Source organism: Hydra vulgaris, chromosome 06 (assembly GCF_038396675.1).
Source record: "Hydra vulgaris chromosome 06, alternate assembly HydraT2T_AEP".
Taxonomy (NCBI): domain Eukaryota; kingdom Metazoa; phylum Cnidaria; class Hydrozoa; order Anthoathecata; family Hydridae; genus Hydra; species Hydra vulgaris.
In genome coordinates, this window is record NC_088925.1 from 11227150 (window position 1) to 11299238 (window position 72089).

The following is a 72089-nucleotide window of genomic DNA, read 5'->3' on the forward strand; positions in this document are numbered from 1 at the left end:
TCACCTCCAGTGTTGTGTCTTTTTCCATGAAAAAGATCAATATTATAAGCTTGATATTGAAAAAATTGACTTTATCTTCAGCATGTGTGAGCCATGTAATAACTTTGAGAATAACGATAGTTGATGGACTGTTTTTTGTAAGGCAGCTTTGTAAATGGTGTTGTATAAAGTAATGTGCTGAAAAAGCTAGATTTTAAACTTCTTATGTAACTTTTTTTACATGAATTGATTTGAAATAAAAGACTTTACAACATTTAAAATAAATTTTTTATTATTACATTTAATTTTATTATTACATTTATTAAATACATTTAAAATACATTATTTGTTGTCTGTTTGATCTTTAACAGTATTCCTTCCTCCTCCTCCTACCCTTACGACATGCTAGTCTATCCATAATCTAAGAAATAAAAACATTATGTCGTGTTTAAAGTAATCCTGAATCGGTTGTTCATTCTCACTTCGTTTTAAAAATACGAATACGCTTGTATAAAATAAGAAAATTGAGGTATATTCTTTTTAATGTTTATCAGGCCTAGAACCGATTTTGTAAGCTAGATAGTATAATGTTCTGTTAAAAAAAAAGGTAGCGATTAGACTAACTGTTATAAAATATGATGCAAAAATGTTTAAAAAGCGTTCATAGTCACCCCTGTTGACGGTAATATACGTAATTATACGTATATGAACTTGATTATTACACCAAAGAACTAAAAATGAAAAAAAAAGTTACTAAAAACGAAAAAAAATTTTTATAGACCTTTTTAGCCCCTACCTTGGCAAGTGACAAAACCCACCCTAGTTATGATAAAAAAAGCTGGAAGTAGAAAAAAGAAAGGATTTAAAGATAAATATATAGGAAAATCTATCGTTTGTTCCATAAAGGCATATGTCAGTCGCATAAAGATCTTGCAAAAAAATTTAAATGCAGCCATGCTTTAGTAAAGTATTTGAATCTCAAGAATATAAAAATGATTTCTAGATGGAGAAATTAAAGCCATTTCTTGACTTAAATTGAAATGAATAATTTTCATTAATCTGCTGTCCCACAAAATGTGATTCCTGCCCCGTTTTACTACGCCGCTATTTTTAGTGGTTTTTACCGTTCAACAACTTTCCACAAACTTGACAGGTAGAAACAATTAAAAACGTTTAAAAAACCGTAATTTCTATACTTAAATTGCAATTGGTAATTTTTTATATAAATAATCTTCTTAATTATAAAAATATCTTTATGAAAATTGAAATTTGTTTAAAAATTTTGATCGAACTTGTAGCAGCTATCTTATAATAAACATTTGCTTTAATGTAAAAAATAGGTCCAGAAGGAAAGTATGTAAATATTTTTAAATATATTCAGAGCGAAGCTGAACCCTGACAAATTTGAACAAACTATACTATTTAAAATCAAATATTTAATAATAATAAAAATTGTGACTAATTGCAATTATTTTAAAAAAAAAAGCTTTCTAAAATCAAGGTTGTTTCGAAATATGGCAAATTAGATATATTTCCTTGGTTTCTTATAAATTGATACAAACTCTATTAATTGGCTCTATCAACTCGAAGTTTTAAAGATCTAGCTTTATAACTTGTTCTCTAAATAATTTTTGGAAGCCGTTCAATGTTCCAAGGTCTGTTTGCTTCTGACCTAAAAACATTTTTATAAATTTTTTTTATTCAAAACATTTTTCATCGTGTTATTTTAATATTTAGAACACATTAATGAGGTACCAGTAAATATTTATCAAAAATTTTGATTTAAGACCCAGCTAAAAGAGATGCGCAATAAAGAACAAGATAGATAAAAATAAAAAACAAAACTGCACAATTTTATTTAAATTTCTATACTAAATTTGTTGGCTAACTTTTAGGTATACAAATAAAATTATGGTATAAAATAAATAATTATCGTTCAATTCATAATTATTCAATTTAAAAATGAACTTCTATATATTCTATATATACTGTAAAATTATTCAATTTAAAAATGAACATTTGAACGTGGTTATTTCCTAGTATCAACTTTTTAAACTTTTTGCATTCTTCCATGACAATTTCCGTTATTAAGTCGATCACCAGCAATATTTAAATCTAAAAATTTGAAATATCAAGACTATTATTAAAAACACTTTTTACTCTTTTTGATTTAAAAAAGTATGCACCCTTACTTGTGCTATATTTGGAAACAATTTTGACTGTGAATAAATTGAATACACTCTTTTCCGATTTTAGCCTGGTTTAAAGACCAGCATCATCATAAACCATGCTAAGATCCCATTAAAATCATAACCATTCAAGGTAACAATAATGATGATGATCATCATCATCATGATTGTCATCACCACCATCATCATCAAATAATAGTCATTATTGCCATCATTATTATTGTTGTCATCATCAAACTTACCACTAGATTTCAAGAACCTTGGTTACTGTGAGAATTTTCAAAATAATTTTGAGTAGTTTAAATTATAAGAGAGACATCACAAAAAAGCATATAACATTTGTAAAATTATTTTTTTTTAGTTTTTTCCAATAATATTTTAGATAATAAACAAAATATTTTTGTCCAAAAGGTTGTTGTTAATCAACAACAAAATTTAAAAATAAAAAAAATCTCTAAAAACAAAACAAAATACGAACTGAATTATTAACCTATCAAATAATGTATCTCCAATAAACACTACTAACCTTGACATTTTTGTAATTCTTAAATGAATTTTAAAGGACTAACTATTTGTAAATACATTATCTGCTACCATAGAGTAAAATTTCAATTGAAAAAATCTATTTAAAGTTATATCAGAAAATACATATCGTATGAATATCAAAAATGCATATAAGAAATAAAAAACATCCCTTTAATGAACAATTACATATTTTTTCAAACTCTCAATTTTACTTTTAAACTCATCAAAAGTGCCATTCAAAAATCCCATTTTAATCAGGTCAACCTTTTTAGTTATATTGAATACAAGAAAAACTATTGATTTTATTAGTATTTTAACTAATTTATTTTTGCTCTGTTCTTTAAGAACATCGAGCACTCTATTTGTAGAATCACTAACATTTATATATATATATATATATATATATATATATATATATATATATATATATATATATATATATATACATTTGTTTATGTAAATATGTATAAATATAAATGTATATATATATATATATATATACATATATATAAATGCATAAATATATATATATATATATATATATATATATATATATATATATATATATATATATATATATATATATATATAACGCTAGATTGACTTAAAGTGGCCTTTTGTCAAAAACTTTACTGAAAGTGGCATTTTACAAAACCTCCGAATTTTTTCAATAAAAGTGCTTTTATTAAATGAAATCATGTTGAAATGTAATCTGAAATGGATGTTAAGCAAACAAGAGTATTGTATGCCAAAAAAATTGAAAAAAAAAAAAAAAAAGTCCACATAGCGTTTTTTTATCAATTAAGGTTCCACTTAACGAAAATAATAACGTTAGATCAACTTAAAGTGGACTATTCCACATTTACCTAATATTTTATATAATAATCGAATAGTAATAAATTTTCGAACGTGAAATACATCAAAATTTTTAAAATAAATAAACGTTGGAGTTTTAATGATTGTATGAAAAGGAGACTGGGTGCGAAAATTTGTTTATGGTAAGGTTTATTGACAACATGTTTGAAACTTCGCCTAAAGTGGATTTATTTTAAAGATGTTTGAAATTTCGCCTAAAGTGGATTTATTTAAAACTTCTTTGAAACTTCGTCTAATGTTTATTTTAAAAAACATGTTTGAAACTCGTCTAAAGTAGATATTTTAAAAACATGTTTGCGACTTAGTATAAAGCGGATTTGCTTAAAGAGACGTTTGAAACTTCGCCTAAAGTGTATTTATTTAAAAGTGTTTGAAACTTTGCTTAAAGTGGATTTATATAAAACATGTGCGAAAGTTTGCTTAAAGTGGATTTATTAAAAACATGTTTGAGAATTCGCCTTATTTAAATTTTTTTTAAACATATATGAAACTTAGCTAAAAAAGAAATAGTTAGAAATAGTTAGAAATATAGTTATAAGAAATAGTTAGAAATAGTTCTGTATTTAGATGGTTCAAGCTTCGACCCATTTTTGTGAATTGAAATAATGTAAGCAATCTTAAAAACGTCACGAAAAATTCATTTTTTAAATGAGTTATTAATCATTGTAGAGATTGGTTCAGATATAATTTTTGAAGATAGTCTAAGAAATGAAGTCGGAACACTATTAGGGCCAATGCTTTTCCTATTATTCATCGCGGAAATAATTGTTTTAATTTCTACTTTAGTTACAGGTGAAAGGAAAAATGAGTTAATATTTGGGATTTTAAAAAAATCGTTAAACTTATTATTTTAAGGTTCAATTTTTTCGGAAATATTCACTGATTTTATATTTAAAAACAATCATTAAATGAATTAGCAAGAGTTTTATTATCGATAATTAGGTTGTTATTGATCATAAGTTTAATAGACTGATTTTGTGTGAAACTATAGTTAATATTATTTATTTCTCTTATTCCTTTCCATGTATTTTTCATACTGTGTAAATTGTTTTTAATTGTAAATACTTTTTTATTTCTGTATGCTTTAAATAAATTAAATGTACTTTTATTTATTATAGTTGACGAATGAGAAATTTTGTGTACAGTTTATCTTTTATTTTAATTGACATCAAAATGCCTTGAGTTATTCACGGCTTACTTTAACATTTAACTTGTCTTTTTGTGAGAGGTTTTAATGGCGCATGTTTATTAGGAATATTTTCAAAAATTTGCATGAATAATTTAACAGATTGATTAGGGTCGTGATCTTCTTTCATTAATTGCGAACAAGGAATACTCCTAATATCATCTAAAAAAAGCGTCATTGTTGAACCTTTGATAACAACTTCTGTATATCTGTTGTATATTTGGAGTGAAAACTTGGGATTTGTACAAATTGTGCTAAATGATCTGAGATGGAAATTATTAGGTTACCTGATATAATGCTGTTAGATTGAAAACTAATGAAAATGATATCTTATAAAAGTTTTTGAATTTACATTGACTCTCGTTGGCATTGAAATGTAAGGAAAAAAAGTATTTGAGCACATATTATTAATGAAAAATGATATTTTAGGCGAGTTTTCATAATTAAGAAGATTAATGTTGAAGTCACCCATAAGCATAATATTTTTATTTTCATTTTTAAGTTTTTCCAATAAATTAAAAGGAAAATTTTTATTAAGATACCATTTGCAGTAACGTTTGTTTTTTTAATTTTCTCACTATAATCTCTCTGTTTAAGATTCAATAACACCTCTACGAATTGGTACTTTCCTTTATTTATTTAGAAAAAGCCTTTAAATTCGTAATTGTTTTTAGTAAAAAAACTTTAATTTTAGTACTAGATAAAACGTCAATGATACCTTTGCATTGTTCGTTCTTTTTGTTCAAATTCAAATACTTAAAAGCACAAGACTCGAGTTACAAAATAGTTGTTTTAATAACATTTCTTGTTGAACTAAATTTTCAATAGGGTTTTAGTAAAACTTTAAACAACGTTTTTGGAATACTTTTACACAAAAAAAAAACGTATATGTTTGTAGCTTTTTTAAGGCTGTTAAGAGCAGTTTTCTAAAACATGTTTAAAACTTCACTTTAAGTAGATTTTAGTTGAAAAAATCTACCTAAAGTGAAAATATATATTAAATGTTTGAAAGTTTGCTTAAAACATGTTTAAAAATAAACTAGTAGTTGATTTATTTAAAAAACGTTTGAAAGTTCGCCTAAAGTGGATTTATTTAAAATATGTTTGAAACTTCGCTTAAAGTGGATTTATATAAAACATGTTTAAAACTTCGCTTAAAGTGGATTTATATAAAACATGTTTAAAACTTCGCTTAAAGTGGATTTATACAAAACTTGTTGAAAAGTTTGCGTTAAATGGACTTGAAAATAATTAAAAAAGACGTGTAAGGATTGCTTTAAATTTAAGTTTACAAATTATTTTATTATTTTCTTACAGCAAAATAACTTTTACATTACCTTGATAAACAATATCATTTGATTTAAAACTTATAATTAATTTTTTTTTTTTTGATCAAAATCTGTGCATTTGCGACCTCATTAATTGCATTTTTTATGCTATATCATTAATAAGAAAGATTTTAAATTTCATTTTAGTTTTATTAGTATTAGGTGTATAATGTCTTATGGAACAAAAAAACTCGATTAAATATTGTAAAGATTTATACACAAAACCTAATCTCAAAATGTGGATCCACTTTAAGTGCTGTTTTGTACAGTGACGAAATATACATGATCAAAATAACAATCACTTAAACTGAAAATTATGTTTTTAAATCAAAACTCTCTATCCGCCAACCTTTATAGAAGCAATAGTCTGATTAGAAAAACTTGCTATTAACTTCTTAACAGCTATAACTTAGTCTAAAAACTAATCGAAAACGTAAAGTGGACTCAAAAAAGTCCACTTTAAGTTAAGTTTTTACTAATGAAAAGGCCACTTTAAGTCGATCTAACGAAATATATATATATATATATATATATATATATATCTATATATATATATATATATTTATATATATATACTATGTATGGTCTTTAGGTATGTGACAAAACATACTTTTCAAATAGAATGCCCAGAATGATAAGTTTTGGAAATAGGATCATAACTAATGATTAAGAAATCCTAGAAAACTCATTGAGGACTTTTTTGAAAGATATTTTTTGCTTGTTATAGGAAAATTTAAAATTTTTAATATTAAACTAAATTTGTGGACTGGGTTCAATATGGGTTACCATATTTGGTTATTTATGATAAATTAGTATTTTTTGATAAATACGTAAAGTTAAATTTTTTTTTAGATGACAATTAAAAAAGTAATTTATCAGATATACTTGAAGAAAAGAAAATTTAAAAATTTAAATAATATGGGGGTCTAGTTTCTATTGTTCTAATGATATGAAGTTTAGTATTTAAAAACAAGTATTCTGTCAAATTTGGATTTAAAATAATGTAAGTATAATAAAATTATAAGGAGAGTTCTAATGAATTGAACTTGCAACATATACTTGAAGATAAAAAGTTAAAGTAGTAAAAAATGTTAACAAATTTATAATTAATAATAAATAAGGTTTTTAAACATATTATCAAAATATCTCGTTTGTTTTGAAAACATGCGCTCATGAGATTTAATTGTATGCTCATTTGAACCACAAATTTGGCATAACTTTGGAGGATGCGAATGGATAATTTGGTTTAAAATACAGGGATCCGATCTCTCTAAAAGACGACTCATTACATTTGTAAGTTGTTCTAGATGTGATGTCTTACGAGAGAGAAGTTTTAAATAGTTTCTAATATCTTTACTGTTTGCTTAGAGACCTACCTCCGATATATTGCCAAGGCCATAACCATTATTTAGAGTTACTAAATCAGCTGAATGATGAAGGACTCCATGAAGAGTGTGGTTAATTTGTGCCCATGGCATATTTGTAATAATGTTAAGTGTAGCATTATTGCATAACTCCTGAAATTTGTCTATTTTAATTTTACGCTGACAAGAAACTATACGAAGTATTATACTGATTTAAGAATGTAGTAATAACAAGCTATCTTTGTACATAGGAGAACATAGATCATTTATGCTGGAAATTAGTTCTTCAGAAAAAAATCTACGGCCTTGTGACCCTGTTGTAGATGTCCCTCCATTCTCACCAGAGTTACAACACATATCTGATTGCAGTCCAGTGTTTTCTTTTATATTAGTAATAACCCTGTCTTTTGCATTGCGTATTGGTTCACCAAGTGGTCCAGTTTTAGTAACCCTAAGTCTGTAATCTATATGACACCTATAAAGTAGTTTTAAAAACCAGGTAGTGCTGTTTATATATGAATGTGTTATACATATGCTCTTGTGGTTTTTTAGTAAGTCCTTTTCGTGTAGCAAAACCTCCAGTTTTAGTTGGAATGATACCATCCTTATTAACTAGCTTTTCGTACAGCATTCAAGATTCTTCTGATGATCGATCAATCGGATATCCTTCACTAACTCTCCTAATATCTGTTCATTCAGTAGTTTTTGTTTTGCAAAGTATACAATCTGCACCTCCTAGTCCACTGATAAGTCGTTTAAACTTTAAATTCTTCCTTGTACCTTGAATATAAATTTTAACATTGATATAATTTTTGCCAAATAAACAACACATTCCTTCAGCATTCAACTCTTCTCGTGCGTTATCAGTAGTTGGGACAATAAGATCTAGCAAATCTTGATTAGTTTCTGTTTCTCTTATCAAAAAAACAGGACGTAATGATCTCGATGCATTTGGTGAATAATTTTGCCACAGGGTCATATATTTACTAACTCGATGGCATATTAGTTTCAGAGGAATAAGACCATATTGAAAGATATTTGATTTGCTTTCGTTCATTTCTTTTGATTTCACTGATACCTGTTCATCACAACCATCCTTAAAACACATCTGATACTCATCGCCATCTACTGGAATAAAAGAATCTTTAATAATACTCAAAACAGAATCAATTGTCATTTTTACAAGCTCTTAGTATTACACAGAAACACCTCTTCCAGTCAAAACAATAATAATTGTAGGGCGCAATTTTTTTCTTCCTTCAAGCAGTACATTGGTTGTTGCAAACTATATGCCTTTTGAAGCAAAAAGAAATCTAAATTTTCTCATTTGCTCTTTACCTAATGTAAGGGAATGCAATAGAGAAATGGATTCATCTATACTAAAGATATTTATTGTTTCCATATGGTTTGTAAAAATAGCATTTCCATCACGAGCAATACTTTTATTATTTTGTGCGTTAACTTCATGTAAAAGGTAACCCAATAACTGGTTAACATGTCAACTCTGGGCACTCATTAGTGATAAATTTGTTTATATAATTGAGAAGTGCCTGTGTCCTCTCTTTTTTCATCTCATCACCCAATTCTGTAAAAGACTTTCTTTGTTTTGAAAAACATGGTTCCGTTATGCAAGCATCCTCTACCTCATAAATGATAACTTTTGATGCTTGTGAAAGTATAAATGCATATTCATTTTTCTTGAAATGTTTCTCTCTCAGGCGTTTATAACGTTTTCATGTTTTTTTACGCACATTTTTGAACTCCAATGAATTAACTGAGTTCAAAATCTTTATAAAGTATTTCTTTAATGGTTGAATATGTTACTGAATTTGACTTAACAGTTTTGTCAGCTCTAACAAATTGTGTGAATAAATCTATTTCTGTGATGTATTTTACATTTTAATTTTCCTCCATTACATTTATTTATTTTTTTTCACTTCTGTTGAAACAAACACAAAATCATATTAAATAACCAATTAAAAAAAGTGCTAAATTGCCTCAGTTCTCCTTAAAATATTTGAAAAGAAGAAATGTTAAATATTTTAAAAATGTATGACACAGTAGAGGCAAGTTAGCACTTTTAAAAAAACTTAAGATTTAATCTGATTTTTTGTATAAAATAACAACATAAATATATAACATATTAACATAATTAATTTTTAAAAGCTTTGAAGAAAATAAATATAAAAAAACAACATATTTTCAATTTATTAATTCAAAAATATATTCCATATCAAATTAAAAACAGCTTTTACATAAGTATTTTATTAATTTTTATGTCAGTACATTCATTTTGAATGGAAACTAACCGAATTTACTAAATTTCTATAGATACACAAAAAACTTGAAAATTCATCAATTAGAAATTAGCTAGAAACATAATTGTTTTTTTATTTATCCACAAATTTATCTGACTTTCTGAATAAAAAACTTTTATAGACTTTCTCAAACAAATACTTTTTCTCTATTTCCACTTCTGAGCCCACTGTGCAAAAATCAGTCTCTTCATTAAAATTATAAAACTAATTATTTACCAAAATTCCAGCTAACTTTTAAGCTATTTTTTATTCATATAGGCATGAAGTATTTTTTTAAAACATAAATTTAAAATTTAAATAATGCATATATATATGCATATATATGTGCATTAATTTAAATATGCATATATATATATATATGCATTAATTTAAATATGCATATATATATATATATATATATATATATATATATATTTATGTATATATATATATATGCATATATATATGCATATGCATAAATATATGCATATATATAAATATATATATTTATATAAAAATATATATATATATACATATATTTATATAAATATATATATTTATTTAGCTAACTTTTAAGCTATTTTTTATTCATATAAGCATGGAGTATTTTTTTAAAACATAAATTTAAAATTTAAATTAACGCATATATATATGCATATATATGTGCATTAATTTAAATATGCATATATATATATATATATGCTTATATATATGCATATGCATATATATATGCATATATGTAAATATATATAAATATATGTGTACATAAAAATATATATACGCATATATATATATATATATATATATACATATAGTTATATAAACATATATATTTATATATACATTGCATTTTTTCTTGAGATTTTATAAGTATGGTTTATTCTTGCATTTCGAATGTATTTGTTTTGTGCTTTAGATGCCTTTTCTGAATATGTACGTATTGGGAGTTCAGAGCAATCAGAAATTTGATAACCATGATGTAATAGCTTGTGTACTGTATGTGGCATTATGTAACAGTTGTATTTATCAGTTATTATTTCAGTAGTAGCTAAAAAATATTTTTTGAAGGCCCCCAAAATCAAGGTGGAATCCATTGCACACAGCCTTTATTATATTTCTCAATCTAACAATTATTTAACATCAACTCCTGTAATATCTGCAAAAGTATCTGCATTGTCAAATGCTCTTCTGGCTGGGTTACATGTGTTTGAGGAACCATAGCCATGCTTTGGCATATCGACAACAAGGCTGAGCTCGCTTCTAAACCACTTCTGAATTTTATTTTTTTGCACAATAACAGAAAGCTTATGTTCTTTTGATCTTGCCTGACATTTTTTAATTTTTATTTTGTAGGACATATTTAAAAAGTCTAATTCAACAATGTAAAGTAGATTGTCCCATAGTAATAGATTTTTTATTTGGAGTAAACATTCTGATTTTCTCTAGGTTGTTCATCTCACTCGGTTTTGCAAAACACACTTTGCACGATTGTGATGAATTTGAAAACATAATAGCATTTACTGACTTGCTATCCAACATAGTCAAGTCAACAACAATTTTAATTTTTATGGAACAGTGTATTTTATTACTGAGAAGATCTAGATCTAAAATATGGTCCTGCAAATTTTCGATTTGTTTTCAAATATTTATTTCTTCTGCTGCAATGAGTTCATTTGATTCCTTTAGATATTGTATTGGTCAAGAGATCTACGAAAATGAGGGCCGGATGGTTTAGGGTTACTCCAGATGTTTAAACCTCCAATATTCAATTTCAAATACTGACTGATCATTCTGCAGTCCAGTAGTAAGATCAGTATCATCAAACCTTTGATTATAAATACTAAATGAATATGCACCATCCATGCCACATTTCAAATTAAATGCTCCATGTGTAACTGTTTTATCTAAATTTTGAAGCTGCTCAGAGTTTAGTTTCAAAATTGGAAACAAGGTATAGTTAACCATGTTCTGCAATCTTCACACATGTTTGAAACTTGACGTTTCTGCAATATGGAAACCCTCTGGATAACTATCTACTTTTGATTTTAGGAATGCTTTTAATTGGGGATAAACGTTAACATTTTGCATCAGAGATGAGTTTCGAATAATCTGGTATTGTAAATCACTCAAATCACATTTAATTTTAAGTGATAAAGCTTGATCGGCAGACATAATAGTTGGCTGATAATTATCAGCTTGGTAAGTTTGGCCTGATCTTTAGAAAACATTTAATTATTTTCTCCCAATTGGATTTTCGAGGACTTGATTTTGCACATACAACAGAAGCTTCTGCTAATTCTTCAGTTGTATTAGATTTAGCTAAACTAAAATAAAAATAAACAACATCATTATTTGATAACCTATATCGATTCAGATAATGTAAAAAATTGATACCATGGAAACTGCCTAATCCACACAAATGTGGAACTGTGGACGTGAATTTTCATCAACAAAAAGTTGTGTCTAATGACTTCTTTACATTATTATATTGAAAATCAGACTTCTAGAACAGGATTGCGTATTTTTATTGTGGCACCATCACTAGGAAGATTTTTATTCAAGGTATAAGAGCTCCTCTAACCGCTTATTTTATATTAGTTTTTCTGCTCCACCACAACTAAGGTGTTTTACCTGCCCTGCTATATATATACTTGTTAAAACTTATGTTTTAATCAGTGGCTTTTAAAAACAAAAATAATAAATCTAAACTAGAAACTTTCCTCTTTTTTGTTCTTAATGAACACTCTATCCATTCTGTTTCTGGTCGTCCAGTTTTTAAAGTTGAATCAAGTTTAGTATTTCACGCATGGTTTTTGTGACGGAATTCGGAGACTTAGATATTTAATATACGTTGCACTTTCATCTATGATGATTTCATGGCTTTATATGGCCACTAGGACTTTTTAATTTAGTCGGGTTTTGTCATAAAATGAAAAAACAAATAAAATCCTGAATAAAGTGCAGAAAAGAGATGCACATAAAATATAGATCCTTACTAAGTGATGATTAGGAAAGACTTGCCCGTTATAATGATGGGCCCTCGATCGTATTATGACTTATTATGTATATTGACCTACTGATTACTTATTATGTATTATTATGTATTATGATCATTATGTATTATTATGTTATATGAATTATCATGGATTATTATGGTTATTTATTATGAATTATTATGTATTATTATGTATTATGATTAAGTATTATAAATTATTATGTATTATGATTTATTGTGTATGAATTTATTATGAATGTATTATGAATTATTTATTTATGAATGATTTTATTATGAATTTTATATGAATTATTTTATTTTGAATTAATTTATCATGAATGTATTATGTATTATTATGTATTATGATTATTATGATTATTATGATTATGTATTATTATGTATTATCTACTGATATCTACTATCATGTATTATGTATTACTTATTATGCAATATGTATTATGATCTATGATTACTTATTATGTATTATGACTTATTATGTATTATGTATTATGATCGTATTATGACTTCCGGTAATTTAGTAGCTTTTTAAAGGAAGTCAGCAAATTACCAGTCAAAACCATTATCACAGTTCAATGTAATAATTTGGTTTGATTTAACTATTCGTTATCATCCAACACTTAAACGAAAGGGGTATTTGGTAGTTAAGTTTACTGATTTTGTAATAATGACTAGCTTAAAAGAATCGTATATTATATTATAAACCCGCGCCTTTTAAATAGGTACGTGAGTAAAAATTTCAAATTGTTTATATACTTTATATATAAACATTATAATGTTACATATCATTAGAAAGAGGATTACAGTACTTTAAAGGTGAAATTGGTTCAAAAGAATCGAACAGTTGGTTCAAAAGAATCGAACAGTTGGTTCAAAAGAATCGAATAATTGGTTAAAAAGTTATGACGGTTTAACTACCGATTCTTCTATACATGGATTTGTTGAAGAAACTGTGGTCAAAATAATGTTTTTCTTCACTTGTTATAACTGTTATAACTGTTATAACAGTTATAACAAATTGTTATAACTGCTAATTATTATCGAAATATCTTGGTGTCAAAAGATAGGTTGAAGAGTGGGCTAGAACTTTATGCTAAACTCTAACCGCCGGGCGTATCGAATGGACAGAGGGGGCACCAAACCACCATCTCACCCGTTCAAAACTGAACACTTTTTTCAGAAAAAAAGCTTTTTAAAGACATTAGCAATATAAATAGTAAAAAAGTTGTTTTATATATATAGTAAACCACTAAAATGTACGAGAGGTGTATGTTAGCAATAGAGGTAGGTGTAGTGTATGTTAGCAATAGAGGTGGGTGTGGATCAAAAACGAATTGATTTTATAAATATCTATATCTTTACCGAAATAATAAAATTAGTACAAATATAAATTTATGTTATACAATCTTACGTATTAAAGTGGTGTTTATTGTTAAAGGGGCGTATATCAACCGCCTAGACCACCCCCACCCTTTCCACCCCACCCTTTCCACCCCCCTTCCCCTACCACCACCACCTAATCCCACCCTTTCCACCCCCCACCAACCTCAAGACAAAATCATTATATTTAAAATTTGAACAATAAATTTTAAAACAGAAATGTGACATAGGAAATAAATTTGAAATAAATTAAATAATAAATTCATACTAGACAACCACCAAATATAGGAGATTAAGGTGAAACTCGTAGTAAATATGTTGATGATGTTTTAGCACTATAATATCATTGTTGCAATTTTTGAAACATCTGATTGCATATTTAAAATACAACAACGACGAAGTAAAAAACATATTCCACTAGATTAAAAGATACTTTAGTGGTGCATCTAAAAATTAATATATAATTCGATATATAGGACTAAAAAAATTGTACAACTACTATTGGGGCTATAAGTCAATCGGCTGTAAAAAGCATGTCATCTTTCTAACCAAGTATAGCAAAAACCTATAATAAGTTCTTTCATGTGATTATTACATTATCAGAAGTAAGGACCATACAGTATAGTTAACGAGTTAGCCTTTTTGCTTGGTTAGCAAACAAATTTCCTGTTTCAATATAATTAATAGAATGTTAACAAAAAAAAAAATAGGAATAGTTTGTAACTATTTTAAAGGTAATATAATAGATTTTTGTCTTAGCTTTTAGTTAATGATTAAAATGATAAATACCAGAAATAAAACCTGTTTTAATCATTTTAACGATAGACACCACGTGAAGGTAAGCCAGAGCCGTCTAACTAAAAATTTACCAAATCTCACCACTTGCTATAAAATTTATGCAAGTTACAACACTTGCAATACATTTTTGGCTAGTCACAGCACTTGCTGTGTTATTAAATTTGTTCAATTGTGACTCACCGGAAACAACATCAGTAGCAAGCTGGATCTTTTTCATGCAATATTCATCAGCTTCATTATCAGTTTCGTCATCTTTCCAGTAAGATATGGTGTGAATGAAGTCATTTTTTCTTTTATTAACTTTTTTTACTCTGCCGCTATATAAAACACTTTTGCATATCTTTGGATCGTACCATTCACGTTTTAGTTTCTTCCCAACAATTCTATCTGACAAGACATCTTCTTAAATCAAATAGTTGGTCATTGGACAAGTGTTTATATGGGTTTATAAATTCGTCAAAATTCAATTTCGATAGGTCGCGCTCCAACTTTCTTTTTTCTTTTTCATCCGTTTTTTGGCGCTTGATTTTTTGTCTTTTGCAAATCTTATCTCCTACTATGCATCAATGCAGTCAACATGTAAATCTGTTTTTACGTGCTACATTAATTGACCATTTAACAATCTTTTTTTTTAAACTTGAATCTAAAGTGTCTAGATAGTCGACAGTCCTATTCATTTTTAATTTTTGTGTGAGATATAGCTAGTTGTTGCATTAGTAGCCCGTACTTTTGCATCACTAAACATACCCATTAATTCCTCACTATCTATATTGTGAAGCCTTGCACTGGCTGTTTCCTCTTTAAATGTCTCTGTCACAGTAAGTGAGAAATATCTACTATATTGTCTATTTAAAACATCTTCCACTGCAATAAGACAGGTTGAAGTCATTTTAAGAAGCTCTACATCACCGGAGCTTAAACTTGTTACTGATTCTAAGATATTAGGCTTTCTGCAAAACAAACCAGCTGGATTGGATTTGCATGTTTGAATTGTTTGTATAACATTTTTCACTACCTGCCCAGCCAGCACAAACACGTGTTTTTAGAATCTAAAATGTTAACACCTTTAGACGTCCTAATTCAGAAACTATTAGACATCTAATTGTTTTTATCTTTGAGACGACGAATAATAGCTGTCTCAAGGCGTCTAAAAGATGACTACTAAATTTAGACATCTAAAAGTGTTAACGAAACATATTATTTAATAGACGTATTTGTGCCGGCTGGGTGGATATCAGCAAAATGATCAAAAGGTGCTTGCTCTGATATAACATAGAACTTTTTCGTGCAGGGTCCAGTAAGTAGTTTTCCAAATACTGCAAGTACACACATTTGTTTGATTGCGGTTGCACTACTAAATACTGTTCGAAGAGTTGCTTGTAAACTTTTCCATTTTACTGTTCCAATTGTAAGATATTGTTTGAATTTACTGTGATGCTTTATTAAAATAAAGTAAGTATGGAAAAGAATGTGAAGTCTGTTTCCACGATATCTAGGAATGATACTTCGTGGTAAATCATTATTGTCTAAAAAATTTACAAAACCTTGTGGATCGCCTTTTACATCTTTAAATCTCATTTTGTTTAAAGCTAAATTAATCAAGTTTGCCATGCAGTCATTTCCAAATAATTGGCATTTCTCATTCTCTAGAGACTTCAATACTGTACGGCAAGATGTGGCAATTGTATCAAGAGGGTGCAAATGGCAGTGTAACTCATTTAGACTTTTCCCCCAGGTTGCACATACTTTGCTTATGGTATGATGATTAACAGCAACTCAGTCAGATATTGTGTTGGAAATATTATCAATAATTAAATTACGAGATTCGTTATAGCTGCACAAGTGAAAATGAAAATAAATAATAGCTATATGATCGATGGCATTACATATGTGGTTTTCATAATCATCTGCTGTCCCACCGGGTAGTTGGTCTAGAGCAACAACTAGGCATTGATCTTTTGATGTCAAGGAAATACTTCTTATATGAACACCTTCTTGTGTTGTAGCATTAAACCCAAGAGTAAGTTGACTATTGTCGATTGCCCATTCAGCTGCCTGCAAGCTTGAAATACTGCCATTCTCCCGAGCCATTTGTTCAACGCTATTGCGGTGTGGAATATCAGAGAAAACAAAACCCATTCATTGTCAAATTTTCTGAATGAGAATAGGAATATTACCTGTTGAGACGTTGCATATTAACATCTTATAAATAATCATTCTCATCTGTAACGAATATGTCTTTCCTTCTTCATTTATGTTCAAAAGTGTGGTTGTGTTCTCTTTTTGAACTAAATTGTTTTCTAAACTTAGCAATTACTTTTTCCTTTGCCCTATCATGTGTGTTATGCTTGATCTTTATTTGATGCAACTTTTTTTCATTAAATTTTATTTTTTTCATTGTAGCTGTACGACTACAAATTTATATTAATATGTTTGCATTTATTTTCTTTAGTTCTTTTAGTTCCGTTCATAAACCTCTTATAATCTCTTCTGTTCTTTTAACACTTTGTCTTAAAACTTTTAGTTTATATGGCACAATAATTAATTTAGATTTAATTATAGCTATATTTTTTTTGTATTTCTTGGAAGAGGTAGCTAATTGATTAGCCAAATTACTTAACCGACTCTTCAATAGATTTTTTAAATTTGTCATTTCTTGTCCACAAGTGTCACTATTTTAAAAATGATTACTACAATTGGCTGTTGGTAAAAGCTCATAGTGTTTCTCGGATAAAGACTTTAGTGTTTAATTGAAGGTAAAATAGTTGGACAAGACAGATATGCTTGTGTCATTGTTGAGATTAATGTATAGCCTGTACCCAGTTTATAAGAAAAATCAACAAAACATTTATAGTCCCTTTTAAAATTTTGTCTCCATTGTTTTGCTACATTCACTACATTTACGATATGATTTGTGCAAGTGTTGAAGTTAAAAAAAATCATTGATTTTTTCTACAGTTTTCTTATATAACTCACCGCTGTTAATGAAAACTAAAAGTACATGTCCGTTTCTACACTTAACGTTTATATCTTTAGACAATTTGTTGATTGCTCTTCGAAATATGAATGATTTCTTTGTCGGGCTTATAACACCATTTTTAATGAAAAGAAAACTAACAAAAGTTTGATATTTTTATAATAATAATTGCAATAGCATTTTTAACTTTAATTAAACAAACACAGAAGATGTTTTACAATAAATATTTACAAAATCATTAAATGTATAACTTAAATTAAAAAAAAAGCATTGCTTTTTCTATTTAATTAATATAATAACGTGCATACCTTTTACAACAAAATAATGGTTGAAATGGAAATTTGCAAACCAGTGTAATCATTAAGAAATTAAGTCACTAAAAAGACATGGTATAATAACTTTAATACTATATTACTTTTATATATAATACTTTTTGTTGCTATATATTTTATGTGTTTGTTAATTATTAATACGCTAATGTATTAACAACTATTAAAAATAACTTTAACTGTAAATTAGTAGGTATGCAAAATTAGTCAAAAGCAAAAAAAAAAATTTATTTTAAAACTTCGTTATGAATAGTACCTTATAACCTGCTATATTATAAAAAATACTGTTGTTTATCTGAATCAAACATAAATTTGCACGTTAAAAAAATATAAAAGTATTTTGCTAAGAAGCTTGACAGTGCAAAGATAAATAAAAAACTTAAAAGAACTTTATTAAAGGATAGAAGAAAAAAGAGCATGCTTCCTCCATTAACTCTTTGAGCGCTCGATAAAATTCAATCGCCGTTCAGAAAAATTCAACTAAAAAAAAGATCGACAAAAAACATAACGAAAAAACACACAAATTAAACAGCTATTTTTAAACTTTATTTTTTTGTAGGTTATATAAGATTAGAAGTAGTTTAATGATTTTAAAGCATAGCTTTTGTGTGCTGATTAAAAAAACAGGCTGGGCACAGTTTAACACCACATAACTGACACTGCCAACTTGTGCGCACTCGAATTTGGTGCCCAACTAAACATTTTATTATTTTTCCTGCATTAACTTTCACAAGATTGTGACCATATAATGGATTGCTGTTTGCAGTATGTTGGGGAAGTGGGTATGAGGCAATTGTACTTTTAGCCATTTCAATCTCTCTTGATGTTCGTCTTTTAGAAACTACTTTTACTGGAAAATGATCTCCGACTAAACTTTCTACTATAACATCATAAAGTCTTTTCTTTACATTGGCTTATGTACATTTGTATTGAGCTTATACAATAAATAGCTATTTAAAATTGCCCTACCAAATAAAGAAAAAGCAACTTTAGTTGTCCACTTTATTGTTTTACGCTCAGACAAGTACACATAGAGCTGTGCATCACCCAAATCTACACCACCCTTGGTTTTATTGTAAAGGGCAACAGCATTTGGTTTCATAACTATATTTCCTCTTCTGTTACGCATTTCAGTAAAACTTGCTTTGGCAACAGTAGATAGTAATGTAGGCTTATTTTACCATCTTGGTATGATACACACAACAAAGCACCTTTTCTACATTGGCAAACCTCCTTGTTTATTAATTTTGATTTGATGCAGATTTCTGGAAGGTCTTTCCTATCGACTCCCTGTGCCTGTTGCAGTGGTCTGATGAGCATATAGATCTAATAACAGTTGAGGAGAAGTGTAATAATGTCAATACCTAAGTTATGACCTTGATGGAGGAAATTAGTTTGGCGCAAAAGACGAAAAACTAAGCTATAAGTCATACCATAGGCAATGGCTGCTACATCTGGGTCTTTTCCTCCTTTGTAAATTTCAAATTAACACAAATAACCATTGGTGCTGTCTGAAACACACCATAACTTTATCCCTAATCTAGAATGACGTTTGTGTGGCATAAATTGACGCAGATGTGGTGTCTTTCCTTTGTAGCAAACCATACTCTCATCTATAGAAATGTCTCTTTGCTGATAATAATAATAAAAAACTTTGTTGTTAAAATGTTCAACTAAAAACTAAATTTTATTAAGTAGTTGATTTGGCACATGGATGTATGTAAAATGAAGAAAGTTAAGCAAAAGTTAAAACCGGTCGCATATTTTGAAACCCTAAACAGGCTCAGTAATACCTTAGAATAGCGCAATCTGATTCGTTGGTTTTGAAAGAGAGGCATGCGCGCGTTTGCTGAAAGCAAAATAAATTTAGTTGCTATGAAAGAGAAAGTAATTGTTTTGTTTATTTTTTTTGTATAGAATTAGAATTAAATAAACATAAGAAAGTTATTTAGTTAAGTAACTTTAATAAAAAAGAATTGCATCGCAGTTATAATAAAGTACCACAGATATATTTTGTTTTGATATATGTATATATTTTTTGATATAATAATTATTTTTGTGTATAATCAAATTTAATGTTTGCTATATTATATAATATAGATTATCAATATAATTATATTGACAATATAATAATCATTCTTACATTGTCGATATGATAAATGTAATAACATTAAAAAATATATATATTTATTGTTATAAAATATTTTGTATAATATTTTATATATATTTATTTATATATATATATATATATATATATTTATATACATATATATATATATATATATATATATATATATATATATATATATATATATATATATATATATATATATATATATATATATATATATATATATATGGATAGTGCTATGCAGCAACTCATTAATAATTTACATTCATACTCATTAATAATTTACATTCATAAGCATTACAGTCATACGTTTAATAAAAATTTAATGTACTTTTCCATGTGATTTTGCATTTGCTGCATTATTATTTGTATTTTTTGCCAAGCTTCTCTCTTTTTTTCTTCTTTTTATTTTATCTCCATTAGGAGGACGACCAATAGCTACTCTTTTTAGACTGGGTGATTTTGCATGTGTGCGTCTGCCAACTGAACTTGGTTGTATTTTTATTATACTTTTTGTCTTTACAGTGGCATGTACACTTCTTTTTATGCACAACTGTGTATCTACAGCTTTAGGAATGCCAAGAACACTTTTTAACTTGGTATTAATTTTTGCTACAGATGTTATTGCTAAACTGTTATTTGCGCACATATTTTCTAATCGCTTCACTTGCATATAAAACTCTGACCATACTGTTTGTTGTTGAGTACAATCGAAGTCTTTCACAATTAAATTTATTGGTGTATTTTCTGCTGGTTGAAGGGATATAATAATTATTTTTATGTATAATAAAATTTAATGTTTGCTATATTATATAATATAGATTATCAATTTAATTATATTGACAATATGATAATCATTCTTACATTGTCGATCTAATTACATTAAAAATTGTTATATAATGTTTTGTATAATATATTTATATGTATATATCTATTTATTTATATATATATTTATATATGTAATTATATTTATATATATATTTATATTTATATATACATATATATATATATATATATATATATATATATATATATATATATATATATATATATATATATATATATATATATATATATATATGGATAGTGCTATGCAGCAACTCATTAATAATTTACATAAGCATTACAATTATACGTTTAATAAAAATTTAATGTCCTTTTCTATGTGATGTAATATTAATTCTATATTTGTTTTTTCTCACACCCTTTGTAAATATCTTTACTCAATATATATACATTTGCAAATACCCCCGAGGGTATAATAAACATTATAAACGTTATATACAATGTAATAAATGACACACCCACAACGTTCCTTCTGTCGCAATACAACAATAGTTTATATATAATACAGTTATTTACACTAATTACAACACCCCTTGATCTCTAGATCACAAAGTCCGCATACTTATTCGGAAACCTCCGCACTCGCGTCGATCTTCGGAGATTTAGGTTATCCGCGATGGGTTCTTCCGATTCTCTGATAGACAAGTCAGCTACAATGGGAGCAGGACGGACGTCCGACATGTGTCTCGGCAATCCATTGATTTCTACCGAAACTCCTCGTCCTTCATCTGAGACTCTTCCTCTGTTCCATTCGCTCGTGCATTTTGAGTCAGGTGGTTTTACAAATACTTCTTGTCCTTGTGTATAGTTTTGGAGAACTTCCGCGTTAGTTTTGGCAGAAATTGTGTGTGGTTTCCACTCGTAGGAAAATATAGCTTTGTAGGGGAGCGATGTTTCCTCGCCATTTTTTCTGGGAGCTATGTTATACCAATATACCATTTTTAACGGGTCTTTGCCACTTCTGGCTGCCATGCGCTTGATTGTGCGATGATGACGTTCAACAATTCCATTTCCAGATGGCCTGTAAGCGCAACGAAACAAGATGGACACTCCCCAATCTGCGCATAAATCACCAACGAGTTTTGAGCGAAAAGTCTTGCTGTTGTCAAGTAGAACTTGCCACGGAGGTCCTCTTTCTCGGAATATTTCTTCTAAATGGAAGCACACTGTTGTTTCTTTCTCGTTCTGTAGCCTTCTCCAAATTGCAAACTTGCTCCTTTTTCCACAGTCAATAATAGACAAGTAAATCTCTGATTTGTAGTGGGTTATGTCAATAGCCAAACGATGCCAGCTCTTTCCAACTTCAAGATTTCCTTCTTCCCATCTAATCGGCGCAGGATCCACCGATAAACATCTTTCGCAACTTTTCACGACTGATTCAACGTCTTTTCTGCAAACTTTCTCCTTCGGATATGTTTGTTTCATCAAATAAAGTGTTCGATTGACTCCAAAGTGATGAAGATTATGAAACGACTTCACATCAGGCGGTACAACGTTTGCTGTCATTGCAGAATGGTTTGCATGCAGCCAGTTCTGTGGTACTCTCGTAAGAGCATCGGCTTTGTTTTCTGCTGACTTTACCAGGAAAAGTTTTAATTTTATATTGCACTCCTTCACAAGGTCTTCAATTAATGACAACCGGCGACGGACAAGTGGTTCTCCAAGACCGTGTACTCGAACGGGTTTGTCACCGATAATTAAGGATCTCAACCAACCGACAACAGTAGCCGAATCACACTTTATGTTAATACATTCGAATCCCCATTTTGTTGCTAGATTAATTCCTTTTATCACGACTTCTAACTCTGCAAGATTAATGTGAGCCGTATCATCTTGTTTCCTCAGCCACGAACAGTCTTCTACTATTTCCCCAGCCACTTCCAAAACTATGCCAACAGCTAAACTGCTTGCATCGCACCACACTGTTGCTTTAGAAATGTTTTTGACGTTCCATGACCCATGAACGGGATCTTCTTTTGTAAGTCTTTCATTCAAACTGCTTACTAACTTAACAACTCGTTCGTTCACCAAAGAGTCCCATCCACAACTACTCGAAACTCTTTTTAGATAGCTGCACGAAGGGCGCAGCCAATTTGCTATTGGAAAATGTCCGGTCAGCTATCCGCACCAAGAAAAGATTTGCCGACGTGTCATTTTTCCTTCCGGAACTTTGGGTATGTTGTCACGTTTCCAACGGACTTGGTTGCATTGTTTGTACACTCGCAATCCAAGCACACGACCACCGACAAGTTTTTCTGGCAACTTAGAATCAACAATATCAACAAAACCGCATGCTCAATATCAACAATGTCGCTGGTACAGCGACATTGTTGATATTGAGCATGCGGTTTGCAGCTGTTTTCTTGCTTCGTCAGGTAACCCGAGAATGAATGCGCACCTTATCCACTCTTCGCTTACGTGAGTTGATATTAGCTTGCTCAGCCTCGTTAATTCTGCGAGATATACGTCAACAGACTCGTTCTCTGTAAGACGGCGATTTACGAATTCTTCGTATGCTGTTAGCGGAGAAGCAGAGAAGGCAGTAGTCAGTGCATTTTTCACTTCTTTGTAGTCTTCTTTTATTTCATCACTAAGACCTTGATAAACGGCAAACGCTCCGCCAGAGAGAAATAAGGGGAGCACCACATGCAACTCGTCAACTTTTTGAAGTTTTGCAACCAGTTCCAATTTCTGTATCCATTCTGAAAACTCACCCGAACCATCGTATTGCGACACCAAATCTGCAAACTTTATCACTATACTCATTGCCGAAATAGCTTGTAATATTAATTCTATATTTGTTTTTCTCACACCCTTTGTAAATATCTTTACTCAATATATATACATTTGCAAATACCCCCGAGGGTATAATAAACATTATAAACGTTATATACAATGTAATAAATGACACACCCACAACGTTCCTTCTGTCGCAATACAACAATAGTTTATATATAATACAGTTATTTACACTAATTACATGTGATTTTGTATTTGCTGCGTTATTATTTGTTTTTTTTTGCAAAGCTTCTGTCTTTTTTTCTTCTTTTTATTTTATCTCCATTAGGAGGACGACCAACAGATATTTTTTTTAGACTGCGTGATTTTGCATTAGTGCGTCTGCCAACTGAACTTGGTTGTATTTTTATTATACTTTTTGTCTTTACAGTGCATAATTATTTTTTAATTTTTTATAGGTAGTCTATGCTTTGACTGAGGAAGACTTAACCATTGCTGTTAATTTCTTAAAAATTAATAGCAATGGTTAAGTCTTCCTCAGTCAAAGCATAGACTACCTATAAAATAAATTATTATAAGTGAGTCCTATATCTATACCTATATATATATATATATATATATATATATATATATATATATATATATATATATATATATATATATATATATATATATATATATATATATATATATATATTTATACATATATTTAAATAAATATATATATATATATATATGTATATATATTTGTGTGTGTATGTATAAAAGATATATACACCGCTCATGTATATATATGTGTGTGTAAAGAGATATACACTGCGTAAGTATATATATATAAATTTCTAAAAGTCAATGACCTAATTTTTATTTTTTAAGAGTGTTTTTTTGAGTTTTTTAGGACCATTTTAAGAAAATTCCCAACTTTTTCTAGAATAACAGCAATAAAAACCCTCAATACGGCAAAAACGCGGTGTAAAATTTATTTCTGGCTAACACCCTGTATACATATATATATATATATATATATATATATATATATATATATATATATATATATATATATGTATATATATATATGTATATATATATATATATATATATATATATATATATATATATATATATATATATATATACATATATATATATATATATATACATATATATGTATGTATATATATATATGTATGTATGTATATATGTATATATATACAAATATAATTATAGGGTTTTTATACTAAGATATCTTTCTACGTAGGTTCACAAGTATTTGCCTATCTTTAGCATGAACACCGTTTTTGATTTTCAAAAGCCAGTTCCACTCAGCCTGTGCTACATGAAACTGACAAAGTAACTTATTAGTACCTGGCCATACCACTTTTATAGCATCTTTCTCGGCTTTACTGTCGTCAGTCTTTGATAAATCTGGATACTATAAAAAAGTTACCAATTTCATTTTTATTTTTTTAAATTAATTTTCTTCCAAAAATTGTGTCAAAAACTTTACTAAAATCTATAGACTTTTTTATAAAACCTGTAGACTTTTAAATTATTTGATAATTGTTACAAAGAAAACAACAATTAATGCTTATATAATACTGTTAAATAATCTACCGATTGTCCTCCAAATAATCCAGCATATGTTTCTTTAAGTAGACTAAATGCAAGTGTGTAGGAAGCTGTACATTGTTCATTATGTATCAAAACACTTAATGGAACTGCACCTGCTGATGTTGCTGTAAGGACAACTGTTGTTGTGGAGCATGTAGAATCAATGAAAACTATTTTTCTAGAAGTTTTCATTTTCTGGGTACGACACATTATTGGTGTTGCTATAACAACTGCCCAAAGGTCACCTTCAATTTTGATATGATCTTCATGTCTTTAAAAAAAGTTAATGCTAAAAATATTAAAATTATTTAATGATAACATAATCTTATTTATTTATTTAAATGTATAGTTATTGGCAGAGGTCTTCTCGCAACCTCATTGTTTTGAACTTATAGTTTTAAGTTTTTCATATATATTTGGAAAAAATTACTAATAAATGAAAATTTGTGGGACACTTTTTTTTACCAAAAATTGAGATACATATATTTTTATGGTAATGCTACTTATGTTTAACTAACTTCAATATCATTTATACTCTTAGTCTTCAGTGTTTTATATTTTTATATTAAAATTTTAAAAATAATATATTAATTATATATTATTTTAAATTTTTTTTTCTATTTTTGTTATATAAAGGAATATTATTTAGAAAAATGTTATGAATAGTATTAAAAAAGACAACAGAAAAAAAATCTTTTGTTCAGCTTTTTTATGAAAACTTTTCATAACTAAGCTATAAAATTGCATTAAACTTTTTATTTATTTTTCCTATACATTTATATCTATATCACAGGAAGATTAACATATTTACTTTCTTGCTATTTATGCTTTGAATTATTGTTGTAGTAACTTGTAGACATTTTTATTTGTTATGCAGGAATAAATATTAAAGTATTCCAAAAATGAAAACTAAGCTTTCCTTATGTTTTGGAACAAGATTTTTTAATCTAAATTGTAAAGTAGAAGTAGTATTTGCAAGAAAGCCCACAAATGCAAAAAACAAACAGGAAAAAATTATAAAATAAGGGTGTAAGATGGCAGTGTTTTATTAAATCAGGACTTTCCTCTTGATTAAAGATTGATAAACAATGAATTGACACCTGGATGGTAAATCAAAGACAGGGAAAGAACGACAATACTGCTTAATATTATTAGAAGAGAATTCAATTGTACGCTTCGTGAAAAATAAAAATAGATGCTTGCAAGATATTAATAAAGCACCATTGACCAAATAATGTTACATACATTGAAAATAAGACATTACACCAACAAAAAATTGAGTGGAAGGCAAAAATATTAGCCACTATCACCTGCTGCAAAATTGGCATTAAAGAATCAACATTATGTTTTTAAATAGCTTCAATTTTTAGTATCTAAAGCACTCATATAGCTGAATTCTATTTACACAAACTTAATACATTTTTTTTTTTATATCATGGTCTTTTTGCATAATTTTTTTAGATTTCGGTTTTCATTTTGGTTATGATTTCATGCAAAAGATGATAATTTAACAATCAAAGGCCAGGGACAAGTCTCAATCAAGAGAGCCTTAAATTTTACAAGGAAAATGGTTTGCAATCACTAAGGTTGGTTTTTTATTGAAAAGATGTTATGTCATGTTTCTAGAGAATACATATTTACCTTACCTTTTGTATTATAATAATGTGTTTCTCTTTAATGCTCTTTCCTCCCTTTTAAAGTGTAAATAGGTATAACTGATTTAATCAGTTAAATTTTAGATGCACTAGCAGAGCAACTTCTTGCAGCTGCAGTTATGACAGAACAGAGCAAACTGAGGAAGAGATTTAGAAAGTAAATATTGACACCACAAGAGTTTTTAATAATGATGTAATTCGTCAATTCATTCACTAAGATGTTGAAGGGTTTAGTCTATGCTGCGAAAGGAGATCAATGTAAAAAAATGCAAACAAAAAACAGAATTTGTTAGCATCCATTCCTTCATGTCATTCTCAGGTTTGTTTTTATTTTAGTTTTCAATATTTACTAACTTAATGCAGCATAGGCAGCTGTAAAACTTCTTATAATCTACATTTTCTATCAAATTTCCTTTCATTAAAAATTGCTTTAAAAGTAAAAGTAATAAAACTGTGCTGCTTAGTAACTTTTTAAACTAACTTAAACTGAATTAATAATAAAGCTACACCTTACAATTAATAGAAAGAATATAATAAATAATAAGATAATAATAAAAGAAATAATAAAGCTACACCTTGCAATTCCAGAAAAGGTCTGTATTTGTTAAATGATATTTTGCAATGTCCGTATAGCAACCCTGATGTTATCTAATGAATCAGCAGCCAACAAGAAAACATCTACATTCAATCTACAATCTAAATCAACAATCAAAAACAACCTCTTCAAAAAATGGCGTATCAGATGGCCATACCCTTTTAGCTGCTGTTAAAGAATTGTTGAAAGAGAGCAAGATTTAAAGAGTTGTTGTCCTATTAACAGATGGAGACAGTTTGAGATTTGATTATCATGTTATGTCATTCCTACAATCAAAATGAATGACTAATTATAGACCTGGTAACCAAAGTATTCATCACGGATATAGAAAGACAAAATATTTACTGAGGCAAATGCGTTAAACAAAGAAGCATTCGTGCTTATTTTAGCTAATATATAGGGGTTAAATGGGCAACAAAACCCTCTATATAAAACCAATTAAGCTTTAAGCATTGTATTCATGCAACAGGATAGAGCAAAAAATCGTATAGAGACTATGGAGATTAAAAAAGTCTACATCTAAATCTATCAATCAAATCGACACAAATAACTCAAGTGCATGGTAATCAAGAATGCTGAACGTGTTTTGAGTTAAGTTAAAGACATAAATAAAATGAAAGAACAAAAACTTCGAAAACAACTGCAAAATGCAGGGGAAAAAAAAGAAGAAAAGAAAGTCTTTGTTAAATGTACTGAAAACATTTGTAAAGTAAAAAAGTTGATGGAATGCCCAAAATGCCACAATATTTAGAAATGCCAATGCAGCAAGTTAGCATGGCGTGTTAATGGAAAAAAAACCTACAATGATTTTTCTTGCTGCAGCTTTGCAAAGAATAGTGACAAATCGAACAAATAGCTTATTTAACGCAGATAGTGATTTAGAGAGCAATGAAAAATTTATGAATATTGAGTTATTGTATAACTCAAACATTCTTCTAATGCTTCATTTATAATGTCATGTTATAATAAAAGGACAGTCAAAAGCTTATAAAAAAGTCAAGATTGCTAACTGACAAAGCTAACATTTGCATTTTTAAACGTATTGTTAGATTTAATATTATTAGACTGAAAAAGTTGTTATAAAAAAAAAGAGTAAGTATTCAAAAATACTCGAAAAAGTTTTTTTATTTTTAAATAGGCCTGGCTATAAGTTTTAGCCAGGCCGGGTGGTTTTTTAGAGTGCTTTAGTTTTTGCGGTGCATATACCTGTAAGGACACTGGCTAAACATTACCAAATTAAAACCCGCAAAAAAATTCAAGCCAAGTAACATTTTTCAATAGCCTCTATTCCCCAAACGACAGGCAAAAAGGTTAAGATATCACTTGTAAAAACTTTTAATTACATTACTTTATTTTAAGTTACTTAAAGTTTGATTTTATTATCTTTTATTCTTTAATTCCTGTGAATTGGTTTGAAAAAATAGTAATAACAAACTTTTTAGCACTAGATTAGACTTTTTTTTGCCAAGTACCCTAACAAATAAACCTACCTTGTTTTTTGTAAAATTCCGTTTCGATAAAAGATCTTAGTTTACCAATAGGATCTGTGACTGCGACGTAATTTTCCGCAGTATACTTTCGATGCCAATAATAAACTTGATTTAGTGTAGAATTTTCTCTAGTATCTGCTGTCTTTTGCTTACTAGCTATATCTTATATAATCGAATGTTTTTTTCGATGAATACGTCGCGCCTCGCCTGGTGTCATATCATTAGAGAAATATTCGTTAAAAGTTTCCTAAAATGTTAAAAACTCGAATTCACTTATTTCTGGTTTCAAACATTTATCTATTAAAGTAGGAGAGTTAACTTATATTTCATAGTTAACTATTTGCCTCTATTACATGTTTTTTAAATATTTTACAAATAGTTTTAATAACGTAAAGATTTCACTATCGGAATGCTCCAAATTTAAGAAACTTCAGACCGCTTCTTAAAAAGTGTTTCCTATATATATTATATTCATATACAAGTGTTTCATACATAGTATATAGCAATAAAAGGTCACCTGTAATCGATTGTCGCTTTGAAGAAAACGTAGTGCATCAGCTGAATTAACGTTGTGATATTAAAAATTTTGACAACACACGCAAGAGGTTCTTCTCTGCATAAAAAGGTGTCATTTTTCTTAGTTGCGCAGTTCACTTTTTTAACTTTAACATCCACTTTTAATGGACAGTTGGTGTTACGGTAACTTTTTTCTTTTGATTTGTTTTTGTTATTATGTTGACATAGCCAAATCTTATGAAACTGAAATCTATTTAAATAATATATTTATTTTTAATTTAATATTATACTTATTTATTTGAAAAGCATATTCACATTAATTATATGTTTCATACGTATCATTAAAAATTTCGGTGTACTTTTACTTAAACATTAATGCGGACTTCAGTTTTAAAAATTATTCTACGACCTTTTTAATTTATTTCTACGTATATTTAAAAAATCCTTGATAAATTATTTGAAAAAAAAGAATAACTTTGACTAACAGTTTTTGGTAATGCATTTTAGTGTAACTATGATTACTTAAAAAATATGCTAACAGAAAATAACTCGCCTCTTGGGATGAAAATTTCGTTGTATAATGAATTTCGTGTTGTTTGCAGCTCCAAATTTTTCCATCCATTCCTCTGCTGCTTTATCCGAACTAACACTAATTCTAATCTCAAGATAATTTTCGGTCTGAAGAACAACTTCAGTTATATAGTCGTCTGGAAAAATAAAATTCATCGTTGTAAATTTTTGTGTAACTAAAGTTTAGAATCATATATAAAATAATTTTTTTTATTAACTTATAAGTTCTTTTTATCATTCTTAAAAAGAATATTGTATACAAAAACTTGAAAAAAACTTTATTTAATGAATAAGCTGTATTTAGTTAATAAGAGTGCACACTTAAAAAACGTCCGTAAGACGTCGCAAATATGACATTTGCGACGTCTTATGAACGTTTTTTAAGACACTTGTCCACTGGCAATATTATAGGGTGTCTGCCAATATTTCAAGGTGGGCTTCCGTGGTTTTTCCCACTTCCGCTAAGGACTGTTTGTTAATTACTTTGCCACGCCAAGTTAACAATCTAAATAGAAGTAGGAGATAATTATTTCTCTAGCGCAGAGCCATATTGATTATAAAATATGATGAAGAGCCAGTTTTCCTGATTTTTCCAAAATTTAGACCTATTATTCCCTGATTTTTTTAAAGTCTGACTTTTCTGATCTAGCATATACCCTGTATTATTAAAATTATAAAAGATTAACCACCCTAAATTGAAATACCAAAATCGAAAAAGATACTGCTCTACCATTAAATAAGTTGAAAAGTTAAATTTTTTCGATTTTTTGATTTTTGTGAAATATTATCAGAAGTTTTACGAGGAACTAAAAAAAATACATGTCTAAATTCAAAAACTTCAACTTTTCAAGTTTAACTTTTTGAACTTTTAAGTATTTTTTTTAGATTCCTAAAAACTACAATTTGAACCTCAATCAAACATTTACATCTTGTAGAATCTTTTATAATATCAATTTTTGGGCAAAAAAATAAGAATGTTGTCATTGATGAATTATAACTAAGAGTAGAATCAATATCAAACTTTAATTTTAGGTTCAGATTGTGATTTGTCCTTTTGTTAATATACCTTCAAGATTTTTGTTCGAAAGCTTTATTAGTTGCTGCGTCTTTTCGGAAACAGATCTGGTTCTTTTCTGTCCTTTATCTCATAAATTCGGCGCATGTGCAGCGTATCCGATAATTTTTTTAAATCACTCTTCATTATTTTTAATGACTATGCACAAAAAAACTTTTTTTTTATTAAATAACATCAGTTAATTCAGTTTTTAATTTTAATGGTAGTGAAGTCCCTATAAGGTGGTATTATTTTTATTTTCTTCGATTTTACTCATAATAAATATCTTTGACGAACTACGAGCATATTGATAAAAATCTAAAACGTGTTGCAAATGGTTTTTCATTAAAATTAAAAAAATTGCTGACTCAGCAAAATAAAATAAACAAGTTGACGCACATACTTGGGTAGATGAGGGTCATAGGAGCACCCTGGTAATGTGAACATACTTAAAAATTTCTTAGATATAAGCAGCGAAATCAAAGTTGCTTTGTATTTTTTGAATTGACTTTATGTGGTAATAACAGAAACCAGTACAGTTAGCGTAAATTCATATGCAGTAATCAACGGCTATCTCATTAAAACGCTGTTAAATATTTTGCTATGTTAAAATATCATCACGCATGAATAAATCGGTGGCGCGAAACTTTGGTGCTAAAATTAAAAAAAAAATTCATTAAGAAAAATGTGTTAGCTTAAAGTCCAATCCATTTTTGTTTGAAAAACAATGCATAAAATGCACATTTAAGTTTCGACTTTATTTAAAGATGCCATTTTTGTGTAAAATGAGCATGCTCAAATTAGCCGGTGTTTCTCATCTGATGATATGCTATGTTACAATTCTTGTACGACCTCAGACACCGCCCGTCCGAGTGGAAAAAAGGTGAAATAAAAACCGATGAACCGGTGATAAGCAATGCACCGAGGAACCAGACGATGGAACCGATGAAACCAAAAGGTTAAAAAAAAGTTTCCCGGTTCAAAAAAAAAAAAACGACGTCACGCGCATGCGCGCAGAAATAAATAATCAGGTGTCAAAAAAAATTTTTTTCATCGAAAAAAACGGTTACAAATTAAATTTTATTCTGTTCCCTGAAAATAGGGCAGTGTTTTTTTGACCAATTTTCAAACGTTATGTTTGGGTGACGTTTTTTTCCAATTGTAACGAAAGAATGATATAGTTGGAGTTCTTCAACAAATCGTTTGTTATATAATTTCGCCATTTCCGTAACGAGTAATACTTCTTCTTCTGACACAATAATAATTTCTATGACATCATTTCAACTTCCAGACATTGTATTAGTTAACTAAAAAAAAAAAATTTATTTATAAAAAATATATTTTCAAAAAAATTAATCGTAACAATATTTAGAAAAAAAATTATTTATAAAAAATATATTTACAAAAAAAATTTATCGTAATAAAAATTAGAATTTAAATTAAAAGGGGGAGCGTCACAAATCCATTCTTCTTGGAATAGGGGGGTGTTACATGATTCTTCTATTTTTTCTTTTTTGTTTTTTTAAAGTTTTTTATTTCCAATTTTTGACAATTTTTAAAATCGAGTCCTTTTAAGGGTCTTTTTAATTTCGCATTCGGTTGTTTGAATTCAAAGGTAGGAGCATTAAGATCCATCTCCCAGTTTTCAGCATCATTATTATTCATTTTTTAATTTATATCAAAAGAAAAAAAAAGAAATGTTAGTATAAAGAGGTATAAAAAATAAAAATAATAAGGAATAAAAAAAACACAAAAAATGGGATAAAATATATATATTTCTAAATAAAAAATACAAAAGTTATTTTTTTTTTTGAAGGTGACAACTTTGGCATACGCCACATTGCTTTATGCAAAAGTAGCGTTGGTTTATCGTCAGCGAGTGTGCCAATGAATGTTGCTGTAGTTTGAAATAGTAGAAATACATGGCTGTAAAAAAAATAGGATTAATAAATAAAAAATTTAATGATAAAAAAAAACAGAAAAAAATATACCTTTCATTTGTTTTCTAACTTTTTTGTCGGGTTTTCTGTTGCTGTATCCACTTGTTTTCATTTTTTTATTAGTTTGGCTATAAATATATAATATTATTTTTTTAATGTACAAAATTATTTTCACAAACATAATAATATTGATCAACTGACCATTGAGCATATTTCATAACACAATTATAAAAAAATTGAACATCATTATCATTAATATAAGGATTAAAATAGTGTGTTCTAAATAAACGGTGTAAATAAAATATAATTTTTCTACGTATCCAAAAAAATAAATTATGATCGTTTAAAAAAGTTAATTTATAACTAATATAAAAAAATTCTTGGTTTTACTATACAAGTAAAAAAACTATAAATTGTTTCCCAAAAAAAAAAAGTTTAGATGAATTCTGGTTCTTGGGCTTATTCAGGTGCTTCAGCTGGTTCTGGTATATGATTATAAAAATGAAATAGTTCTTCTTGTTTGGCTTCGATGACTGCACTTGGATATACTGCGTTCGGTGGTGAATAAATAGGTGGTAGATTTTTAATGATGCTTTCTTCATAAGTAGGTAGACGTGGTATTTTATTTTTATATTTGTTAAAAATATCATTTCGATGAATTACTTTACACATGTTGAGTAAAAATTCCAATTTACTTTCTAAGCTTTCATGAATATTTCCATTATAATCTTCTATGGCATTATCTTTGATATACTCTACAAGATCGTATGCGTTTTTTAATTTTTGTTTTATACCATGTGGAAGTATTAACACAAATCTAATACTTCTAACGTTTTCAAAAGTGAGCTCATCAGTTATTTGTCTGAAAACTTCCATTGCATTCATTTTTTTATTAGTTAATCTAAAAAAATAATGGTTAATAATGATAGATAAAGTACAAAAAAAACATATAAAAAAAATAGCAATGATAGAACAAATACATTTGTTACATAAAATATATTATTCAATAGTAATCGTGATAAATAAATGATTATTAATAATAAATTGTTTTAGTTCTTCGTGTAAAATAAAATTGTTATAACCAACAGCTACATTGTATTCAGTGGTAGGTTTATCAAAAGAACTATCGTCTAAAAGTTGAAGATAATTATTGTTGGTAGTAGTACGAGTAAAAAATTTATCTTTATCTCTCAAGGTTAAATTGACATTTTTGGTAAAAGGCCATTTTAAAGTATCGTCCAGGTCACCTCGTAATAATTTAAAGTAAATGGCTAGTTTGTTTACGTCGGTACTTCGAGTATAAACTTTTATACGATAGCGATAACCTTCTGATGTGTACACGGGTTCTGTATAAAATGGTTCATCTGATAATAGCCTGAGATTCATTTGATCAAGTTTGATGATTTGCGTGTCGTTAAAGATGTGTTGTATTACCTTTACTTCTTTAGGTTGTTGAATTGATTTTTTTAAAGCTAAGAATTCTGTACTATTTTCTTCTAGGATTTGATAAAGTTTTGTTATTTCTTGTTTGAGATGTTCTGTATCTTGTTGATTTGCTAAAACCATCATGTTGTCATAAAAGAGACTTTTTAATTCTGCCATTACTTTGTTCATTTCTGCTAGGGTTTGATGAAGTTTGACATTTTCTTCTTTTAGATTTTTAATTTCTTGGTCTTTTTCTTTAGAGTCAACTATTTGTTTAGTTGTAATTTCTTGAAGACTCTTCATTCTATTCATGATTTGATTAATAGAAAGATTCAAATAATTTAAATTTTTCTTTTCTTCTTGAATTATTTGGTTCAAATTACGATTTTGTTGTTCTTTATAATATCGAAAGCATATGACAGAGTGTTCATAATAATCTTGATCATCGACTTTGGTATTACAAAAAAAACATATTTTTTGTATATCTAGAAATTCATAATCACATTCATGGTTTAACAAATCTTGTACCTTTTTCTTACATGTAAAACATTCGTGGGAGTATTGTTCTGTAGAACAATCTGTTTGATGATTTAAAAGTTCTTCTGCACTAAATTCTTTGTCACAAAAACAGCAAGGATATATGTTGTCTGCCATTTTTTTTATTAGTTGCTGAAAAAAAAACATTTATTTAAATAAAACTATAAAAAAAAATATACATGTCTTTTTTACCATAAAAGAATTAATAAATAAATAAAATCACTCAATAAAACATATAAAAGAATTAAAATATAAATAATGTTTGTTTCAATATCTTTAATATCTTGTTCTTGTTTTTGTTTGAATATATCGTTAAAAGTTATGTTTTCAACCTCTTCAAATACGTCTCCAAAACCAGGAAGCATGTCTTCATAATTTTCATTATTATTAGTTGTCATTATTATGTTTGCTAAAAAAAGAAAAAAGATATATTTACAAATTAAAAAATTGCAAATAAAGTTCGGGTAAATTGTCCATTTTATTAATAACGTCTAAAATATATTGTTCCCAATCCATTTCATTGAAGATCTCATGAATTTCTTTTTCTATTTCTTCCACTTCTTTTTCCACTTCTTCTTCTAACATTTGTGATTTTAGTTCTTCAATATAATCTGATTCTTCTTCATCCATTTCTTGTACTAATTGTTCTAAATATTTTTCATAATCTTCCTCTGTTAACTCTTCCATTTCCATTAGTTCTTCCAAATCTTGTTCTTCTTCTTTTGTCAATAACAACTCGTGGTAGCATATAGTGTCTTCATTAATATTTTCTCCATAACTAATAGAAAAAAATGTATAAAAAGTGTATAAAAAATAAGAAAAATATAAAAAAAGTGAAATAGGCTTACCATCCACATTTTTTGATATATTGTTTCATTTTTTTAATATATTATTTTGCTAAAAAAATAAAAAAAAGTTACAAAAAAATTATTGCAATATAAAATGTGTAATTATTTCCATAGTTATATCTATATTTTTTTCAAGTTCCAATTTATTTTCTTTTGTTGAAATGTCAAGAGACCACATCCATAAAGCATCATATAAAGCACGAGCTGCATCGACTTCGGTTCCTTTTTTTTGATATATTAAGTTTAAAAGTCTCATCATTCTTTCGTTGATATTATGGTAATCACATTGTATACATTCGATTTCACGTTTTTTGTAGTCAAGATATTCTGCCAAAGTTTGCCATTGTGTTTGCGAATGTGCTGCTATTTTTAGTTTTAATTGCATAAAATTCATTATTTTTTTGCTAAAAAATATAAAAATTTAATATAAATAATTTACATTGTTGTATATTATTTAAAAGTTTTTCATCTTCCCATAATGATAATACAAAATACAAATGTTTGATTGCCAACTTTTTGTTTGGTTGTGTTAATATATATAGGGTTAAAACGTTTTTTTTTTTATCAAATGTTTTTATGTAATTTTTATTGATTTTTTTTATTTCACTTCTTCTAAACTTTAATAAACACGCCAAGTGTTTCCATTCGTGATGGAGTTGTTTTGAAGTGTAATTTATTATTTCTTTAATCATTTTTTTATTCTAGTATATATAAAATAGAAATGTAATTGCATATAAAAATATTAATGTATATAAAAAAAATATGAAAAAAAACAACTATAAAATTTTTATATTCTAAAAAAATATTTACAAAATTAAAAAAAAACATAAACTATAAATTTTCTGGATCTGGACTCTCTAAAAAAAAAGACACAGAGAATATTAAAAAAATATACTTTTTTTTATAAAATAAAAAAGGATCAAGTGTAACTTACGAGGAGAGTAGTCCCAGTGCGAGGGACCCACCTCTCTATTTGGAGGTGGATATGGACTTTCTAAAAAAAAGGGAAATATTAAAAAAAAATAATTTTTTTATTAAAAAAAAAACTAGTAAAGTTAAACTTACGACGAGTGCGGGAAGGTGTATCGTTCATGACATTTCTTAACACTTTGCGAATATTACTTAGTGTTAGTAACTCTTGATCTATAAGAAAAAATAGTATTATAAAAAAATAATATTTTTTTATTATAGATGTAAACCATAAAACAATTACCTCTTTTTGCATTGTACGCAAACAGTTGACAAATAGGGCGTTTTTTTCCATTTTCGATAACATAAAACTGGTCTATAGTGCTATCATTAAATACTTCGTATTTTACTTTATTTATTGAAATATAATTCATTTTAACTAAAAAAAGAGGTTTATTTAGAAATAAATACCATATTATTTTTTTTTGTAATAAATAAAAAATAGTTATAAATAAAAAAATATCATTTTTTATAAAAATGCCTAAAATAACGTATACTCCTAGATCATTAAACACTGTCAATATGTCGCGTACAAAAACAACAGTTTCTAGAACAAAAAAAGCAGTTCAAACACAAACAAGTACAAAACAAAGTTCAACAAATCGTAAACTTGGAAGAGTTGGTAAAAGAATAAAACGCTGGGTTCATACTGCCGAATCCTATGTCGATATTAAACATCAATTAAAAGAAGCAAACATAAGACGAAAAAATAGACAAAAATAATAATGTATTTTATATATAAAAAGAATTTATAAATTTAAATAAAAAAGTCTATTTATATTATATTTTAATTTTCGAAGTTGTTTTCTTCTTAATTTGTATTCGTTTTTTTTTTTCTAAAATAAAAAAATAAAATTCTTAAAAAAATGTAATTTTTTATTTATAAATAATAATTTAAAAATATAACTTACTTTTTTTTTCAAAATATTGTTTTCTTGGGGTTGAGTTGGAGTTTCTTGAGGTAGTGGTTGAGTTTCTTGAGGTAGTGAATCTTCAGCAAATTCTAATGGTGGTTCATTTGGTTCGTTTGGTTCATTTGGTTCGTTTGGTGGTTCATTTGGTGGATTGTTTGGTGGTTTTATTATGAAATCAATTTCATCTGCGTCGTCAAAAATACTCAAATTTGGAAAACTTAATTCGGGATCATCCTCGATGACTATAATTTCAGGTTCGTCATCACTAGTTAAAAGCACTTTATCTTCCGATAAATCTATCTCCTTTCCCACAACTTCGTTGTCCATATAATATTGTGTTTTTTTTACAGAGCGTTTGGTAAAGCGTGTTTTTGTCATTTTTGATTTTGTTAACAAAAAACACGCTTTTTATGTATAAAATGTAATCTCTACAGATTAATGTGAAATAATAGCTAAAGTGATGCAACTTTATGTAATGAAAAGAAATGCTGTGTCATGTTGGTTAAATTTAGAAACTTTTAATACCGCTTTTATGAACAAGATTAAAGAGAATAAAATACTAAACAACTAAAGTGATGCAACTTTATGTAATGAAAAGAAAATGCTGTGTCAAGTTGGTTAAATTTAGAAACTTTTAATACCGCTTTTATGAACAAGATTAAAGAGATTAAAATACGGAGTAAACAACTTTTTAAAAAGCGTTGGGTAGAAATACCTGATGAGTGATGTCTAGAAAGTTATATGTTAAAGCGTTGGGTAGAAATACCTGATGAGTGATGTCTAGAAAGTTATATGTTAAAGCGTTGGGTAGAAATACCTGATGAGTGATGTCTAGGAAGTTATATGTTAAAGCGTTGGGTAGAAATACCTGATGAGTGATGTCTAGGAAGTTATATGTTGATATGGAAATACCTGATGAGTGATGTCTGAGCGTGTGAGAACGAGTGAGCGCACGAGTGTGTGAGTAAGCAGGCTAAGGACTAAGGCAGGATTAAGTAAGTTAAGTAAGGACTAAGTAAGTAAGTAAGTAAGAATAAAATACGGCCGTATAAAAAATAAAGACAGTAAGAAAAAACATAAGCAAGTAGGCCTACTAAGACAAAGTAAAGACAGAATAAGTAAGGTTGTGTCAGGGTGACACTATGTTTTTTCTCTTGTAAAAAAAAAGATATAAAAAAATACAAGTCAAAAAAAAAATACAAGTCAAAAAAAAGTTAAAGTCCTAAAAAAGTCAAAAAAAAATGTTAGAGTCAAAAATGGCTGCAGATAATATTGATTTTTCCCGTATGATTGTAAGACGGAATTTATTTTCAACACCTTCAAAATCAAAGCAATTTAAGACCCAAATATACATCTAAATTACCCAAATATACAGTAGATGGAAAATGGCCTTTTCATAGGGATGCTTTTTTTGAATTTTTTGATAGGACCTCCTTTGATGAAAACGAGTTAACCGATCCCAATAATACAGAACTAAGAGCTCTAAGACGAAGAACAGTTAAGAAAAATTTAAAAAAAATAAAGCGTCAATATTGTAGAAAAGCACTGATGTGTTATCGAAAAACGAAAAGCAAGTATATAAATAATAAACAAAATCGCGAAATGAATCGAGTAGGAAAACCGATATATCGTTTTGTTTTAACAAAAGTGGATCGCGATAAACACAGGAATATTTATTAAAAAATGAGTCATAGAAGTCATAGAGGTCATAAAAATGCTAAAAGATATATTTTTGTTCAAAAAAAATCGAGAGCTCATCCTAGACCTTATCATTCTTTAATCGGTAATGGACGAAAACGTATACTTAGAAAACGCGGTAAAGGTATCCTTGGTAACCTATTAGGAAATATACCCGTACTTGGTGGTGTATTTAAAACTATATTTTAATCGGATTAAAAAAAACATGTATAAAAAAGCTCAACTCTGTAAAACGTTTACTTACAAAAATGAATTCAAAAGTATGCAAACATGCGAGAAGAAAAACTCATATAAAAAAGTATTACAACAAATGTTTTGTACAAAAATTTCGTCGTTATGTTGAAGAAAATTTAAAAGAATATCTATGGTTAATAAAAGACACGGAAAAGCAAAATCAAAAGCTCAAAAATTTAAGAACGGATACGAGCGCGTTTGGCGATTATATCCTTACTTATGAATACGAAAACGGTGTTGTGGAAATTATCAGTGGCGATAAAGAAAATGGACACTTAAAAATATCTACTTTTTGGGGGGGTTTTATACTAGATTTAGATATTGTTAATAAATTATATTGTTTATCGCATATAAATGATGGTGTTTTTTTTGTAGGTAATAAAATACCAAAAATATATTGATAAAAAAAATATTTAATAGTGTTTTTTCTGTGTTTTTTTTAAAAAGTACTATAAGTTTGGTTGTTTTTTTTGAAATAAAAAATTTCATTTGAAGAAAAAAAATTCATTTGAAGTAAACAAAAAAAATGGAGTTTAAAACTTGTTTAAACGAATTTTATAAAACGAATAATAATTTAGAAACTTCTTCCTTTACAACGGATGATAGTTTAAAAAAAGTCCAGGGTAATTTTAAATTATTTTTTCGTTTGGATGGAAGTAAACAAATCAAAGTAACTCGTGTTAATAATAAAGCCCATATTGTTTTTATTTATGGTGAAAACAAACACAAATTTGAAATGGGTTATGAAGACTTTGTTGATGTTATTAAAGAGTCATTTAACGTTTGGCTACTCGAAGAAGTAGACATAAAAAATGAAGCATTTTAAAGATTATCTAGAGTTGTGTTATCCGTTTCCGAAATTACAAGATTTTTATATTTCACTATTTAAAACAAATAGTAAAGCAAAGGGTGATTTTTCATTGATACATCGTTTAAAATGGGGAACAATTATTAAAGTAACACGTTCCAATGATGAACTCATTATTGTGTTTATATATGAAGAAAGACACGAACATACTTGTGAAATTCCTTTGAAACATTTTTTATCGTATGTTTGCCGTTGTCAACAAAAATGGCTTTTAAGCGAAAAAGACGAAATTTTAGATCAAAGACACGTAAAAGTAATATAAAAAGGATACGTAGAAGAGGAAGAGGATTGACTGATTTTATAACTCCTAAAAATGTAAAAAACGCATTGCAAGTGGGTTCGCTGTTATACGGTATAAAAAAAGCGTGGAAAGGCAAAAAAACAAAAACGGCTCCTGTTCCTGTTGTTACAAAACCTGCCAACCCTTATATGCCTCCGGATAAAGTGTTTGAAGTATATTAAAAAAACAGTCGTAAAAAAATATTATATTATTTCATTTAATGAATATATATGTACAAATAAAAAATTGTTTTGTTTTTCTTCTTCTTTTTTCTTTTTGTATCGTTGATAGTCAATGTTTTTTTTCCTTTAGGGGTCGTCCATAAAGTACATACGCCAAAAATTTTAAAATTTGACCCCCCCTCCCCCCTGTTGCCATGCGTACTTTTATGTCCCCACCCCCCCCCTTAAAAGTACGTACGTTTCTCAAATACCCCCCCCCCCTCAAATATCCCCCCCATTCCTCCTTTTTTTTTTTTCTTAATTAAAAAGTTTAATTTAAAAAAAAAAAGACGGAGGGTACCTTAGATACTTTATACTATCCCAAACCTTTTTGCTTACGCATTTTAAAAACGTCTTTAAGTATAAATGCAAATAATAATTTAAATAAATTTAAAATTTACCAATATAAGTGTGTATTTGGGCAAAAGGTTTATGCGGCGGCAATAGTCAACGGAGATCCAGGTTCGATTCTCGGTGAAATCTAGGAAAACTTTTTTTGTTTTTTTAACGAATCAAATGTAAATAAACTATACTTAAGGTGGACGTTTTTTTCAGGCACCCCTCTTTAGTAAGTAAAAAACGAGTCTAAGGTGAGATCAGTAATATTGAAAACAAAGGGTAAAACCCAGTGGGAGGGAGCAACAGCAAATTTTGTGCCCTTTTGCTATTTTAAGAAGCTTTTTATTTTAGCAAAACCTAGCGGTCTTTGAGACGCCATTGACACGTTTTTTTTGGGGTGACTCCGTCCCATCAACCACGGCCCTCAGGTCTTACTCAGGGCCAGAATATAAGGACGGGCATGTGTGCATGGGCCCCCTCAGGATTTTTTGATGTTTTGATTTTGATGATAGAACACTTTCACACAACGTGCAAACTTAAGTTTGTTAATATGCCGAATGAGGTGGCCTTGCAAAAAATGTGTATGGCGGAGGCCATCCAAATTTTTTTCCAAATCTAAAAGTTATAACCATGCAAAATTTACACCCCTCTCGTTTTGGGGGTCGGGAGGGTAAGCGTTTTAAGGCTTTTTGTTCACAGGCCTCCGCCATCCCGATATTTTGCAAGGCCTCCTCATTTGGCATAGGTATAAACAAACTTAAGTTATGAGTTTGCACGATGTGTGAAAGTGTCCTATCTGGAACATCAAAAATTTCTGAGGGCGCCCATTCATGTGTGTGCATAGAGGAAAACTATACCCTCTACTTCATATACCATACATCTTTTTATGTTGGCAAACTAGAATCTTTAGTCAGAATGTAACTTTTCTATTGATTAGCTGGTTAATTGTGATAAATTAGAAAATCGAAGTACGTACTTTTAAATTGAACCCTCCCCACCCCTCCCATACGCTTTCGTACGCTTTTTGAAGACCCCCCCTCTCCCCCCTTTGAGCGTACGTACTTTATGGACGACCTCTTACAAGACAAGCAACACGTCTTGTGAAGATGTATTTTGCCCGTCCTTTTAGTATTGGTGTTAAATATCCATACTTCTTTATTTAATAAGTGAATCGTGCAATTTTTTAATAAAGTGTCATTTTTTTTTTCTCTTAACACGAGGAAATAGAGTTCACCATAACCATTACACGTAGCGCATTTTTCTTCGACAATTTCTTCTAGTAATGTGTGTGCTGTTCTCTTCATGATTCTGTTTATATTAAATTCAGAGCAATCTGCCTTTTTATTTCTTTTTTAGTCATGACATCATCAATAGGTACATCTAAAAATTGATTGGCAGTCTTTAATCGTGTATAATTGTTTACATAAATTCTATCTATTTCATTTTGAATCATATAATAAATATTTTCCTCGTTCATCACAGATGGAATGGCTTGAATATCCAATAGGGATAACTTATCCCACGTAGCTTCATAATTTGTTCTTAAGAATCCTGCATCTTTTAAAAATCTTTTAAGAGCATTTTGAGCCAATATTTGTTTTTCATAAATATCATAATGCAAAGGAATTTGTTTTGTTTTCATAGACAATAGATCACGTTCTAGATTTTCCTGTTTTTTCATATAAAAATGCAACTGCATGTCTTTTTCAAACAGTTGTTTAGCAGTGTTATCAAGGTGTGGAAAGAGTTTGTGTTTAATAAATTGAAAAAATGAAAAAAGATTTATCTGAACTAGTGAAGAGGCATGAAGCGTTGTTACTTCATAAAAATAATGGTTTAACAGTCTGCACAACGAAGGTAAATATATTTGATCTGTATATAATACATTTTCGCTGCGAAAGACTAGAGCTACAAAATAAGCGGCAAATGCACCACATAAACTACTATCATTCCATTGAAAAGGAAATTTATTGTATGAAAAAAATACATTTTGATTGCCAGTGATTTCGCTATATTTTAAAATAAATTTGGTAAACCAATAAAATTCACGATTTTCTGCTGTCCATTCTGTAGGAAAATGATTGGATTGACGTATATAAGAATTAACTTCAATTTCGTTGTAGTTAATGTTAATAGTGTTGATTTGTATATTGCTATTGACTTCTTCTACTGCTTCAAACAAATATTTATTAAATCTTAAATGTTTTGTAATTTGTTGCAATACACTTTCTTCACCTAAACTATCAAAACAAAAGAAATGACCCTTGTCTATTTTCATCAACACTTTCCAATGTTGACCTGCTTCTTTTGTAGTTTCATTGTTGTAAATGATAAAGGAGCCATTTTTTTCATTTGTTGAATAATATGAATATGTGTTTTTGTTTGACTTAGTTCATCAAAAGCATATATTCCTATAAAATAGTTTTTAAATTCTGAATTTTTAAAACAACGAGACAAAGATTCATCAGTAGCCATTTTTTTATTCTTCTTTTTCTAAATTAAAAAAACTCGCAATAAATAGTGTTACAATAGCGTGTAATATATTAACAAATAAAGTTTTTTTATCGCTGGTTCCTTCCTTTATAATTCCTTCAATGTTTCTTTTAACAGATTTCTTTTTTAAACCACCATCTAGTTTTTCTATCAAAGAAAAGACGGTAGGTATTACTTTTGAAGTAAACGTATCCACAAAATCGTCAGTTTGATCACCTTCTGTTAGAACCATAGGTGGTTTGATATTTCTTTCTAGCAGCAAAAGAGTGAGCTTGGACTTATAGAGTTCTATTACATAATTATCACCATATGTTTCTTTCAAATTGTCAAAGTAGTTGAGATGAATAGGACAAAGTTGAGGATTTTCGAGTAAATTATTAAATTCACTGTTTTTAAAACATTTTGCAATACTGTAAGAATTTAATGTTATCCTCTTAGAATTAAGTACATTTTGTAAAAATTCAAATGAACTTTTATCTGTAAAATGTTCTTCTTCTACGTGATCAGATGAAGGTGAAGAATTTCCAGACTTGTGTTCACAATGTTTATATCTTTTAGATACTTCATCGAGCGCGCACACCGCGCAATTGTTGTGAATTTTTTTAATGATGCTATCAACGCGAATCATTTTTTAATTAAAAAAATGTAAAAAAATATTTTAAAATTTGATTTTTTATACTTTTTTTATTCATTTTATTAAAAGAATACGCTTCTTTTATTAATAAAAAAGCATTTTTTTTCTAGTTGTGGTTGTTAGATTTTGTATTTATTACCAATAAAGAGATTCACAAGTGGGGCAGAAACTGCATTAGAGAGTTATGTTTGAGATCACTTGTCGATAAAAAGTTTTTTCACACGCAAGTTATACCATGTGAAAAGTTTGAAAATTTTGATGAAAAGGATAAAAAAGTATTTTAATACTGCTTAAAAAATATTCATGGACTAGAGTATTATCCGTCTTTCAAGTATACTGGTGAAATTATATTTTGCTGCTCCGTAGTGGATTACTTAAAGACTATATTTTCAAAATTCGAATATAATGTCGTATTTTAAAAAGGTGGAAACACGGAAAAAGATGAGTTGTCTACAATAAATGATCAAAAAATAGCTACATTTGATTTAAACAAATTATTGTTTCCCAAATTGTGTAAATTGCCTTGCTATTTTAACTTTGAAAGTTTGTGTTTAGAACATTATCAACATAACTATACGAAAAAACATACCCACAAACATTGTCCTAAATATGAAACATTTATGTTTGCGCACTATTTAGAAGATTTTGCAAACGGATTTATAGAAAATATCGACGTGCAAGATTATACAGTATTAAATGTTGAAGAATACTCGAGTTTTATTAAATTTATAAAAGACAATATCAAATGTGTTTATATATTAAAAAAAGAGACTTGTGAATGCTTTGACAATATATTTCGTATTAATAAACTTGTATATCAACTTTTTGATATGGAAAAAAAAAAAAAAAAAAATTGTCTTGTTTATAATCCATCTTCCGCAGTCACATAATATTTGGTGTAATGATCTTTTTTAACAATACTTTTTAACAATACTATTTTGTCGTTTTCATAATTATAAACATCGTCCTCTTTTCTGTATAAAATCTTTGAAATATTAAAATTTCTTTTAAAGAAAAAAAACCATTGAGCTGTGGGAAACATTTCTATTAAACTTTTTTCGTGAAAATTGCAACGTTCAAAGGCTTTGTAAATGTACACTTTATCTCCTTCTTGATGTACTTTTTTTGTATAAAATATTCATAAATAGGAACTGGTGTGTATAGGGTGTAATAGCCATTATGAAAAACTTTATCGTCAAACAAAAAGCAAGGCGGTTGGTCCATGCAAGCTGGATAAACGTAATTTAATAGTTTACAATTTTACTTTAAGTTATTATACTCCCATTTGTTAGATAGATAAGGAAACAAAAAATAATACTTTAAAGTCAGTTTAAGTTTGCTTTTCCATGAAGTGCATTTTTTTTCCATGTTTTTTGATTTGAAGTAAAGTTTATATACTTTAACAAAGTCTTCTAGTTGTTTTTTCAATTCTTCGTGTTGTTTTTCTACTGTTGTTTTGGTTACATTTAAAAAATCATCGTTTATAATGCGACATACTTCTAGCATGCTCGTTCTCCACGATGGTGATTGTTCTGCAAAATTCATATAACGACGTGAAGGTTTTTCAAACAAATGAAGCTTATTTTCATAGTCTTTAGCTATAAAGATATAATACAAATCCTTGTATTTTTCTTCTTCCAAGTTCAATTCCAAGTTAAAATTTTTTAAATACGTAAAGATAATGTCTTGCCATTCTTCATACGTGTTATTTAAATGGTGAAATTCAAACAACATAGGATGTAATTCATTATCTGGATAAAAAAGTTGAAGAGCTTTGATGAGACTTTCGTCGAGTTGTTTGCTAGTCATTTTCTCTTTCAAAAATGAACTAGCATTTATTTTTTTCACCCTTTATATAGGAAATAGAGATCAGAAAAAAACAAGTTTTTTTAATATTAAAACAGGTTTTTTAATTCAAAAATTACAAAAATTTTCTTAATAACTACAAAAAAATATTATTCTTCGTCTTCTTCTGGTACTTCTGGTTCGACTTTAGTTTTTTTTTGTTTCGATTTCAGCAAGCTCGACACAAGCTCTCTTTAAATTTTGATTCAAATTTCGAGAAACACCATTTTTAATTAACGAATTGTGAAAAGACGGTTCTATAGCCATCAGTCTTGCGTATTCTATAGCATGAATTTTGTCTTCTTCTTTTGCTAATCGTATATCAAAATTGTTAAACTCAATGGTTTTTATTATGCGAGTTTTAGGGTAAGCCACTGTCATATAGGCTTTGTTTTGAGCTTCTTGCATACTCACCATTAAAGTTTGCAATACTTTTTTGGTCATTTTGTTATGATTAAATATAAAAACCACATTATTAGTTACTTCGCCTTTGGGCAATTTAAATGTGTTGTCGTCTTTTGTTAATTTTAGCTCTGATCTAATTTGTTTTGTTGAGATCACACACCTCTCTATATCTCCATGGTAATAAGATTTCACAGCCCTCATTTTTTGGTTTGTAAATTAATTCTTGTCATAATTAAATTGTGCCAACGGTTTGAGAGGGACAGTAGAATATTGTTTATCTTTCACATTTTTTTCTTCTTTAAATTCAATTAACCACAATTAGCAGCTGCTAAATCTGCAAATTTAACATAAGTGTTATCGTTGCAGTAAACAATTTCAAACTCTGCTATTTTTTTGTTGTTCGTTGTGTTGTGAATGAACTTTTAAATGAAAATGAACTCTTTTTATACTGTTTGAGTTAAAAAGAGAGATTAAAAAAAAAACAAGTACTAAACAAGTTTTTAAAAAAAATGTTAATCCTTAATCAAGAGTCTAAAGTTCAATGTGGTGTGATGTACTTTAAACTTTGTACTTTATACTTTTAATTGATAGAGATAATGTTGTTATGACTACTATTTTATATAAAAAGAGTGAAAAAAAACTTATTCAAATCATCTTCTTGACAAGACAGCGAGATAGATAAAATGGAAAAGGAAGAAAATAAAGAGTTAAAATCACTCGAAATTACAGATATTCATGAATGGTCTTTTTATGAAACAAAAGAGAGCGCTTGTTTTGATCTGAGAAGCTCAAAGGATGTTATACTTCAAGCACATCAACGTATTTTAGTAAGTACTGGAGTGTATATTTATGAAATGGATTCAAATTTAGCAGAACAGGTATATTCAAAATCAGGTATAGCTTACAAAAATGGTGTGGTAGTGTTTAATGCTCCAGGAATAATAGACCCCGATTATAAGGAGGAAATTAAAGTCTTATTGATGAATCATTCAGAAGGAAATTATGTGATTAAACGTGGAGATGCTATTGCTCAAATGGGATTTGTGAAAATGTTTAAAGCTGACAAAAACATAACAGAGTTCGATGGGTGTTGTTGTCGTGGAGTGAAAATGTCAATGATTAAAGATGTAGAAAGAAAGGGTGGTTTTGGTTCCACTCGAAAATAAAAATTTTTTTTTTTGTAAAATATTTTTGTTATATTTTGTAAATTTTTTTTTATTTTTTTTAGATCAGTAAAAATTATGGCTTCATTTATTTTTACCGACAATCCGAATTTTTTATTCAATGGATTATGTGTTGACAAAATAAAAAATTTAGATTTTCGACTATCCATGTTGGAAGAAATGCATCATAATAATGGTCATGGCAGCAAAATATGGATTTTTGAAAATTTTAAAGAGCAGTTAAAAGATGAAAGCAAGGCTTATTATAGTGTGCCTTTTTATTATAAAAATTATCAATTTTTAATGAAATTGACTACCCACACGAAATGCGATAAACATGAAGAAGAAGAAATTGAATTATATATAACGATGCGATCTACACCTTATGATGTAGTATTAAAATGGCCTTTTATCAATCGTATTATTACTTTTAAAATATGTGGTCCTCATGGTAAACAAATAAAAAAAAGTTTTTTTACTGAAAATAATGTGTCTTTTCAACGTCCAGTTAAAGATCAAGAAAATGTTGGTTATGGATATTGTAATTTTATAAACACAGCAGACATTGACGAATATTTAATTGAAAATAATTTGTATATTAAATGTAAAATAAAGTAATTTTTTAACAAATTTGACTGAATTAATAACTTTTTACTTATAATTATATTGAATGTAATCACGATTTAAATTATGAATTTAAACATTTATCTGTATAATTTTTTTTATTTTTTAGATAACTAATTAAAAAAATGAAAGAAGATAAACAATACGTTCTTTGGAGCGCTTGGGATGACATTAAAAAATAAGATTCCGAACAACATACTCGTTTAGAAATTATACTTGTGTTTGTAGAAGAATGTCAAACTAATTTATTTAGTGAAGCACTTGATAATATGATTGGAATGAAAATGAAATTTTATCGAACATTTGGAACTATTCGTCAAACTATTTCATTAAGTTCATATTTGGTTGTTTTTGACAATATTTATCAACAATGTCAAATTACAAAAAACATGATATCATCATTTGATATAATAGATGAGGATCATAGTGTAGAAAAATATTTAACAGATGTAAAATTTATCGAAAACACTTTTTTAGAATTAATAATTTTTATTGATAATTATAATGAATGTAATCAAAATTTAGTATATCAATTTAATCATTTAACTGTATAATTTTTTTTAGATTAACTAATAAGAAAAACATGGATAATGAAAAATGGTCTGATGTTGGCATCGAATGGATTACCAACTGTTACAAACTACATCATTCTGAACAGAAATTGTCGAAGTTTTTGGAAGAATTATCACCTGTTTTTTATTTTCATTTTGTTATCGTTAAAGAATTTTTAACCATCATCATCAAGATGGAATATTGATGAAAGATGGAAGATCATCAAGATGGAATATTGGAAGAGGTTGAAAAAATAACAAAAATTATAAATAAAAATAGCAAATAAAAAATATCTTAATATACGACATTTTTTAATGGAGTTGGTCAATTTCATGATTATCATTTGCAATGCTGCAATTAAAGAAGACGAATTTATTGTAACAAAAGAAAAGGAAGAATTTGCAAGAAGAGATGAAGTCATGTTCTCTTATATGAAATTAAACGTGGACATGAAAAATTTTCATTATATTTCAAAGCACGAAGAAAGATTATTGTTAAAAAAAACAATTAAAAATTGTTTTATGACTACTCTTATAAATATTTTTTAATGACTAACTTGTTTTTTAAATTATTTTGTACTTTAAAACTTTGTTTGTACTTTAAAACTTTGTTTGTACTTTAAAACTTTGTTTGTACTTTAAATTTTTGTATTTTTACTTTAAATACTTCGTATTTTTTATACTTTAAAACTTTGTATTTTTACTTTAAATACTTCGTATTTTTTATACTTTAAAACTTTGTATTTTTTTTAGGTAAACTAATAAAAAATGGATTTCTTTCGAAATTATAAATGTGGAAAATATATCTCTTATAAATACAGAAAGTTGGATAAACTTAATGCAGATATTGCTGTCTAATATAAAATAGTAAAATGTTTTGTTAAATATGGTGAAGATTTTAAAGTTTTTGTTAAAAATTTTCACGACAACATTTTAAATGAAGCACTAGATGAATTGAACAAATTAATACGAAAAGATGGTGAGAAAGATGGTTTTATAAACAGATTAAGAACTTTGCAACTGTATATGCAAGCCATGTACAAATTATTTACGACAAATCAAGAAAATATTGGATGGCTTAAAAGAGAAATAGAAGTAGATAAAGAAAAACAAAAAGAAATAGATGTGGCTATGTTTAAGTATATTGAAAAAAATGTCCCTGAATTTCACAAAGACATAATGAAACATTTTTCTTTTGTCAATAAGACTGAAGAAATAATACGTATTCGCGAAGAATTACAACGTTCGTTTTTAAAAGCAATGGAATATTTGAGTACCTTTTTTGATTAAATTTTTTTTTATCTTTAGATTACTTATATTAAAAAATGGTAAAATTAATAGTACAAACAACAAATAGTAAAATGACAGCAGCACCAACATTGTGTCAATACTTAGAATTGTGGAATTGTCGGATTTTGTCGAATTGGAATTGTCCGGAATGTCGAAAAACTAAAATTGTTTACGCAATAAATGACCAAAGAAATTTTTTCATAAATAAAATAATTTTTAGTTAATTTTTATTGTATTTTTTTTTTTGGAATTTTTAGATTACATAATAAAAAATGTCTTTTAATCTTCAAGTCAATAATCTTAAAGAAATTTTTTCATAAATAAAATAATTTTTAGTTAATTTTTATTATATTTTTTTTTTGTAATTTTTAGATCACATAATAAAAAATGTCTTTTAATCTTCAAGTCAATAATCTTATCACAAAACTTTTATTATCAACAGCTGTTATTCACGATCAAACTCAAACGATTGGGAGGTTATTGAATGAAGCAGAATCTTGTCCTAAAGAAAGTTGTAGAGGGTTAAGTACTTGTGAATCTTGCAAAGAAACATACGAATTTTTGCGACGTTATATTCATGAAGAAAATATAAAAAAAACTGTGCTTGAAATGTTTGAAAATTTTACTTTATTATAAATCTTTTTTGTAATTATTTTTTGTAATTTTTAGATTACATAATAAAAAATGGATGAGGTTTTTGAATTTGAAATTGTTAAAAACAAAGATGGAAGCTTTGGTCTTATCGAAGATATTGATCGTGACAACAACGTTGTTTGTTACAGCAATGTTCTTCCAGATTTTACAAGACTCACTTATTTGAATGCTAAAGATTTTTTTATGAATGAAAGTGGTTGTTTGGAAGATTGTTTGGAAGATTATCATCTTAAAGAATTGTTTCAAGAAGAAATGACTCAAGAAGAATTTGACAAATTTGTAAAACAAGTGCGACAAATCAAACCTGAAAAACTGAAAAAATATTCAGAAGAAAAAATATTTAAAAAGGAAAAAGAACTTTTATTAGAAAGTTTTGCTCATTTGTTATTTCAATTTTGGTGGTTAAGTGAAAAGGATTCTGAAATGTGTGAAAAAGTATCAAAAAAAATTGGGATTACAAAAACATTACTCAAAGTGATTTGTAAAAAACGTGATTTTGTTTATGATGCTTTATGTAAAATAGCTCAATGTGAATGTACATCTAATTGTGTATTTTGTAATTTAAATGCTTGTTACATTTATGTTGAATTAAGAAACATTTTTGGTTATTCTTATTTTGGTAGAATTTTTTAAAAAATGTATTTTTTTTCTTAGATTTCATAATAAAAAATGGAAAACAATATAATGTTGATTTCGAAAACATTAGGATTGGCTGAAGTATTCTTGAAAAAGAAATTTTCATACTATGAAGACGGAATTAACTATTTGGCTTCGTGTCCTTGCGAACCGAATGATATGTGCACAAAATGTCGAGAGATCAGATCGGAAATTTTATGTTCGGAAACAAAATATAAAGATTCTTTATATTGTTTTGTTTAAACTTTGTATACATTTTTTTGTATTTTTTTTAGATTACATAATTAAAAAAAATGGAAAATAATATATTGTTAGCTTCACGAAAAGTGGGATTAGCAGAAGTGTTATTAAAAAAGACTTTTTCATACCATAAAGATGAAATTAACAATTTAGCTTTGTGTATTTGTAATCCAGACGATATGTGTAAAAAATGTAAGATAATGACTTTGAAAGAAAATATAAACATTCTTTATATATGGATGAATAATTATACTTTTATATTGAATTTTTTATATTGAATTTTTGTTTATATTGAATTTTGTTTTAAACTACAATTTTTTGTATTTTTATATTGAATTTTGTTTAAATTTTGTATACATTTTTTTATATTTTTTTTAGATTACATAATAAAAATGGCAGATTGCAATTTGTATATGCTCGTTATTGATGATGAATTATCAGAAATAATGAAGAAAAGACTTAATTATTTAGCTTTTTGTCCATGTGATGAAAACGATATGTGTAAAAAATGTAAAGAAATAAAATTGGAAGTTACAGAAAAAATCGACTATGAAAAAATTTATAAACATTTTTTATACATGAATGAATAATCTTATTTTTATTGAATTTTTTTATATTGTATTTTTTATATTGTTTTTTTTGTATTTTTCTTAAAACAACAAAAAACTAAAAGTATTTTTTTTTTCAAATATAAACATGTGAATTTTTTATAATTTTGTTTAAAATTTTGTATACATTTTTTTTGAAAAAATATGTATTGTAATTTTTTTTCTTTGTTTGTGTTGTAGTTATTGTGTGGATACAGTGAAAGAATTTTACATTTCAATAGTAAAAGCTTCTAACAAACTTGGTTTATCGGTGGATTTATTAAACAAAACTTTTCATATTCATAGATACGAAATACGTGATTTAGCTAAATGTAATTGTGATTTTGAACAAATGTGTCATGATTGTGATTATAAAAAATTTTTGGTTTATCGATGGATTTGTTAAATTAACTATTTTTATAAATTCTTTATTTTTTACTTTATTTTTTTTAGATTACATAATAAAAAATGAAACTAACAGAAAATGATTTGGATTTTTTGATGGAAAAAATATACCAATTCAATCAAGCTCACCCAGCTACTTTGGAAGATATTCGAATGCATGCGATTACTTCAAAACAAATTTTATGTAATCATTGTAAATGGCATGATTTGAATTACAAGTGGAATGAATTTTTCAATGAAGAAATGAAAAGAATACCTCATATATTGATTTTGATGGTCTTTCAATATATTAAAATACAGTATCATGTTTATTCGAATTTAAATTTTGAATATTTTTATAATTTTTTTAAATTAAAATGTAAAGAAGATGTAATAAATCATGTAAAAGAAAAATGTGTAGAAATTGAAAATTGTAAACATTATTTAAATGATTGTGAAGAGTGTGATGATTATAGATATTCTGATGGGGAAAGTTGTTCATTTATATATTGTGAAAAATGTTTTGATTCTGTATATTGATTTTTTTTTTTTTTTAGATGAATAAATTAAGAGAAAAACATAATAAAAAAATGCTGGAGTTGTTAATTAAACAAAACCTATTGCCTGCAAACGAAATGATACTTGCAAATATTTTGATAGATGAACCAAATGATTTATATTGTAAAGTGGAAAGACTTGTCGATCAGAACATTATATATATGATGTTTTTTATAAAATAGGCTGTTATATATTTATATTCAACATTAAAAAAAATTTTTTTTGCAGATGAGTAATATTAATAAAAATACGAACAAATTTAAATGTTAAACTGATTTTGTTATTCTTTTTTATCAAATATACTTATAAGTATTTTTTTTAGTAAATAAAAAAAAAATTTTTTTTTTTCAGCAAATAATAAAAAAATGTTATCTTTACAACAACAAAAAGCACTTCAATGGCTTGATGAAGGAAAGAATTTTTTTATTACTGGTGGCGCTGGATCTGGAAAAAGTTATATCGTCAACCAAATTGCTCAAAGTGAACAAATTTATAAAACAATACATATTACTGCGAGTACTGGAAAAGCAGCTTATTTAATCAATGGTGTCACAATACATGCGTTTGCTGGTATAGAAACTGGTGTTAAAAGTGTTAAATATTATAAACGTCATATGCATCCAGACATTAAAAAAACGTGGTTGGAAACTGATGTTTTAATTATTGATGAAATTTCAATGATTAACGCTCAATCATTTGATTTGTTACATTTAATAGCTTGTGAAGTTAGACAATGTTACGATGAATTATTTGGTGGCGTACAAGTGATTGCTTGTGGTGATTTTTTTCAGTTGCCACCTGTTACAGGACAATTTATTTTTAAATCACAAATATGGCAACACTACATGACAGAAGTGTTGGTTTTAACTCAATGCTTTAGACAAAAAGACGATGAACAATTTTTTGGAGCTTTAAATGAAATACGTTTTGGTCAAGTTTCAGATCAAACTATTAATTATTTTATGACGCGATGTTTTGAAAAAGATGAAAATTTAAACTCTAATTATACAAGATTATTTTTTAGAAACATTGAAGTGGATGTTTATAACAATCAAAAAATGGAGACTATCAAACAAGAAGGGTATTGGTTTTATGCTAAAGATGTTATTAAAAATCGAAATATTCCATGTGCGTTTCAAATTCCAGCAGCTGTTTATCTTAAAATAGGTGCCATTGTTATGCTTGTAAGAAATATTAATATGGAAGAAGGTTTGTGCAATGGTACTATTGGTACCGTCATTTTAATAGAAAATAATGCAGTTTGGGTGATGATGAATAAAAAAGAAGTCAAAATTGAATGTGTCAAAGAAGAAATTTTAGATTGCTCTCATGCTGTCGTCGGCTCAAGATTTGGTTTGCCTTTAAAATTAGCATTTTCTTTTACTGTTCATAAAGCACAAGGAAGTACCATGAATAAAGCTGTTGTTCAATTTAATTCAAAGGCTTTTATTAATAGTCTTTATTATGTTTCTTTATCACGAGTTTGTAATATTAACGATATATTTATAATTATTAATAACAAATTTGATTTACGAACACTATTTAAAAGTATTAATGTTGATTCTGATGTTTTGGAATTTTATAAAAAATACATGTAAATTTTTTTTTTAGATTATTAAAAAAATGAAATTTGAATATCAAACTGAGGAAACTCGTTTTAGTAATAACAGTATATACACGGAACATTTTTTTTACATTAAAGTTGTTTATAAAGATGAAGATATTGTAGAAGAATCACAACTTTATTCTGAAACTCAAAGTCCTGATGAAATTGTTTATCATGTTGAACAAAAAACAATGGAAGGATTTGAAACACAAATGAAAAACAGAATTCTTTTTGGTGACTTGTTTCAAAATTTCTTATTGGGTTATAATATTAATACTTTGTGTTGCAAATCTATTGAAAATGGTTATTGTAAAATAATGAAACGCTGTTACAATTCGCCTGTTTATTTTATTAAACCTTTAGAAGGACCGACAAATTTACGTTTTATTCAAGATGCTAATGTACGAGCTGTTTTTAACGTTTTAGAAAATGATAGTGGATGGAAGATAATACGTTTATGTAATATTAAAATTAAAACTTTATCCAATTTAACAGAAAGATCCATGATGAAATTACGAGATTTTGAATTGTCTGGTTTTAAAAGAAAAATGCTCATGTCAGATGAACAAATTGAAAAAAAGACAAAAATCAACAAAACCTATTATGAAAAAAATAAAAAAATACTAAATCAACGAAGGAAAAGCAAACGAAAGAAATGCGATAAAACATATTACAAAAAAAATCAACAAAAGAGGAAAGAAATAGACGAATGGTTTGGTGAATGGTATAGACCTCATTCTATAACACAATGGGAAAAATCACTAAAAAGTTTATCTTATACTATTCTGTCTTATCAACAAAAAAAGAAAATGTTTTTAGATTATAGTATTTTGTTTGAACCAGGATTATGCTTTTATTCTGCGTTTCTCGTCTCTTTATTAATTCGTCAATGGAATGTGAGCACCATTGAAGAATGGAGTATAAAAGTGTTGGAAAAAAACACTACTGATTTATATTCTGAAGAAAATATTTTACAACTTCTTTTTGAAGATCAAGAAGAGCAAAATATTCTAGCGTGGAAAGACGTTTTACAACAGTTAAAAGAAAAATCTAAAAATATGTCATTTCAAACTTTGATTGATTTGTGTCATTGTTTTGCTTATGAAAATACTTTTGATCGTATTAATATTAAAATTTTCGCCGTTAATAAAAGTAACACCAAAATTCGATTGTTGCATTCTAAGTTAAAATCACAATATAAAAGTTGTCTTGCAGAATTATTAAAAGTAGTTTACGAAAGCGCAAACATTACCAAAGACGATCAAGATTCTCAAAGAGTTTTTATTAATGATGAAGAAAGAAATAAAGCCAATCAACGGAAAAAAACAATCAACACGATAAAAATTTGTATTTTTCAAAAAAACAATTCTTTTCACGCTATAAGCATGTTGAATGAAAAATTTTCTACAAAGTATTTTTGTTCTAACAACTCGCGTGTTTTGTTTCAATGTTCAGATTTTGGACAAAAATTTACTACAGAGAAACACAAATGCGAAGGTTATTATAAACCGGACAAATTTACATACAGTGATTGCATTACTCACTATCGACCACAAAATTCGTTCATGTGTACAAGTAGAAACTTGTTTCCTTTTTTAATGACATTTGGTTGTGAAACGAGTATTACAAAGTCTGAAGAAAATGCTACTTCCAAAGTCAAACCTTTATCTGAGTTGAATTGTTATTGTCATTCCATTGTGATTCAATGCATTCATGAAAAATTAGCAAGAGAATGTTTTGGTTTGGATGAACAAGGACAAGTCATTACTCAATGGATTTTTTATTATGAAAATACGGTTGAAAGTTTAGAAAGAAACCCTTTAACCTGTCTACCTGACTATTTTCAACCAGGAGTTTCTTTACTTCACAAGACACACAGACGTATCTTATGGGTAAAGTTAAATTGTGAAAATAATGAAAAATTAAAAATGGAATTGAGAGTTTACGATATAATTGCTTTAGCAGATACTTTGGTTCGATTTACTTATAAAATATGTTTACCGCGTTTTGAAAATTTAAATATATCAAGTGAAGAAAGAGATTTAATATGGCAAGAAGAAAATCCTTTATGTTCTATTTGTAGAACTCCCGTAGATAAAATACGTCAATCTGATGTTTATAAAAATAAATTTTCTCACATGACTCCTCAAGAAATTGAAAGATTAAATCATAACGAATTTCGCATTTATAACGACAAACGAATTCAAGTTGTGAACATGGTGTTTCAAAGAGTAGGACGTTTAGAATTGTTCATGTTACCTTGTCACGTTCAAAATTATTTAATCGACAACGATGCTGAAAAAATAAAACAAGATTTATTTCGAGTCTCCACTTTGTATTACATTTGTTGTAGATGGTGGGAAAAATTTCAATACCTACCTGCCACTAACGGTTTATTGAGTGATTATGTGAGAATCACCACTGGTGAACTTGTAGATTATATGAAACAATTGTCTTTGCTTATCATGACCGAACACCAATTTGAAAACTATTTTAATCAAGAAGATATAGAGTTGTTAGAAGATCCCTACTTTTTAATCAAAATCTTTCGTAAATGCATTAACGAAAGTGGTGATCAATATACAGATAACCTTCATTTTTTGTTTCTAATGAGAAAATTTAAGCAACCCGTCTACGAATTATGGTATCACACCATGTTGGTTGCTTTTAATAATCAATTTGAAACAAAATTTAGTTTATCTGATTTTATTCAAGATTAAAAAAATTGAGAAAGAGTTTTAAATAAATGCAATTTTTTTCTTAACGCTTTTGAAGATTATCTTGTTATTGATCACGATCATTTTTCAGGACAAGTGTATGGATTAGCTCACGATTATTGCAACAAAAATTTAGGTAGATATAGTCTGCATTTGTCTTGTCCTATTTTTGCTCACAATGCTTCTTTTGATAATCGCATTATGATTGTTGAAGGTTTAAAAAAAATGTTGGATATTCCGTTATACGGTCATTTGGCAGAATCTGAAACTACACCTTTTAACGCTTTTATAAAATATAGCAACATGGAAGATGTTTTTGTTATATCTAAAAATGTGAGCAAAGTCAATATTATCTGCATCGGTAAACATATTAAAATTGTAGATAGTTTGAAAATTTTAAACTGTTCTTTAGAACAAGCCAGTAGTATGTTGTCACGAAAAGCTCAAAATCAAATTGTCAACACCATGTTGCATTATTTACGACTTTTTCATCCCGAAGTAAATGATTTAACCGACAATCCAGAATTTAAAAACTGTTTTATTAAAAAAACATTATTTCCTTTCTCGCAAATAACAGGCGAACTCTTAAACATTGAATATAAAACATTTCCACCTATTGAATTATTTGCTCAAAACGATTTAATGAAGTCTAAAAACTTACAAGAAGAAATTGAAAAATTTAAAGAAGCTTATGAAGGTGTTCAAAAATTGTGGAACTTTCTAAATTTAAAAACTTTAAAATCCTTATTGCATATCTATACTGTGCTCGATACGGTTGTATTAGGTTCTGTTATGATTGACATTGACGAAAGAACATTTGAGTTTACAAAATTTCATATTCTAAATCATGTTAGCATTTTTAGTTATACCAGCAAATTAAATTCTACCATCAGTTTAATTCCAATCCAATATCCTGCGACCAACGAACATCAAAAAATGATTGAAAAGAGTATTCGAGGCGGTATGTCCACCAACGGTACGCAAAAATTTCGCCATTGATACAGATTACTTTGAACCTAAAATAAAAGAACTCAAATTAAACAGCGAATTGAGAGGATGTTTAATTTTTATGGACGAAAATAGACAATACGGAGGAGCTCAATTAAAACCTTTACCTTTTCACATGAAATATTCTTTTGATTTGGAATGTATCACTTTAGACGATGTGATTCGCAAATATCATCGCGTTAATTTAAACGGATTCTCAACTAGCGCTTTAGTGCATTGTCAAATTACTATGAAACCAGAGTATCAAGATCCAAGTAGGAGGTTTTTCACCCATGGTAGAAAAAGAAATTATATCCTTTCAAGATTATTCTCCCACTGAAATTGTATCCAAACGTTATCTCAAAAACAATGGAAGCTACGGTATAGAAAAAGACAAAACTATTAAATTGGTCATGAAATTAAGTTCGCATGAAACTTGTGAACTTTTAGATACTTTAATATGGTTGACTACGTGTTGTGGATGCGTTATTGAAAAAATTTACAAAGTACTTCCTTTATGGCATTATTCTTTAGCTCAAAAAATGGTATAAAGAAATATGGAAAAAAGAAAAGAAGCTATTAAAAAGGGTGACAAAGTAGTTGATGCTTCTTGCAAATTGCAAATTATCGGTCATTACGGAACCTTGAGTCAACAAATTGCACAAAAACTAAATACTACTTTTATTAACCACGAAGAAAAAGCATTTTAAAATAGTATTGAAAATTTTCAAAACATTCGTCGTGTTTTAATTCAAGAAGGGCAAACAGATGAAAATATTAAAATGTTATTCCCTTTTCGTTTTCAAAATTTATTATATAACGGATCCTTATTTATTGGTGTTGAACCTGAAAGATATAAATTGGACGTTTTTGAAAAAAAAGTATGTTTAGATGAATACGAGACGAGTGATTTTAGTTATGATGACTATTTTAAAGAAACTTTGTTTGGTTTGATGACTGATGTTAAAACTAAAAGTATTTTATTTCACGATCAAGACAATCATCATGAAATGAAAGACGCCTTTGAACTTTTAAAATCAAAAGATCATAAAAATGCTCTCATTTTAACAACCTCTGAAAAATGCAAAATCGTTAACACCTCTTTACGTATTGTAGCTTCACAAATTTTATCTTATGCCAAACTCAACGTAGGACGTTTTAGTTGGGAATTGGGACAAGTATTAAGAAATTCTGGAGCTGAAAAACATTTGGTAGTAACAGATACTGATTCTGGTTGTTTTTTCATTACGCAAAAGAAACTCAAAATGCTTTCTACAACGTTTCGCGAAAAGGTAGAAGAATGGATTTATTTTTCAAACTTTGGCAATCGTTGGATGGATTATTCCAATTATAAAATGACTCATCCTTTTTATTCCACTCTATACGCCAAAGAAACGGATCATTTTCAAAACGAAATACCTCCTCCCTATTACATTGCTCAAGCTTTTGCTATGGGACCTAAATGTTATAGTGTTCACAGCGTCAACGCAGATGAAGAAAAAGAAAATTATTACAAAAATAGAGCTAAAGGAGTACCCAATTATAAACTCTTATTTTCAAATTATGTTAACGGCTTTGATACCTTTGCTGCAAAAAGATTGTGTAGACCTCTTCCTTTTCCAGTGGTAAAAGAAAATCAACCTATCGAACAAAATAGAATGAGTGTCAATTACAAACAAGTTAAAATAAAAACGCACACTATTGATTTTTTAAAAAGATTTACTCAAAAAAATTATGTTTTTGATGAAGGAGTCATGACTGAAATTCGAGATCATTATCTTTTGGAACCGATACGAGAAGCCAATTTAAAAGTTTTACCTGATATGGAAAAATTTTGTAGCGATAAACACATTCAAAATTTACTTCAAATTGAAAAAAATATTATAAAAGAATCAGAGCGTGATCATACAATGGCGATGTTTAATCGAAAAGTTTTGATACCTTTATTATACGATATTAAAAAGAATATAAATTTGTAAAATTTTTTTTGTAAATAAAAAAAATGGAGTTTTGTTTTTTTGATCAAAAATTAACAACCCTACAACTCGAAAACAAGTTGAAAGAAGTTGGCTTAAAAAATTTTTCTTTAGTAGAAAATACAGAAAACGAAGTTCAATATTATCACGACAAAAAAGGATTTTTTACTTCTCGTTTAATTCTAATCACTCTAAACGGACGCGAGTTAATCCCTGAAGCATTTTTAAGTTGTTGTACAGAATGTTTACTTGAATATTTGAGTTTTGTATGTCATTTAGGCTGTTATGAAGAAGATTGTGAGCATTGTGAAGATTTTAATAGATTACATAATTGTTCTTGTCTTTTAGAGAAAAAAAACGAATCATAACTTAATAGAGGACACTATATTACTAACAGAATTAGCAAGACGATTGGCGATCAATTGGAAACCTTGTGGAAGATATTTAAAACCCCGAGAAACCCCGAACCCTAACCCTAACCCCGACCGATTATAATATAAATATCGATGAAAAAAGTTTTCAAATGTTAAAAGTATGGAATCGTAACGGGACAAAAGAACAATTACTTTACGTATTGGATAATATACCAAGAATAGACATTAAAAAAATTATTTTAGACCGTTTTTTGTAAATTTTTTTTTGTAAAAAAAAAGATATAAATTAAAAAAATTGTTTTTTTTTTAATAATATAAAAAATGGAAGAAAAAGAAGAAAAACCTCTTGAACAAAAACTCGAAACTGTAGAACAACCTGCAGAGATACCGTTAGAAAAAAAAGATGGTAGATCTATCACCGAAATATTAAACGAAAAAGGTTTTCATGATTTTTATTTAAAAGGAACATCAAAAGAAACTGAACTCAAAGACGAAGAAACCCATTCACAAGTTAAATTTATTATTTTTAAACCTACTCAAGATGTCTATCCTGAAAATACAATTATTACAGGCCCTACAAACAGCGGAAAATCAACTATGGCTAGAGATTTATTACATTGTGGAAAATTTCCTGATGCCGAAATGTTATTTGTGATACAAATGAGAGAACCTAGCGAATGTCAACACAAAACATGGAAAAATATTATCGAATCTTCTAAAAATAATTTAGAAGCGTATCATATTATAACAGTTACCAGTCCAGAAAATTTAGATTCAGTAATACAGAGAGCCATTGGTTTTTCCAAAGATAAATACGGTATTCAAAATAGTGATCACCGTTTATTAAAAACAATACTTTTATTTGATGATATTAGCGCTTTTTGTTTAAAAAGTCAACAATACACGAGCGCGTGTTCTAGCAGATCTCATCACGGAGTAGGTACTATTACCATTTTGCATTCCGTACCTTCTAAAGCCAGTCAATGTTGGAACAATTTAGTGTCTCATTACAAATGTATCATTTCTTTTGATAACAACAGCGAAATTGAAAAAATATTTAAAAACGATTTTCCTTCATCCGGCAAAATGCATCATCACGTTATCAGCGATTTGTTAAATAAAGAAACTTCTAATCAACACTGACATTTGGCTTTATTTAAAAGAAACTCTTCTGTTGCACGCTTAAGAACTCAGATTACGAGTAAAGAACAAAAAGTATTTATTCCAGTAGACGCTCAAGGTAAATTGGACTTTGATTATAAAGACATGAGCGTGAACAAAAAAATTGTTAGTTTTCAATCTTTTCCCTACGTAAAAGCGCCTAATCTAAAAAATCATTATTATCTCAAATCACATCACAACAACTATAATCAAAAGAAGGAGAATAAACCCGGCGAAGAAGATAAAATTGATATAAATAAGGAATAAGAAAATCCGATAAAAAAAAGAAAATGTAGTGAAAGCGAAAGAGCAACACAGCTACTCGAAGAAATTAAAAGACAAAAACGATATGGATTGTGCGAATCTTCAGACGAATCTACAGACGAATCTTCAGACGGTGGACCCAGTTCTGATTTTGAATGATTGGGAAAGCGAAGAATTTTTACGAATTTTACAAAACGATTACAAATTATGCAATCCTTCCAACAAAGCGAGTAAACGTCAAGCCATGAGACAAAAGTTGGCTGTTCGAGTACAAATTTTTATTCCCAAAATGAATAGAAGAAAAGACATTGACGAAAACGAAATTAAAATATGGATGAAAGAAATTTTGACGCGTTTTAACGCTGTAAAAATGTTAAAATGCGAACTTTTATCGGATCACGAACGACAACAAATAAAAAACGCTTTTCAAGAATACGTTTGTAGAGAAATTTAACTTTTTGTCAAAGAATATTTGTATCCGTATCCAAAATTTAACGAAAACGGAAAAGTCATCATAAAAAAAGAAAAAATGAAAGATAAAAATCAAGCTAAATCAGACTTTGTTTATCACAATTACGACGTTTTAAAAGAATATTTTAACTCAACTCGTTTTAAACTTTATCACGAAATTATAAATTATTACGCTTATAAATTAATCTCATTCGACACTATACAACCTACAAAAACTGTAATCGATTTAATAAGACAACAGTTTGACGTTGATTATTGTCAAAAAGAGTTGTATTTTCAAAATAATTTGTATTTTTCTGAAACATGAATAGATATAGACCTTATCACGAGTCTCCTTTATTAACTTTACGTAAGGTATTAGCCAAAAATGCCTACAACATGGATGTTTTTAACAAAAAATTATTACAAATCGACGAACAAGAAAACGAACAAGGTAACCTAGAATCTGGAGAAACAAACACATCAAATGTGTCTGAGCTTATCCAGAGATACGATTTACCTTCTTCTCTCAATTATGCTGATCCCATCAATCTCGAAAATCAAATTGCTGGTGAAGTGAGCTTTCAACTAAATTTAAATGCTTTGTTACCTCTAGACACTATGCTCGATAGTGATATAGCTACAAGTTTAATCAGCGAACAAGAAAAATGGAAAACTTATCTCAACGTAGGAGGAGATGCTTACGCTTTTAAATCCATTTTAAATCTGAATAAACAAAGCGAATTCAACGATCAAATTGATCAAAGAAACATTAGCGAATCTTTAAGAATGATGAGAAATTTAAAAAGATTTCCTATTGAAGACAACTCTCTTACTACTACACCACCCACCTCTATTCAATCTACATTAAACACTTTACCGCGTTCTACTACTTTAAACACTATTCCATCGGCTAATAAAAAAATTTACACTTTGACACCTCTTAATAAATTTTTAACTTTTCACGAAACAGCCAATGCGAGTGAAATTCTAGAACAGCTTTATCGAAACGAATCTGTAAAAAAAATTCCCAACTTACCTAAACAGCTGGTGGACATGTGTAAAAATCAAGTCAATTATCGTTTTGGATCACATCAAATTTCTTTACGCGTTTACAAACCGAGAAACGAAAAAGCCACTTTAAGCAATTTAAAAATTTATATTTTATATCTAGCCAACGTTGTAGATGTAGAAGAATCTATAGCTAGTATTATTAACAATGTCAGCAACTTTGCCTTTGAAAAAATAAACGATCCAAAACAATATTCCTATTATGCTAACGAATTTTTAACTCTACTCACTTCTTCTCATTCTCTAACAAACATGAGAATAGTAGCCGATTATTACCAAATAAGACAACTCACTTTTGCCAAATTAAGGAGTTTTATTAGAAAATACAACATACCCTTTCGAAACGAAACTAAATTAACCTCCGAAGGTGTATATGCTAGTGCTCTAGCTCGAGATCCTTACACTGTTATGACTTCTAGTTTTATAGAAAGCGAATCTCTCAGCGATAAAAGTTTTGGTGGAAGTAGAGCTTTTGAAATATTAACACAAACAAAAGACATTATTCAACAAAGATGTATACAATATGGCGAAATGTTTCGAGGTGATAAATTTGAAATATTGAGAGAATACATTCAAGTCAACAGTTATTTACTACCTAATAAAGATATGTTTGTTCGAATGTTAAACAACTATAACGAAAACGCGTTAGCCAGCAGACCCATCGGAGAAACGATGGTCTATTTAACGTTCAAAACTTTTTTCAACACTGTGCCTACTTTACCTTTTAGAGATGTAACAGATGTGGCCCTATTAAAAGAAGAAGTAGAACAAACTTGTGCTAAAGGAGGTATGTTGGGATTATTGCAACATATTAAATCCAATTCAAATCAATTTTACAGTACAGAAAATACAATCAAAGAAAAAAGTTTACTCGAAATGTTGATGATAATGGGTGCAATGTATAATTCTCAACTTGGTCGTTTAAATTCGCTTTTAATATCTTATTAAAAATGTTTTGAAATGGATTCTAATAATATTGTAAATTTTGCCAACGCTTTAAAACATGTTACCCATTTTAAAAAAAGAAATTTATTCACTCATCCTTTAACAAAGTCTTCTTTATTAGAAATTCCTACACCCAAAAAAGAACCACGAACACGAGCATCCGATCCTTATTTAGGTCCGATAGAAACTAAAAAAAGAAGAAGAACCTGTTGAAACAACTGCATCTACTGAACCTGAAACTGATCCCACATTATTAGGAGCTACTGCTTTACCTGAAACAACTGAAACTGAACAACAGCTGCTAGTGCTAGTACTGAAACTCCAATGTTAACTAGAAGTGGTCGTTTAGGATTAAGAGCAAAAAAACCAACTACTAGATCGTCATCTACAAATATAGAAGAAAGAAAAAGAAAAGCTCCGATAACAAAATATTTCGACTTTTAAAAAAAAACGGACAATGTCTTGAGAGATGCTATTGACAACCTTGTAGAAGATCAACTAATCAAATTATCGAGTCGTTTGTTTGCTTTGACAATAGACCTCGACAATATTTTCAAGCTGATTTGGCCGACATGAACAGTTTTAATTTAAATTTTGCTCCTCATCGACCCGAATTTTGTTAGGTTGTGGTTGATGGAGTATCTAAAAAAGTATATTTGAGAGTCACTAGTAAAAAAACAGCCGACATAGTGCTGAGCAGTTTCAAACATATTTTTGAAGACATTAAAAGAAACGATAAAACTTTTATCTACTTGCAAACGGATCAAGGTGGAGAATTTTTTAACAACAAAATGGAAGAATGGTGTTATGAACAAAACATTGTTCATTTTAGTTCTAAAAATTATGGAAAAGCTTACTTGGCCGAATCAACCATAGGACGTTTAAAACAACTTTATCAAAAATTAAGAAAACAAGGCGAACTTCAAAAAAAGAATTATAGTTTTTATATCGAGAACATGAAACAAAAACTCAACGAAAAAGAACGAGTCACAAGTGGAATCGCTCCTGATGAATTGGATGCTGACGACGCCAAAGGTAAAGCTCTTCGTTTAGTCGATCAATACCGAGATGGCAAAAGACGAGGACATCATTTTTCTTCCAACATGTTACATCGAGTAGAAAAAGAATACAAAAACGAAAAATTAAAAATATACAAACCTCTCTCCGTTGGAACCGAATGTTATTTGAAAAAGTATAAAATAGATCCCAAAGACACTTTTAGCAAATCGACTACTCGCGATCAACCATATTGGGACACTACCAAAAAAGTAATTATTATCAAAGTCTCTAAGCGCTCTAACCCTTCAGTAGAAGGTTATTTACCCGTTTATATTTATAAAGTGGGAATAGTAGGCGATTTAAATACGACTTTTAAAGTAAAACGAGAAGATTTGTTACCTATTAACGAAGAAGACAAAGACATTTATTATAAAAACTTTAACGAATATGTTACCACTTTTTTAAAACCTTTGAAGAAAAGAGTGCAAGAAAAAAAGAAAAAATGAAAAAATGAACAATTTAACGTTTGACGATGTTTTAGATGTAAATAAATATGATTGTAGCACGTAATATTTTAGCGAAATTAAAAATAAAAATGAAGCTAGCGTGCATTATAATGTCTTGAACGATTTTAGTTTACCCTTGACTCCTAACGATATTGACAAACCCACATTTAAAAATAACACCATTTTACATTTAGCCAGTATGGGCGTACCTACCAATTTAACTCGAGTAGATGAAAACCTATCCTTCTTAGAAAACATTTACGGAATAAGAATGGAATCCAAACCTGCTATAAAAAAAATGTTATCAGATATTCAAAGCGATATGATTAGCAATCCTACAAGACACATAAAATATTTTTATCTTGTTACTAAAAATGTTGTCTTGACATATTAGATATGGAAAACATGAACGCCGATCATTTGAGTTATATGTGGACCTTTAATGCGTCAGGTGGAGGTAAACTCTTTGGCGTTATGTCACCCACCGCCTATCAAGATGATTTTTTGTTAGAAACTTGGAACTTTATAATTCTAAATTAGATAGAGTTTTATATTTTTCAGACTTTTTTTCAAGTTATTATAACAAAGATGGTAAAATTTAATCAACAAAATATTTTAATCCAAAATATTTACTTGATCCTTCGACTGAGCTTCGATACAAAACGGCTGTAATCGATTTACCCATGATAAAGTTTAGTTTAGATAGCAACAACAATGTTCAACAAAATTTATTTAACGTTAATACTTCCCCATTTAGTAATAGAATCAATTATAATTTATTATGGTATCATAAAAAAAGAAACGAATACGCAAGAAATCCTTCTTTTTTACAACCTATTCGATCTACCTTAAGCGTGATCTCGCCTTTACAAGAAAGAGGTTTATCTTATTTCGGTTTTTTTTCAAATAGAACGAGTGATAGTAAGTACGTTCTAGAAGATTTTACAAAATTATTACAATTTGATTATATTACTACTAATTCTCTATACGACAACATATTCAATTTATCATTAAATACTCACACTAGTAAATATTATTTAATTTATGCAAAACATCCGCTTTTAACCGCCGCACAAATAGCAGCTATTTCACCCGAAAGACAAACTATTCTAAATAGTATAGAAAAAACCTTTGTTCGACCTTTTATTCATATTATGCTCTCACCCAATTATAAAAATCCGGCTTTAACTGGAACAAATTTAACCGCCGACAATAATATTCTTAGTGTTGATCTAGACGTGTATTTTAATAACTTTTTACCTATTGCAGAAAGTACAAAATCAAAAATGAAACACATTGTACCGTGGCAAATTGCTTTCTTTTTATTAAAAATAATAACCAACACCAACACAATACCCTTTGAAGGCAACCTATATAACGTAGAAACTAATCTTAACGATTTCAACACACCTTATAATGTCAACCTTCGTATTCAATCTTTATGGAAAATTTGGAACGATTATGTCGACACTAAAAACCCACTTTATCCTGGAGTTTATACCAATGAAAAAATAGTACTACCACAATTTGTAGATATTATCAAAGCTGCTTTTACAACTGCTTTTCCAACTGGATTTGGTACAAAACTTATCTATGTTACAGCAGCTGATTTAGGCGTAGAACCTACAGAATTATTAACAAGTTTTTATCAAATTTATTTTCCTCTCACATCCAAAAGAAAATATTATCGTTATACTTAAAAAAATGTACCGTTAGCTTCTTTACCTTTACCTTTTTTTAACGTAGATCAAGTCATATGGCCTGAAAGAGAATTAAAAATGATGGATGTTTTTACCGAAAGTTTAAACATGACAAACAATTTACTCAATCTCAATTTAAATAACTTGACTTTTGACGATCATACTTATGCAGGGTCCGATTTTAACATGTTTAGTAAATATCTTACAAATAAAGCAAAGGGTGTGCCTTCATGCATTCCTGATCCAATAGACGGAACTTCAAATTATTATACTTTTTTTTCTTTACCATCCTTCCAAAGAAAATTATTATCACCCATTAAATTGAGCACATTACTTATGAAAAGTAACGCCTATTTTGAAATGAAAAGTAACCCCTATTCAGATTATGATACCAGTTACACATGGAATAATGTTCCTATTGGTACTCCCGAAATGAAAGGCACTCCCTTTTAAGTATTACCTTCAAACTTACCTAATGACATTTATAAAATATGGACATCCGATAGCTCTTTAATCGCTAAATATAGCGCAGAAACTTTTATTGAAGTTTTAATATATTGCGAACAAAGCAAACCTATTTTTTCAAATACCATCAACGTACCTCTTGTCACAACAAGTACTTTAGAAAGAGCTACCACACCGAGTCATAAAACATGGTTAAATAGTGTCAAAGCTATATTACAAGGAAATAATCTAACAGAATTGGTATTTTATTGCACTTCTCTTAATGGTCAATTCATTTATCAAAAAAAGAGCGATGGTACGATTATACAAACTTGGACAGACAGTTTACCTTTAAAAAATATCATTTTAAAAATGTATCAACCTGTTGGAAACAATCCTATACCTTATACTTTACTTTTACAAAGAGATCAATACAGTTTAACTCAACAAATCAATCCCTTTGTTATGCAAGTGAATCAAAATATGACCAACGCCATGTCGCTAGATTTTAAAATTCAAAAAAAAAGACTCGCTTTCTTAAGATGTGCTCTAGTTCAAATTAGTAATTTTAATAACACTGTTTCCAACTTTCCTTCAACTACGGACGCTTACATTTTTATCAAATGCGATCAAGCTGTAAATTGTGGAATGTATATGAACAAAATTTATGTTCCCGGTATTGTTGCTTTTTTCAATTTATTAGACTACACCAATTCTACTCAAGTCACCACCAATATTGATTTTACAAAAAATCGTAATCCTTCTATTCAAGGACATTTATCCACCTTTGATATCAACGATGTAGACGATTGGAAACAAACAAGATGGTCATTTCTCAATTCAAATTCTGAACCGCTTACCTTTAATAATCTTAGTTCTACTGTTTTTTTTAATCCTACTTTAAAGATTCAAAAGTTTCCGTTTTACAATTAACTAGTTTGACTAGTATAAAATAATGCCTTTTATTTTTTATTATGATTAAGAAAATATAAAAAGAAAAAAAAAGTTGTTATTTATTTTTCTCTCACCTATTTTACAAAAAAAATGAGTCTCTTTTGTGCCAAAGGAAGATATCATAAAAATTTAGTCAATTTAGAAGAAAAAATGATGCAAGAATCAAAAGTAAATCCTAAAGAACAATTCAGTCAAATTAAAAATCACATGCAACAATTACAAAATCAACTGACTCAATATTCGACTAAATCTGAATTGCAAAACATGAAATCCGAATTGGATGAAATTAAAAAAATAAAAAAGAAAAAAGAAGGAATACCAGAAGAAAAACCTCCCAAGAATAGGAGAAAAAAGGAACAAATCAAATCCAAACTTAAAAAACGAAAATATTCAGAATCTGAAACCGAAAGTTCAGAAGAAAAAGAGCTTGTTGAAAAAAAACCTAAAAGCAAATCTAGTCCTTTACACATTTGTTCGCAATGCTTTCAAGAAGTCAATGCCGTTGACAAAATAAACGGTTTATGTAGAAACTGCATTATTCAACAAAGAGCCATTTTATCAAGTCCACTCATGCAGAATAACAACGACAAAAAGAAAAAAAAATTGAACAAAAAAAGTCTAATTGAACTTGGTTACACTCGTGCTTTAAAAGACGTTAAAAATAAAAAAATACCATTTAAAAAAACTACTTCAGAATCAGAAGATGAATAAATAGAAAAAAAAATGTTTTTCTTTTTTTTTTTTTTAAAAAATGGGTTCGTTAGCTAAATATATGAGAGAGGGTGACGGCAACCGTTATACACCCAATACAAACGGTCATGTTACTATTGAAGATGTTTTGGCACAAGCAGATCACGAAAATCGTTTATTACAAGAAGCAACAAGTGGTAATATTAGCGCTGAATATAAAGCGATATTGAATGAAAAATATCCTGGTTTTCAAACAGCTCAAGCTCAAGATGAAGTCATTGCTGTTAATAATCAAAAATTTTCTTACGATCTTACTTCTGACATGGCTAATTTAATTTCTTTTACCACTATACTTAACGAATGGACATATCTACCAGATTATTATATAGATTTTGATTTATTTCTTTATAAAAATGTGAACGCGCAAACAAGATTTACACCTGTAACAGACGATGAGTTAGCAAAAAAAGTATGTCTTTGCAACAACTTTATTCAAGCCTTATTTAAATGTTTCAAATTTTATCCCAACTATCAAAAAAATAATACTACTTGCGCAAACAACGCTGTTATTAATCGTTCTTACGATCGATTTAAAACAATGCTAGTTAAAAAAGTTATATAAAAGCTTTTAGAGAATTGATTATTAATCCTAATTTAGGTTTAACAGAAGAAACTGAAAATACAAACCCTATTACCTATACTGAAACCAAAGCGCTTATACAAGCTGCAGACCCTAATGGACTCATTAGACCACTCGCTGCAGTAGGAAGCGGAGCTGCTACTATACCTCCTGGTTATCAAACAGTGCTAAGAGATAGATATAATGCTTTCATGACTGGAGAAAAAGGTTGTAAATTTAGAGTACCTTTGAGTTTAATATGTGAAATTTTTCAAATGAAAGAATATTTTGGAAAAAATAAACAAGTAAGATTTGAGTTTTATATTGAAAACGATATGAATCAACTATTAGAATGGGTAAGACCTATTTCAGACGCAGACATAACAGCGCTTGCTAATGTAGGAGTAGCTATAAAAAACCCAATGATTTATTGCAATACGTATAGACTCAAACCTAGTTTGCCTTTGGAAAAATCTTTATATCTCAACAGTAAAAAAGACGAAATGTATACTTTACTACGTATCGCTCACTACGAACAAGTTGTCACCAATGTAGAAAATGTTGCAGAAGTCACTATCAATTTGGGAAGTATAAAGACAGCAGATCTTGTACCTCACAGCATTATATTTTGTGTTAATTCAAAAAAAGAAAGCGATCATTTAAGCAAAGGTTGTTTTACACCGGTTGAAATGGCTTGCAACATGATTAAAAAAATCACCCTTTATAATTACAGAAGAACATATGTTAATTCAGCAGGTGATACTACTGAATACGATTTGACAAAGCAAGATGATCAATGCTTCCTTTGGAAAAGTTATGCTTCCTGGTGTAAAGGAAATAC

General features: G+C 28.3%; 4 protein-coding genes across 4 annotated transcripts; 1 reads left to right on the forward strand and 3 right to left on the reverse strand.

Moving 5' to 3' along the window:
• Window positions 1-21758: 21758 nt before the first annotated feature.
• On the reverse strand, window positions 21759-23984 carry LOC136081196 (uncharacterized). The gene is made up of 2 exons (XM_065798494.1): window positions 23617-23984; window positions 21759-23289 (listed from the first exon to the last, which is right to left on the reverse strand). Exons 1-2 carry the CDS (start codon window positions 23982-23984, stop codon window positions 21759-21761), a joined length of 1899 nt encoding a protein of 632 aa, XP_065654566.1.
• Window positions 23985-34387: 10403 nt separating this feature from the next.
• LOC136081197 (TNF receptor-associated factor 5-like) lies at window positions 34388-35748 on the reverse strand. The gene is made up of 2 exons (XM_065798495.1): window positions 35683-35748; window positions 34388-35482 (listed from the first exon to the last, which is right to left on the reverse strand). Exons 1-2 carry the CDS (start codon window positions 35746-35748, stop codon window positions 34388-34390), a joined length of 1161 nt encoding a protein of 386 aa, XP_065654567.1.
• A 2168-nt stretch (window positions 35749-37916) lies between these two features.
• On the reverse strand, window positions 37917-38459 carry LOC136081198 (UPF0134 protein MPN_655-like). Its single transcript, XM_065798496.1, has 2 exons — window positions 38079-38459; window positions 37917-38003 (listed from the first exon to the last, which is right to left on the reverse strand). The coding sequence occupies exons 1-2, from the start codon at window positions 38457-38459 to the stop codon at window positions 37917-37919; spliced, it is 468 nt and encodes a 155-aa protein (XP_065654568.1).
• Window positions 38460-54150: 15691 nt separating this feature from the next.
• LOC136081199 (ATP-dependent DNA helicase PIF1-like) lies at window positions 54151-55383 on the forward strand. Its single transcript, XM_065798497.1, has one exon. The coding sequence runs from the start codon at window positions 54151-54153 to the stop codon at window positions 55381-55383; it is 1233 nt and encodes a 410-aa protein (XP_065654569.1).
• Window positions 55384-72089: the final 16706 nt, after the last annotated feature.

Excerpts from the sequence above, each read along its gene's own strand:
- LOC136081199 (XM_065798497.1), top strand. The coding sequence starts at position 54,151 with ATGTTATCTTTACAACAACAAAAAGCACTTCAATGGCTTGATGAAGGA.
- LOC136081197 (XM_065798495.1), bottom strand. The coding sequence starts at position 35,748 with ATGACAACTAATAATAATGAAAATTATGAAGACATGCTTCCTGGTTTT. Across the intron at positions 35,483-35,682 it reads TTGGAGACGTATTTGAAGAG|CAACTAATAAAAAAAATGGC; the intron begins GTTGAAAACATA and ends TTTTTTTTTCAG.
- LOC136081198 (XM_065798496.1), bottom strand. The coding sequence starts at position 38,459 with ATGACAAAAACACGCTTTACCAAACGCTCTGTAAAAAAAACACAATAT. Across the intron at positions 38,004-38,078 it reads ACAATATTTTGAAAAAAAAA|AAAAAAAAAAACGAATACAA; the intron begins GTAAGTTATATT and ends TTTTTATTTTAG.
- LOC136081196 (XM_065798494.1), bottom strand. The coding sequence starts at position 23,984 with ATGAGTATAGTGATAAAGTTTGCAGATTTGGTGTCGCAATACGATGGT. Across the intron at positions 23,290-23,616 it reads GTAAGCGAAGAGTGGATAAG|CTATCTAAAAAGAGTTTCGA; the intron begins GTGCGCATTCAT and ends CCCTTCGTGCAG.